General features: G+C 43.2%; 1 protein-coding gene across 1 annotated transcript; it reads right to left on the bottom strand.

The window, feature by feature from the left end:
• Nucleotides 1–5,327: 5,327 nt before the first annotated feature.
• LOC106589993 (uncharacterized) lies at nt 5,328–48,875 on the bottom strand. The gene is made up of 13 exons (XM_014180472.3): nt 48,673–48,875; nt 44,801–44,951; nt 43,976–44,025; nt 36,232–36,337; nt 19,340–19,498; nt 18,917–19,037; nt 18,758–18,810; nt 12,314–12,439; nt 10,704–10,753; nt 9,928–10,125; nt 9,222–9,418; nt 6,782–6,911; nt 5,328–6,247 (listed from the first exon to the last, which is right to left on the bottom strand). Exons 1-13 carry the CDS (start codon nt 48,694–48,696, stop codon nt 6,206–6,208), a joined length of 1,407 nt encoding a protein of 468 aa, XP_014035947.2. The 5' UTR covers nt 48,697–48,875; the 3' UTR covers nt 5,328–6,205.
• Nucleotides 48,876–72,089: the final 23,214 nt, after the last annotated feature.

The following is a 72,089-nucleotide window of genomic DNA, read 5'->3' on the forward strand; positions in this document are numbered from 1 at the left end:
TCTCCTAATGATCTCAACTCTACTCTCCTAATGATCTCAACTCTACCCTCCTAATGATCTCAACTCTACCCTCCTAATGATCTCAACTCTACCCTCCTAATGATCTCAACTCTACCCTCCTAACGATCTCAACTCTACCCTCCTAATGATCTCAACTCTACCCTCCTAACGATCTCAACTCTACCCTCCTAATGATCTCAACTCTACCCTCCTAATGATCTCAACTCTACCCTCCTAATGATCTCAACTCTACCCTCCTAATGATCTCAACTCTACCCTCCTAACGTTCTCAACTCTACCCTCCTAACGATCTCAACTCCACCCTACTAATGATCTCAACTCTACCCTCCTAAAGATCTCAACTCCACCCTACTAATGATCTCAACTCTACCCCCTAATGATCTCAACTCTACCCCCCTAATGATCTCAACTCTACCCTCCGAATGATCTCAAATCTACCCTCCTAATGATCTCAACTCTACCCTCCTAATGATCTCAACTCTACCCTGCTAATGATCTCAACTCTACCCTCCTAATGATCTCAACTCTACTCTCCTAATGATCTCAACTCTACTCTCCTAATGATCTCAACTCTACTCTCCTAATGATCTCAACTCTACCCTCCTAATGATCTCAACTCTACCCTCTAAATAACCCTCCTAATGATCTCAACTCCACCCTCCTAATGATCTCAACTCTACCCTCCTAATGATCTCAACTCCACCCTCCTAATGATCTCAACTCTACCCTCCTAACGATCTCATTTCCACCCTCCTAATGATCTCAACTCTACCCTCCTAATGATATCAACTCCACCCTCCTAATGATCTCAACTCTACCCTCCTAATGATCTCAACTCTACTCTCCTAATGATCTCAACTCTACCCTCCTAATGATCTCAACTATACTCTCCTAATGATCTCAACTCTACCCTCCTAATGATCTCAACTCTACCCTCTAAATAACCCTCCTAATGATCTCAACTCTACCCTCCTAACGATCTCAACTCTACCCTCCTAACGATCTCAACTCTACCCTCCTAATGATCTCAACTCTACCCTCCTAACGATCTCAACTCTACCCTCCTAATGATCTCAACTCTACCCTCCTAATGATCTCAACTCTACCCTCCTAATGATCTCAACTCTACCCTCCTAACGATCTAAACTCTACCCTCCTAATGATCTCAACTCTACCCTCCTAATGATCTCAACTCTACCCTCCTAATGATCTCAACTCCACCCTCCTAATGATCTCAACTCTACCCTCCTAATGATCTCAACTCCACCCTCCTAATGATCTCAACTCTACCCTCCTAATGATCTCAACTCTACCCTCCTAATGATCTCAACTCTACCCTCCTAATGATCTCAACTCTACCCTCCTAATGATCTCAACTCTACCCTCCTAACGTTCTCAACTCTACCCTCCTAACGATCTCAACTCTACATCACCCTCCTAATGATCTCAACTCTACCCTCCTAATGATCTCAACTCTACCCTCCTAACGATCTCAACTCTACCCTCCTAACGATCTCAACTCTACCCTCCTAACGATCTCAACTCTACCCTCCTAATGATCTCATCTCAACCCTCCTAATTATTTTAATGCTACCCCCTAATGATCTCAACTGTACTCCCCTAATGATCTCAACTGTACTCCCCTAATGATCTCAACTCTGCCCTCCTAATGTTCTCAACTCTACTCTCCTAATGATCTCAACTCTACTCTCCAAATGATCTCAACTCTACCCTCTAAACAACCCTCGTAATAATCACAACTCTACCCTCTAAAACCCCCCCTAATCATCTCAACTATACCCCCTAATGATCTCAACTCTACCCTCCTAATCATCTCAACTCTACCCTCCTAACGTTCTCAACTCTACCCTCCTAACGATCTCAACTCCACCCTACTAATGATCTCAACTCTACCCTCCTAAAGATCTCAACTCTATGCTCCTAATGATCTCAACTCTACCCCCCCTAATGATCTCAACTCTACCCTCCGAATGATCTCAACTCTACCCTCCTAATGATCTCAACTCTACCCTCCTAATGATCTCAACTCTACCCTCCTAAAGTTCTCAACTCTACCCTCCTAACGATCTCAACTCCACCCTACTAATGATCTCAACTCTACCCTCCTAAAGATCTCAACTCCACCCTACTAATGATCTCAACTCTACCCCCTAATGATCTCAACTCTACCCCCCTAATGATCTCAACTCTACCCTCCGAATGATCTCAACTCTACCCTCCTAATGATCTCAACTCTACCCTCCTAATGATCTCAACTCTACCCTCCTAATGATCTCAACTCTACCCTCCTAATGATCTCAACTCTACTCTCCTAATGATCTCAACTCTACTCTCCTAATGATCTCAACTCTACTCTCCTAATGATCTCAACTATACTCTCCTAATGATCTCAACTCTATGCTCCTAATGATCTCAACTCTACCCTCCTAATGATCTCAACTCTACTCTCCTAATGATCTCAACTCTACTCTCCTAATGATCTCAACTCTACTCTCCTAATGATCTCAACTATACCCTCCTAATGATCTCAACTCTACCCTCCTAATGATCTCAACTCTACCCTCCTAACGATCTCAACTCTACCCTCCTAACGATCTCAACTCTACCCTCCTAATGATCTCAACTCTACCCTCCTAACGATCTCAACTCTACCCTCCTAATGATCTCAACTCTACCCTCCTAATGATCTCAACTCTACCCTCCTAATGATCTCAACTCTACCCTCCTAATGATCTCAACTCTACCCTCCTAACGTTCTCAACTCTACCCTCCTAACGATCTCAACTCCACCCTACTAATGATCTCAACTCTACCCTCCTAAAGATCTCAACTCCACCCTACTAATGATCTCAACTCTACCCCCTAATGATCTCAACTCTACCCCCCTAATGATCTCAACTCTACCCTCCTAACGATCTCAACTCTACCCTCCTAACGATCTCAACTCTACCCTCCTAATGATCTCAACTCTACCCTCCTAACGATCTCAACTCTACCCTCCTAATGATCTCAACTCTACCCTCCTAAAGATCTCAACTCCACCCTACTAATGATCTCAACTCTACCCCCTAATGATCTCAACTCTACCCCCCTAATGATCTCAACTCTATGCTCCTAATGATCTCAACTGTACCCTCCTAATGATCTCAACTCTACTCTCCTAATGATCTCAACTCTACTCTCCTAATGATCTCAACTCTACTCTCCTAATGATCTCAACTATACCCTCCTAATGATCTCAACTCTACCCTCCTAATGATCTCAACTCTACCCTCCTAACGATCTCAACTCTACCCTCCTAACGATCTCAACTCTACCCTCCTAATGATCTCAACTCTACCCTCCTAACGATCTCAACTCTACCCTCCTAATGATCTCAACTCTACCCTCCTAATGATCTCAACTCTACCCTCCTAATGATCTCAACTCTACCCTCCTAATGATCTCAACTCTACTCTCCTAATGATCTCAACTCTACCCTCCCAATGATCTCAACTCCACCCTCCTAATAATCTCAACTCTACCCTCTGAATAACTCTCCTAAAGACCTCAACTTACTATGTCACAACTGGACACAGAAGGGCTCTTGTCTAAAGTAGTGCACTATGTAGGGAATGGGGCTCTGATCTAAAGTAGTGCACTATATAGGGAATAGGGCTCTGGTCTAAAGTAGTGTACTATATAGGGAATAGGGCTCTGGTCTAAAGTAGTGCACTATATAGGGAATAGGGCTCTGGTCTAAAGTAGTGCACTATATAGGGAATAGGGCGCTGGTCTAAAGTAGTGTACTATATAGGTAATAGGGTGCCATTTGGGATCCAGCCATCATGTGAAACCAGGACAAAAGGCTTATAGTTTAAACGTTGATTTATTAATGTTTAACTCCCCGACATGGTTGAATGGACATAAACTATCTTTCCTATGATTTTTATACGTTTGTTTCTGAGTGATCCGCCCATCCTATGGACGATATGGATAAGACATTAGGATTGTGTGTGTACGTGTGTGTGTGCGTGTGTGTGTGTGTGTGTGTGTGTGTGTGTGTGCGTGTAATGTGTGTACGTGTGTGTGTGTGTGTGTGTGTGTGTACGTGTACGTGTGCGTGTGTGTGTACGTGTAATGTGTGTACGTGTGTGTGTGTGTGTGTGTGTGTGTGTGTGTGAACCAACCGTTGAGTCCTATCCATGTGGGTTTCAATGGGGGGGGGGGGGGGGGGGGGAAATCATAAAGACAAACCCATAATGAAGTTGACAGTTGACAGAAAGTTCTCCCTTGGGTCTCCTGAAGAGATCTTCTGACCTCCTGGTTAACAAATGAACGATCAATAAAACAAAAGACAAGGATATACTTCTGATCAGAATCAGAGATGGAAAAACACTGACGTGAAACAGAAACATACATCCAATCTAAACATCTGCCGTCCACTACATTACAAAATATCTGAGGTACGTTCAGCAAGGCAGTTCACAAACATTAACACTGTGATCTCTAGTGGATTCAGAGTCCTTCTTGTTACTAGCAGATCTGCACGTGTATTTTACTATGGACCAGGGGCCTCAGTCTCTAGAGTAGAGAGGAGCTCAGTGGAGACCTCAGGTTCCTGATGCTCATTGTGCTGGTAGAGTAGAGAGGGGCTCAGTGGAGACCTCAGGTTCCTGATGCTCATTGTGCTGGTAGAGTAGAGAGGGGCTCAGTGGAGACCTCAGGTTCCTGATGCTCATTGTGCTGGTAGAGTAGAGAGGAGCTCAGTGGAGACCTCAGGTTCCTGATGCTCATTGTGCTGGTAGAGTAGAGAGGAGCTCAGTGGAGACCTCAGGTTCCTGATGCTCATTGTGCTGGTAGAGTAGAGAGGGGCTCAGTGGAGACCTCAGGTTCCTGATGCTCATTGTGCTGGTAGAGTAGAGAGGAGCTCAGTGGAGACCTCAGGTTCCTGATGCTCATTGTGCTGGTAGAGTAGAGAGGGGCTCAGTGGAGACCTCAGGTTCCTGATGCTCATTGTGCTGGTAGAGTAGAGAGGAGCTCAGTGGAGACCTCAGGTTCCTGATGCTCATTGTGCTGGTAGAGTAGAGAGGGGCTCAGTGGAGACCTCAGGTTCCTGATGCTCATTGTGCTGGTAGAGTAGAGAGGAGCTCAGTGGAGACCTCAGGTTCCTGATGCTCATTGTGCTGGTAGAGTAGAGAGGGGCTCAGTGGAGACCTCAGGTTCCTGATGCTCATTGTGCTGGTAGAGTAGAGAGGAGCTCAGTGGAGACCTCAGGTTCCTGATGCTCATTGTGCTGGTAGAGTAGAGAGGAGCTCAGTGGAGACCTCAGGTTCCTGATGCTCATTGTGCTGGTAGAGTAGAGAGGGGCTCAGTGGAGACCTCAGGTTCCTGATGCTCATTGTGCTGGTAGAGTAGAGAGGAGCTCAGTGGAGACCTCAGGTTCCTGATGCTCATTGTGCTGGTAGAGTAGAGAGGGGCTCAGTGGAGACCTCAGGTTCCTGATGCTCATTGTGCTGGTAGAGTAGAGAGGAGCTCAGTGGAGACCTCAGGTTCCTGATGCTCATTGTGCTGGTAGAGTAGAGAGGGGCTCAGTGGAGACCTCAGGTTCCTGATGCTCATTGTGCTGGTAGAGTAGAGAGGAGCTCAGTGGAGACCTCAGGTTCCTGATGCTCATTGTGCTGGTAGAGTAGAGAGGGGCTCAGTGGAGACCTCAGGTTCCTGATGCTCATTGTGCTGGTAGAGTAGAGAGGGGCTCAGTGGAGACCTCAGGTTCCTGATGCTCATTGTGCTGGTAGAGTAGAGAGGGGCTCAGTGGAGACCTCAGGTTCCTGATGCTCATTGTGCTGGTAGAGTAGAGAGGGGCTCAGTGGAGACCTCAGGTTCCTGATGCTCATTGTGCTGGTGTCTATGGGGTGTCAAAACTCATGGTAGATGGGATCAGCCTGGTGGTCAATAGGGTGTCAGTCTCTTGGTAGATGGGATCAGCCTGGTGTCTATTGGGTGTCAATGTCATGCTTGATGGGATTGCCTGGTGGTACTAGGTGTATACTAATGGAGGATGTTGCTTCAAAGAGGAAGGGGTCTTCTGTCTCTTGGGCTGGGAGGAGGAGGAGGAGGAGGTCTACTCAGGATGACTATCCGAGCACTTGGTCCCTGGCGGAGTAGGGGGCTCAGCTCCTCTTCACTGTACCCCATCACCAGTACCCCATTCACCTCCACAAGCCTACAGGAGAAAAACAAGACAGGCTTAGGGCGAGTAGTTGATGTAGGGTTTCAGGGTTAACACAGAAGCTTTAACATTACTAAATAAAACACATTATTAAAACTTCTTCGGGATCGGTGTCCCGTCCACGGGACGGTTGAGCTAACGTAGGCTAATACGATTAGCATGAGGTTGTAAGTAAAAAGAACATTTCCCAGGATATAGACATATCTGATATTGGCAGAAAGCTTAAATTGTTGTTAATCTAACTGCACTGTCCAATTTACAGTAGCTATTACAGTGAAATAATACCCATGCTATTGTTTGAGGAGAGTGCACAGTTTTGAACATAAGAAGTTATTAATAAACAAATTAGGCACATTTGGGTAGTCTTGATACAACATTTTGAACAGAAATGAAATGGTTCATTGGATCAGTCTAAAACGTTAGGGAACCCTTTCCTGGCTGTCCTGCAGTGCAGTCTGTAGATGAGCCACCTGTCTGTCGAGCTGCACCAGGGTCAGGGGTTAAGTTAGGGTCAGGGGTTACGTTTACCTTTACTAGGCTGTCTTGTAGAGCTGTCTGTAGATGTGACACCTGTCTGTTGAGGTAAACCAGGGAGATCTCTTCTTTAAACACCTGACAGTTCAACTTCATCGTATCCAGAAGACAAACCTCTGACGGCCTGTAAGGTCACATGACACAGATGAAGATATATTATAAGCCTTACAATGAGGACATACAGGGAGCTGCCATAATAACGGAAACACAAGTAAATGAAAGATACATATATATTGAAAGGAGGAGCTTCCACACAGGTGTGGTTCCTGACCAGTATCCAATAACAACAACCACCTGACCTTTCAGCCTATCAGTATCCACCAACAACAACCACCTGACCTTTCAGCCTATCAGTATCCAATAACAACAACCACCTGACCTTTCAGCCTATCAGTATCCAATAACAACAACCACCTGACCTTTCAGCCTATCAGTATCCAATAACAACAACCACCTGACCTTTCAGCCTATCAGTACCCATCTATCTTTAGCATATGCGTCAGATGCATTTCAACCCACAAGGTGCAGCAAAGATGAGCACCAACGCTTGATAAATACTCCATAAACTATTTTAAAAGATAAATTGCTTGAAGAAATATAAGTGGAAATATATATATATTTTTAAATAACAATGTATAATTCCACAAAAGTCCTAGAAAAAAAACCGTTGACATTTCCTTTTTGTTTCCCTTCCAATAAAAACATTACAGTGTAATCAATTTGATGTACTTTATTTGTAGATTAGATTAGTAATAGAGTTATATTAATTAATAACGTCCAGTTAAAGCTTCCTTTGACAGAGTAGAAACTAAACTATGATAATAATAATAATAATATAACCAGCCGGAATGGTGAAATGATTTGCTGTATTCCTAAACAAAAGCACGAGTCCAACTGTAAAGGATGAATTGCATAAATAAATAGCATATTTTAATTGACATTTTATTATGTTACTGGTGAGTGAGGGAGTGAGTGAGTGAGTGAGTGAGTGAGTGAGTGAGTGAGGGAGGGAGGGAGGGAGGGAGTGAGTGAGTGAGTGAGTGAGTGAGTGAGTGAGTGAGTGAGTGAGTGAGGGAGGGAGGGAGTGAGTGAGTGAGTGAGTGAGTGAGTGAGTGAGTGAGTGAGTGAGTGAGGGAGGGAGGGAGGGAGGGAGGGAGGGAGGGAGGGAGGGAGGAGGGAGGGAGGGAGGGAGGGAGGAGGGAGGGAGTGAGTGAGTGAGTGAGTGAGTGAGTGAGTGAGTGAGTGAGGGAGGGAGGGAGGGAGGGAGTGAGGGAGTGAGTGAGGGAGTGAGGGAGTGAGGGAGGGAGGGAGGGAGTGAGTGAGGGAGTGAGTGAGGGAGTGAGGGAGGGAGTGAGGGAGGGAGGGAGTGAGGGAGGGAGGGAGGGAGTGAGTGAGTGAGTGAGGGAGGGAGGGAGGGAGGGAGTGAGTGAGTGAGTGAGTGAGTGAGTGAGTGAGTGAGTGAGTGAGTGAGTGTGAGTGAGTGAGTGAGTGAGTGAGTGAGTGAGTGAGTGAGTGAGTGAGTGAGTGAGTGAGTGAGTGAGTGAGTGAGTGAGGGAGGGAGGGAGGGAGGGAGGGAGGGAGTGAGGGAGTTTTGAATTATGAGAAAGTTCTGAGGAACTTCTTCTTTTAACTGCTTTCCTTGGTTGACCACCAGAATGACTTTTCCCACCATGTGAACGTGACCATATATAGGATAGATACCCTTATCTTAAAGATACCCTTATCTTAAAGACTGATTTTACACCACCTACTGTATATCTGTATATCTGTATATCTTAAAGACTGATTTTACACCACCTACTGTATATCTGTATATCTGTATATCTTAAAGACTGATTTTACACCACCTACTGTATATCTGTATATCTTAAAGACTGATATTACACCACCTACTGTATATCTGTATATCTGTAAATCTTAATGACTGATATTGCACCACCTACTGTATATCTGTATATCTTAAAGACTGATATTACACCACATACTGTATATCTGTAAATCTTAATGACTGATATTACACCACCTACTGTATATCTGTATATCTTAATGACTGATATTACACCACCTACTGTATATCTGTATATCTGTATATCTTAAAGACTATTACACCACCTACTGTATATCTGTATATCTTAAAGACTGATTTTACACCACCTACTGTATTGTATATCTGTATATCTTAAAGACTGATATTACACCACCAACTTGTTTAGATGCACTATTGTAAAGTGGTTGTTCCACTGGATATTATAGGTGAATGCACCAATTTGTAAGTCGCTCTGGATAAGAGCGTCTGCTAAATGACTAAAATGTAAAATGTAAATGTTTCTGTGAGCTGCTGCATGTCTCATTCTAACAACAACAATGCAGGGTCTGTAGTGCATTGCATTATGGGAACAGTAGGCTTTGTTGTCAACACATAGCAGCCACCTACTTGTTCCTGTGAGCGCCTGTATCTCTCATGGTCTCTCTGAGGCTCTGTAGACTGTGTCTCTTGTCCCTGAGCAGTCCCATAGCCAGCCCCAGGCGCTGCTCCAGCTCAGGGAAGCTCAGCCCTGACGTGTCCACCTCTACATCCATGCTCTTCAGCTCCGAACAGAATGCTACCAGGCCGTGGTGGATCTCCTGCACCTGAGGTGTCAGAAAGAGGAGTCAACAATGAATTAAAATACTCCTAGATGCTATGCTATCCTTAGTTATGCTATCCTTAGTTATGCTATGCTGAGTTATGCTATGCTGAGTTGTTATGCTATGCTATCCTTAGTTATGCTATGCTATGCTTAGTTATGTTATGCTATGCTATCCTTAGTTATGCTATGCTATGCTTAGTTATGTTATGCTATGCTATCCTTAGTTATGCTATGCTATGCTATGCTATGCTTAGTTATGCTATGCTTAGTTATGCTATCCTTAGTTATGCTATGCTATGCTTAGTTATGTTATGCTATGCTATCCTTAGTTATGCTATGCTATGCTATGCTATGCTATGCTATGCTATGCTTAGTTATGCTATGCTTAGTTATGCTATGCTTAGTTATGCTATGCTTAGTTATGTTATGCCAAGCTATGCTAGCAGAAGGCTACCAGGCAACATGAGGAGAAGAAGAAGAAGAGTTAGCGGTGGGTCGTCACCATCTCACCTGTAGGATGACGTTTTGTAGAGAGTCCACCTGTTGTTTGAGCTCCCGGATCTTTTCCTCTTTACCTGGCTGGCTGACCACCTGTATCGGCCGTGAGCTGACAGGCTGCATCTGGTGGTTCTGACTGACATGTCCGTTGTCACGGTAACCGTTAACACCAGTGGGTGGGGCCTCGCTTACGCTTTTAGATGTCTCCTCCTATTGGAGGGACAGAGTTTATTAAGAGCACAGAGACGACTAGTTCAACAACCCACAGAAAACCCCGTAGGACAAGGCTTGTTGGTTCATCATTAGTTTCTTTATATAAGAGAAACAACTTATTAAACTTGTAAGTTGTATAGTCGCATCTTCTCTTTGATGTATTGAAGCTGGCTGGGTGTATTGAAGCTGGGTGTATTGAAGCTGGGTGTATTGAGACTGGGTGTATTGAAGCTGGGTGTATTGAAGCTGGGTATATTGAAGCTGTGAGTATTGGAGCTGTGAGTATTGAGGCTGGGTGTATTGAAGCTGGGTGTATTGAAGCTGGGTGTATTGAAGCTGGGAGTATTGAGGCTGGGAGTATTGAGGCTGGGTGTATTGAGGCTGGGTGTATTGAAGCTGTGTGTATTGAAGCTGGGTGTATTGAAGCTGGGTGTAGACTACCAGAACCAATACTTTAACTTGTAAGTGGAAATTATTGTGAGCATTGCAGTGATGTCTGGCACAAGAACGAGCTGTTGTCTGTGAAAGCCAGATTGTACATTTTATGCGACAATGTTATTGGGTTCAGTGTTTACCTTTTTGTTATATGTTATATGTTGGTCTGGTATCAGCTCCTCTGAAGAACCTTCATAGCACAGACAAACATGATTTATTGTCACCTATCAATTATACATTCAATGATAAAGTATGGCATAGCCCTAGGCTGGTCCAAGATCTGTTTGTGCTGTCTTGTCAACTCCTACAGTCATTGTCTATGTTTGGCGTGTAACAATGAAAAGAAGTGTTGAGAATACAGTACAAACAGATCTGGGACCAGGTCAACTGAAGTTGAGTAAATTAGAGTAGAGTAAAATAGAATACAGTAAAATAGAGTACAGTAAAATAGAATACAGTAAAATAGAGTACAGTAGAGTAGAGAAATAGAATACAGTAAAATAGAGTACAGTAGAGTAGAGAAATAGAATACAGTAAAATAGAGTACAGTAAAATAGAGTACAGTAGAGTAGAGTAAAATAGAATACAGTAAAATAGAATACAGTAAAATAGAATACAGTAAAATAGAGTACAGTAGAGTAGAGTAAAATAGAATACAGTAAAATAGAATAAAGTAAAATAGAATACAGTAAAATAGAGTACAGTAGAGTAGAGTAAAATAGAATACAGTAAAATAGAATAAAGTAAAATAGAGTACTGTAGAGTAGAACAAAGTAGAGTGCAGTAAATGGGAGTACGGTAAAGTAGAGTAGAATAAAGTAGAGTACAGTAAAGTAGAGTACAGTAAAGTAGAATAAAGTAGAGTACAGTAAAGTGGAATGCAGTAAAGTACAGTAAAGTATAATAAAGTAGAGTACAGTAAAGTATAATAAAGTCGAGTACAGTAAAGCATAATAAAGTAGAGTACAGTAAAGTAGAATAAAGTAGAGTACAGTAAAGTAGAATAAAGTAGAGTACAGTAAAGTATAATAAAGTAGAGTACAGTAAAGTAGAGTACAGTAAAGTATAATAAAGTAGAGTACAGTAAAGTACAGTAAAATAGAATACAGTAAAATAGAGTACAGTAGAGTAGAGAAATAGAATACAGTAAAATAGAGTACAGTAGAGTAGAGTAAAATAGAGTACAGTAAAATAGAATACAGTAAAATAGAGTACAGTAAAATAGAATACAGTAGAGTAGAGAAATAGAATACAGTAAAATAGAGTACAGTAGAGTAGAGTAAAATAGAATACAGTAAAATAGAATAAAGTAAAATAGAGTACTGTAGAGTAGAACAAAGTAGAGTGCAGTAAATGGGAGTACGGTAAAGTAGAGTAGAATAAAGTAGAGTGCAGTAAATGGGAGTACGGTAAAGTAGAGTAGAATAAAGTAGAGTACAGTAAAGTAGAGTACAGTAAAGTAGAATAAAGTAGAGTACAGTAAAGTGGAATGCAGTAAAGTACAGTAAAGTATAATAAAGTAGAGTACAGTAAAGCATAATAAAGTAGAGTACAGTAAAGCATAATAAAGTAGAGTACAGTAAAGTATAATAAAGTAGAGTACAGTAAAGTATAATAAAGTAGAGTACAGTAAAGTACAGTAAAGTAGATTAGAGTAGAGTACAGTAAAGTACAGTAAAGTAGATTAGAGTAGAGTAGAATAAAGAGGTCGGCCAGTCTGCCAGTCATACTATGAGTGGTTAATTCAGACCTCGTTTGTCGGTGAGGCTGAAGAGGTCCTTATTATCAGTCATTCCCAGCATCGTAAAACACGACTCCATCACCTTCCCCACTGTGGTCTCTCTGGGGGTACGCAGGTGCACAATCTGCTCCGACGCTGAAACGTAGAAAAACAGAGAGGACATCAACTTACAGTAGATTGATACGGTAGAGAGGACAGCAACATACAATAGATTGATAAATCAAATGTTATTTGTCACATGCGCAGACCTTACAGTGAAATGCTTACTTACAAGCCCTTAACCAACAACACAGTTAATAAAATACCCCCCAAAAAGTAAGAGATAAGAATAACAAATAATTAAAGAGCAGCAGTAAATAACAATAGCGGGGCTATATACAGGGGGTACCGGTACAGAGTCAATGTGGAGGCTATATACAGGGTATTACGGTACAGAGTCAATGTGGAGGCTATATACAGGGGGTACCGGTACAGAGTCAATGTGGAGGCTATATACAGGGGGTACCGGTACAGAGTCAATGTGGAGGCTATATACAGGGGTACCGGTACAGAGTCAATGTGGAGGCTATATACAGGGGGTACCGGTACAGAGTCAATGTGGAGGCTATATTACAGGGGGTACTGGTACAGAGTCAATGTGGAGGCTATATACAGGGGGTACCGGTACAGAGTCAATGTGGAGGCTATATACAGGGGGGTACCGGTACAGAGTCAATGTGGAGGCTATATACAGGGGGTACCGGTACAGAGTCAATGTGGAGGCTATATACAGGGGGTACCGGTACAGAGTCAATGTGGAGGCTATATACAGGGGGTACCGGTACAGAGTCAATGTGGAGGCTATATACAGGGGGTACCGGTACAGAGTCAATGTGGAGGCTATATACAGGGGGTACCGGTACAGAGTCAATGTGGAGGCTATATACAGGGGGTACCGGTACAGAGTCAATGTGGAGGCTATATACAGGCGCAACCGGTACAGAGTCAATGTGGAGGCTACAGACAGGGGCACCGGTACAGAGTCAATGTGGAGACTATATACAGGGGGGTACCGGTACAGAGTCAATGTGGAGACTATATACAGGGGGTACCGGTACAGAGTCAATGTGGAGGCTATATACAGGGGGTACCAGTACAGAGTCAATGTGGAGGCTATATACAGGGGGTACCGGTACAGAGTCAATGTGGAGGCTATATACAGGGGGTACCGGTACAGAGTCAATGTGGAGGCTATATACAGGGGGTACCGGTACAGAGTCAATGTGGAGGCTATATACAGGGGGTACCGGTACAGAGTCAATGTGGAGGCTGTATACAGGGGGTACCGGTACAGAGTCAATGTGGAGGCTATATACAGGGGGTACCGGTACAGAGTCAATGTGGAGGCTGTATACAGGGGGTACCGGTACAGAGTCAATGTGGAGGCTATATACAGGGGGTACCGGTACAGAGTCAAAGTGGAGGCTATATACAGGGGGTACCGGTACAGAGTCAATGTGGAGGCTATATACAGGGGCTACCGGTACAGAGTCAATGTGGAGGCTATATACAGGGGGTACCGGTACAGAGTCAATGTGGAGGCTATATACAGGGGGTACAGGTACAGAGTCAATGTGGAGGCTATATACAGGGGGTACCGGTACAGAGTCAAAGTGGAGGCTATATACAGGGGGTACCGGTACAGAGTCAATGTGGAGGCTATATACAGGGGCTACCGGTACAGAGTCAATGTGGAGGCTATATACAGGGGGTACCGGTACAGAGTCAATGTGGAGGCTATATACAGGGGGTACCGGTACAGAGTCAATGTGGAGGCTATATACAGGGGGTACCGGTACAGAGTCAAAGTGGAGGCTATATACAGGGGGTACCGGTACAGAGTCAATGTGGAGGCTATATACAGGGGCTACCGGTACAGAGTCAATGTGGAGGCTATATACAGGGGGTACCGGTACAGAGTCAATGTGGAGGCTATATACAGGGGGTACAGGTACAGAGTCAATGTGGAGGCTATATACAGGGGGTACCGGTACAGAGTCAATGTGGAGGCTATATACAGGGGGTACCGGTACAGAGTCAATGTGGAGGCTATATACAGGGGGTACCGGTACAGAGTCAATGTGGAGGCTATATACAGGGGGTACCGGTACAGAGTCAATGTGGAGGCTATATACAGGGGGTACCGGTACAGAGTCAATGTGGAGGCTATATACAGGGGGTACCGGTACAGAGTCAATGTGGAGGCTATATACAGGGGGTACCGGTACAGAGTCAATGTGGAGGCTATATACAGGGGGTACCGGTACAGAGTCAATGTGGAGGCTATATACAGGGGGTACCGGTACAGAGTCAATGTGGAGGCTATATACAGGGGGTACCGGTACAGAGTCAATGTGGAGGCTATATACAGGGGGTACCGGTACAGAGTCAATGTGGAGGCTATATACAGGGGGTACCGGTACAGAGTCAATGTGGAGGCTATATACAGGGGGTACCGGTACAGAGTCAATGTGGAGGCTATATACAGGGGGTACCGGTACAGAGTCAATGTGGAGGCTATATACAGGGGGTACCGGTACAGAGTCAATGTGGAGGCTATATACAGGGGGTACCGGTACAGAGTCAATGTGGAGGCTATATACAGGGGGTACCGGTACAGAGTCAATGTGGAGGCTATATACAGGGGGTACCGGTACAGAGTCAAAGTGGAGGCTATATACAGGGGGTACCGGTACAGAGTCAATGTGGAGGCTATATACAGGGGCTACCGGTACAGAGTCAATGTGGAGGCTATATACAGGGGGTACCGGTACAGAGTCAATGTGGAGGCTATATACAGGGGGTACCGGTACAGAGTCAATGTGGAGGCTATATACAGGGGGTACCGGTACAGAGTCAAAGTGGAGGCTATATACAGGGGGTACCGGTACAGAGTCAATGTGGAGGCTATATACAGGGGCTACCGGTACAGAGTCAATGTGGAGGCTATATACAGGGGGTACCGGTACAGAGTCAATGTGGAGGCTATATACAGGGGGTACAGGTACAGAGTCAATGTGGAGGCTATATACAGGGGGTACCGGTACAGAGTCAATGTGGAGGCTATATACAGGGGGTACCGGTACAGAGTCAATGTGGAGGCTATATACAGGGGGTACCGGTACAGAGTCAATGTGGAGGCTATATACAGGGGGTACCGGTACAGAGTCAATGTGGAGGCTATATACAGGGGGTACCGGTACAGAGTCAATGTGGAGGCTATATACAGGGGGTACCGGTACAGAGTCAATGTGGAGGCTATATACAGGGGGTACCGGTACAGAGTCAATGTGGAGGCTATATACAGGGGGTACCGGTACAGAGTCAATGTGGAGGCTATATACAGGGGGTACCGGTACAGAGTCAATGTGGAGGCTATATACAGGGGGTACCGGTACAGAGTCAATGTGGAGGCTATATACAGGGGGTACCGGTACAGAGTCAATGTGGAGGCTATATACAGGGGGTACCGGTACAGAGTCAATGTGGAGGCTATATACAGGGGGTACCGGTACAGAGTCAATGTGGAGGCTATATACAGGGGGTACCGGTACAGAGTCAATGTGGAGGCTATATACAGGGGGTACCGGTACAGAGTCAATGTGGAGGCTATATACAGGGGGTACCGGTACAGAGTCAATGTGGAGGCTATATACAGGGGGTACCGGTACAGAGTCAATGTGGAGGCTATATACAGGGGGTACCGGTACAGAGTCAATGTGGAGGCTATATACAGGGGGTACCGGTACAGAGTCAGTGTGGAGGCTATATACAGGGGGTACCGGTACAGAGTCAATGTGGAGGCTATATACAGGGGGTACCGGTACAGAGTCAATGTGGAGGCTATATACAGGGGGTACCGGTACAGAGTCAATGTGGAGGCTATATACAGGGGGTACCGGTACAGAGTCAATGTGGAGGCTATATACAGGGGCTACCGGTACAGAGTCAATGTGGAGGCTATATACAGGGGCTACCGGTACAGAGTCAATGTGGAGGCTATATACAGGGGGTACCGGTACAGAGTCAATGTGGAGGCTACATACAGGGGGTACCGGTACAGAGTCAATGTGGAGGCTATATACAGGGGTACCGGTACAGAGTCAATGTGGAGGCAATATACAGGGGGTACCGGTACAGAGTCAATGTGGAGGCTATATACAGGGGGTACCGGTACAGAGTCAATGTGGAGGCTATATACAGGGGTACCGGTACAGAGTCAATGTGGAGGCAATATACAGGGGGTACCGGTACAGAGTCAATGTGGAGGCTATATACAGGGGGTACCGGTACAGAGTCAATGTGTCAATGTGCGGGGGCACCGGTGTCGAGGTAATTATGTACATGCAGGTAGGATTATTAAAGTGGCTATGCATAGATAATAACAGAAAGTAGCAGCAGCGTAGGGGGGGGGTGCAAATAGTATGGGTAGCCATTTGATTAGATGTTCAGGAGTCTTATGGCTTGGTGGTAGAAGCTGTTTAGAAGCCTCTTGGACCTAGACTTGGCGCTCCGGTACCGTTTGCCAACAGTCTATGACTAGGGTGCCTGGAGTCTGACAATTTTTAGGGCCTTCCTCTGACACCGCCTGGTATAGAGGTCCTGGATGGCAGGAAGTTTGACACCAGTGATGTACTGGGCCACAGGCACTACAGTGGGGGAAAAAAGTATTTGATCCCCTGCTGATTTTGTACGTTTGCCCACTTATTAAAAAAAGGATCAGTCTATAATTTTAATGGTAGGTTTATTTGAACAGTGAGAGACAGAATAACAAAAAAAATCCAGAAAAACGCATGTCAGAAATGTTATAAATTGATTTGCATTTTAATGAGGGAAATAAGTATTTGACCCCCTCTCAACCAGAAAGATTTCTGGCTCCCAGGTATCTTTTATACAGGTAACGAGCTGAGATTAGGAGCACACTCTTAAAGGGAGTGCTCCTAATCTCACCTTGTTACCTGTATAAAAGACACCTGTCCACAGAAGCAATCAATCAGATTCCAAACTCTCCACCATGGCCAAGACCAAAGAGCTCTCCAAGGATGTCAGGGACAAGATTGTAGACCTACACAAGGCTGGAATGGGCTACAAGACCATCGCCAAGCAGCTTGGTGAGAAGGTGACAACAGTTGGTGCGATTATTCGCAAATGGAAGAAACACAAAAGAACTGTCAATCTCCCTCAGCCTGGGGCTCCATGCAAGATCTCACCTCGTGGAGTTGCAATGATCATGAGAACGGTGAGGAATCAGCCCAGAACTACACGGGAGGATCTTGTCAATGATCTCGTCAATGATCTCAAGGCAGCTGGGACCATAGTCACCAAGAAAACAATTGGTAACACACTATGCCGTGAAGGACTGAAATCCTGCAGCGCCCGCAAGGTCCCCCTGCTCAAGAATACATATACATGCCCGTCTGAAGTTTGCCAATGAACATCTGAATGATTCAGAGGACAACTGGGTGAAAGTGTTGTGGTCAGATGAGACCAAAATGGAGCTCTTTGGCATCAACTCAGCTCGCCGTGTTTGGAGGAGGAGGAATGCTGCCTATGACCCCAAGAACACCATCCCCACCGTCAAACATGGAGGTGGAAACATTATGCTTTGGGGGTGTTTTTCTGCTAAGGGGACAGGACAACTTCACCGCATCAAAGGGATGATGGACGGGGCCATGTACCGTCAAATCTTGGGTGAGATCCTCCTTCCCTCAGCCAGGGCATTGAAAATGTGTCGTGGATGGGTATTCCAGCATGACAATGACCCAAAACACACGGCCAAGGCAACAAAGGAGTGGCTCAAGAAGAAGCACATTAAGGTCCTGGAGTGGCCTAGCCAGTCTCCAGACCTTAATCCCATAGAAAATCTGTGGACGGAGCTGAAGGTTCGAGTTGCCAAACGTTAGCCTCGAAACCTTAATGACTTGGAGAAGATCTGCTAAGAGGAGTGGGACAAAATCCCTCCTGAGATGTGTGCAAACCTGGTGGCCAACTACAAGAAACGTCTGACCTCTGTGATTTCCAACAAGGGTTTTGCCACCAAGTACTAAGTCATGTTTTGCAGAGGGGTCAAATACTTATTTCCCTCATTAAAATGCAAATCAATTTATAACATTTTTGACATGGGTTTTTCTGGATTTTGTTGTTGTTATTCTGTCTCTCACTGTTCAAATAAACCTACTATTAAAATTATAGACTGATCATTTCTTTGTAAGTGGGCAAACGTACAAAATCAGCAGGGGATCAAATACTTTTTTTCCCTCACTGTAGTAGATTGATACAGTAGAGAGGACATCAACATACAGTAGATTGATACGGTAGAGAGAACATCACAAATCATTCTCTCTCTGTGATCTGCTCTAGTGTACAGTATGATGTTAAATGAACATTGACAAATCAACAAAATGCAGTTATTACCGTTTATGGTGGTCTCCATCAGCTGAGAGTTCCTCTGGACCAAAGGGTTAGGGCTTTGGCATCCATTACAGGCAGCAACCAAAAGAAACAAAGGAAATATATATTTACAATATAGAATAGAATTATGGGTTAGTCCTGATAATTGGTAGACATACATACTTGAACTTGAAGGAATTCATTGGATTAATGTTGAGGCAGCTTATTTGCGGAGAGGACTTCGATTTGCTCATATTCACTAATGCTGCTGTGAATTTCTCTACGTTATTAGGACCCAAGGTTTCTACAGGGAAGAAAAATACACTGCTTATAAAGGAAATGCTTGTTATCCAGTATGAAGTACTTGACGGAGGATTGACAGAGTAACATTGAAAAACGCTTTGATAATCTGGAAAAAACGCAATAGAAATCCAAATCAATCATTATTTGTATTACTGATGAATGACATACTATTTGAGACAACACATTCAACAATAAAGATCAATCATTGTTTGATTGATTTATTGATTGATTGATGAATGGATCTTATAATCGATTAACCAATTGATCGATTGACCAACTAATCAGCTGATTAATTTATCATACCCAGTAGTAAGTCCAGTCTCTGTGAGGTTGTGGATGGTGGGTGCAGTTCTCTGTAGACGGCTGACAAAAGCTGCTCTCTCTCCTGCAGGCTGGAGATGTGAAGGACATCGAGGGTGTTGAGGTCTATGGAGGCTATATCAGCCCCACATAGCTCTGCCTCTGTCAAGGGTCAAAGGTCAGTAAAAACTTCAGCAGACTTAAGCCTGGAATACATTGCAAGTTTTCCCTTGGAGTTCCATCATCGGATCGTATTTTTCAAATTAATTTTAAAAGCCTATAGCCTACATTAGCCACACAAGTTCATTTATTTCAACGTTTTCAAGAAGTAAAAACAAATAGTCTAATAATTTCATTAAATATTAAAGCAACACAATGCAGGCTTTCAATCCACAACAAGAACTTCATATGTCGGCATTAAAACTGAAAGTACAGTAGTTCTGTCAGAGTTACTATTAGGTTCTTGGTCACCTCCGTGACCAAGGCCCTTCTCCCCCGATTGCTTAGTTTTGCCGGGCGGCCAGCTCTAGGAAGAGTCTTGGTGGTTCCAAATTGCTTCAACGCTGCAGACATTTTTTGGTACCCTTCACCAGATCTGTGCCTCGACATAATCCTGTCTCGGAGCTCTACGGACAATTCCTTCGACCTCATGGCTTGGTTTTTGTTCTGACATGTACTGTTAACTGTGGGACCTTATATAGACAGGTGTGTGCCTTTCCAAATCATGTCCAATCAATTGAATTTACCACAGGTGGACTCCAATCAAGTTGTAGAAACATCTCAAGGATGATCAATGGAAACAGGATGCACCTGAGCTCAATTTTGAGTCTCATAGCAAAGGGTCTGAATACTTATGTAAATGAGGTATTTAAGTAGCACGCGCTCCAGCAGGTATATCTCTCTGGTCACCCCCAAGGCCAATTCCTCCTTTGGCCGCCTCTCCTTCCAGTTCTCTGCTGCCAATGACTGGAACGAACTACAAAAATCCCTGAAACTGGAAACACTTATCTCCCTCAATAGCTTTAAGCACCAGCTATCAGAGCAGCTCACAGATCACTGCACCTGTACATAGCCCATCTATAATTTAGCCCAAACAACTACCGCTTCACCTACTGTATTTATTTATTTTGCTCCTTTGCACCCCATTATTTCTACTTTGCACTTTCTTCCACTACAAATCTACCATTCCAGTGTTTAATTGCTATATTGTATTTACTTTGCCATGGTATTTTTTGCCTTTACCTCCCTTATCTCACCTCATTTGCTCACATTGTATATAGACTTATTTTTCTACTGTATTATTGACTGTATGTTTGTTTATTCCATGTGTAACTGTGTTGTTATATGTGTCGAACTGCTTTGCTTTATCTTGGCCAGGTTGCAGTTGTAAATGAGAACTTGTTCTCAACTTGCCTACCTGGTTAAATAAAGGTGAAAAAAAAATGTTTTTTTATTTTTAATACATTTGCAAAAATAATGTTTTGCTTAATCATTATGGGGTATTGTGACGTCATTATGGGGTATTGGGATGTCATTATGGGGTATTGTGATGTCATTATGGGGTATTGGGACGTCATTATGGGGTATTGGGATGTCATTATGGGGTATTGGGACGTCATTATGGGGTATTGTGATGTCATTATGGGGTATTGTGATGTCATTATGGGGTATTGTGACGTCATTATGGGGTATTGTGACGTCATTATGGGGTACTGGGATGTCATTATGGGGTACTGTGATGTCATTATGGGGTATTGGGACGTCATTATGGGGTATTGGGACGTCATTATGGGGTATTGTGATGTCATTATGGGGTATTGTGACATCATTATGGGGTATTGTGACGTCATTATGGGGTACTGGGATGTCATTATGGGGTATTGTGTGTAGATTGATAAGGGTTTGTATTTATTTAACGTTATGGAAGGATAATGAATCACTGAAAAGAAGCAGCCACACCTCTCTGCCCAATGAGGTTCTATTGAACTACGATTCTATATCAGACTGAAATGACATGTTATTACAGCAGGCCAGTTATCAGACTATCAGACTGAAATGTCATGTTATTACAGCAGGCCAGTTATCAGACTATCAGACTGAAATGACATGTTATTACAGCAGGCCAGTTATCAGACTGAAATGACATGTTATTACAGCAGGCCAGTTATCAGACTGAAATGACATGTTATTACAGCAGGCCAGTTATCAGACTGAAATGACATGTTATTACAGCAGGCCAGTTATCAGACTGAAATGAAATGTTATTACAGCAGGCCAGTTATCAGACTATCAGACTGAAATGTCATGTTATTACAGCAGGCCAGTTATCAGACTATCAGACTGAAATGACATGTTATTACAGCAGGCCAGTTATCAGACTGAAATGACATGTTATTACAGCAGGCCAGTTATCAGACTGAAATTATATGTTATTACAGCAGGCCAGTTATCAGACTATCTGACTGAAATGACATGTTATTACAGCAGGCCAGTTATCAGACTGAAATTATATGTTATTACAGCAGGCCAGTTATCAGACTATCAGACTGAAATGTCATGTTATTACAGCAGGCCAGTTATCAGACTGAAATTACATGCTATTACAGCAGGCCAGTTATCAGACTGAAATTACATGTTATTACAGCAGGCCAGTTATCAGACTGAAATGACATGTTATTACAGCAGGCCAGTTATCAGACTGAAATGTCATGTTATTACAGCAGGCCAGTTATCAGACTATCAGACTGAAATGTCATGTTATTACAGCAGGCCAGTTATCAGACTATCAGACTGAAATGACATGTTATTACAGCAGGCCAGTTATCAGACTGAAATGACATGTTATTACAGCAGGCCAGTTATCAGACTGAAATGACATGTTATTACAGCAGGCCAGTTATCAGACTGAAATTACATGTTATTACAGCAGGCCAGTTATCAGACTGAAATGACATGTTATTACAGCAGGCCAGTTATCAGACTGAAATTATATGTTATTACAGCAGGCCAGTTATCAGACTATCAGACTGAAATGACATGTTATTACAGCAGGCCAGTTATCAGACTGAAATGTCATGTTATTACAGCAGGCCAGTTATCAGACTGAAATGACATGTTATTACAGCAGGCCAGTTATCAGACTATCAGACTGAAATGTCATGTTTTTACAGCAGGCCAGTTATCAGACTGAAATGACATGTTATTACAGCAGGCCAGTTATCAGACTGAAATGACATGTTATTACAGCAGGCCAGTTATCAGACTATCAGACTGAAATGTCATGTTTTTACAGCAGGCCAGTTATCAGACTGAAATGACATGTTATTACAGAAGGCCAGTTATCAGACTGAAATGACATGTTATTGCAGCAGGCCAGATATCAGACTATCAGACTGAAATGTCATGTTATTACAGCAGGCCAGTTATCAGACTGAAATGACATGTTATTACAGCAGGCCAGTTATCAGACTGAAATGACATGTTATTGCAGCAGGCCAGTTATCAGACTATCAGACTGAAATGTCATGTTATTACAGCAGGCCAGTTATCAGACTGAAATGACATGTTATTACAGCAGGCCAGTTATCAGACTGAAATGACATGTTATTACAGCAGGCCAGTTATCAGACTATCAGACTGAAATGTCATGTTATTACAGCAGGCCAGTTATCAGACTGAAATGACATGTTATTACAGCAGGCCAGTTATCAGACTGAAATGACATGTTATTACAGCAGGCCAGTTATCAGACTGAAATGACATGTTATTACAGCAGGCCAGTTATCAGACTATCAGACTGAAATGACATGTTATTACAGCAGGCCAGTTATCAGACTGAAATGACATGTTATTACAGCAGGCCAGTTATCAGACTGAAATTACATGTTATTACAGCAGGCCAGTTATCAGACTGAAATTAGATGTTATTACAGCAGGCCAGTTATCAGACTGAAATTAGATGTTATTACAGCAGGCCAGTTATCAGACTGAAATGACATGTTATTACAGCAGGCCAGTTATCAGACTGAAATTAGATGTTATTACAGCAGGCCAGTTATCAGACTAAAATGACATGTTATTACAGCAGGCCAGTTATCAGACTGAAATGTCATGTTATTACAGCAGGCCAGTTATCAGACTATCAGACTGAAATGTCATATTATTACAGCAGGCCAGTTATCAGACTATCAGACTGAAATGACATGTTATTACAGCAGGCCAGTTATCAGACTGAAATTATATGTTATTACAGCAGGCCAGTTATCAGACTATCAGACTGAAATGTCATGTTATTACAGCAGGACAGTTATCAGACTATCAGACTGAAATGACATGTTATTACAGCAGGCCAGTTATCAGACTATCAGACTGAAATGTCATGTTATTACAGCAGGCCAGTTATCTGACTATCAGACTGAAATGACATGTTATTACAGCAGGCCAGTTATCAGACTATCAGACTGAAATGTCATGTTATTACAGCAGGACAGTTATCAGACTATCAGACTGAAATGTCATGTTATTACAGCAGGCCAGTTATCTGACTATCAGACTGAAATGACATGTTATTACAGCAGGCCAGTTATCAGACTGAAATGACATGTTATTACAGCAGGCTAGTTATCAGACTGAAATGACATGTTATTACAGCAGGCCAGTTATCAGACTGAAATTACATGCTATTACAGCAGGCCAGTTATCAGACTGAAATTACATGTTATTACAGCAGGCCAGTTATCAGACTGAAATGACATGTTATTACAGCAGGCCAGTTATCAGACTATCAGACTGAAATGTCATGTTATTACAGCAGGCCAGTTATCAGACTATCAGACTGAAATGACATGTTATTACAGCAGGTCAGTTATCAGACTGAAATGACATGTTATTACAGCAGGCCAGTTATCAGACTATCAGACTGAAATGTCATGTTATTACAGCAGGCCAGTTATCAGACTATCAGACTGAAATGTCATGTTATTACAGCAGGCCAGTTATCAGACTGAAATGACATGTTATTACAGCAGGCCAGTTATCAGACTGAAATGACATGTTATTACAGCAGGCCAGTTATCAGACTGAAATGACATGTTATTACAGCAGGCCAGTTATCAGACTGAAATGACATGTTATTACAGCAGGCCAGTTATCAGACTGAAATGACATGTTATTACAGCAGGCCAGTTATCAGACTGAAATGACATGTTATTACAGCAGGCCAGTTATCAGACTGAAATGACATGTTATTACAGCAGGCCAGTTATCAGACTATCAGACTGAAATGACATGTTATTACAGCAGGCCAGTTATCAGACTGAAATGACATGTTATTACAGCAGGCCAGTTATCAGACTATCAGACTGAAATGTCATGTTATTACAGCAGGCCAGTTATCAGACTATCAGACTGAAATGACATGTTATTACAGCAGGCCAGTTATCAGACTGAAATGTCATGTTATTACAGCAGGCCAGTTATCAGACTGAAATGACATGTTATTACAGCAGGCCAGTTATCAGACTATCAGACTGAAATCACATGTTATTACAGCAGGCCAGTTATCAGACTATCAGACTGAAATGACATGTTATTACAGCAGGCCAGTTATCAGACTGAAATGTCATGTTATTACAGCAGGCCAGTTATCAGACTGAAATGACATGTTATTACAGCAGGCCAGTTATCAGACTATCAGACTGAAATGACATCTTATTACAGCAGGCCAGTTATCAGACTGAAATGACATGTTATTACAGCAGGCCAGTTATCAGACTGAAATGACATGTTATTACAGCAGGCCAGTTATCAGACTATCAGACTGAAATGACTGACGTTTTAACCAATATGTTATTGCTGTAGGCCATTTATCTTACAGGAGAAATAGCAGGAATAAGGACAACTCTGAAAAGAGTGCTGTTCAATCACAGACCGCCCACCCCTGTTCAATCAGACTGCTCACCCCTGTTCAATCACAGACTGCTCACCCCTGTTCAATCACAGACTGCTCACCCCTGTTCAATCACAGACTGCTCACCCCTGTTCAATCACAGACTGCTCACCCCTGTTCAATCACAGACTGCCTACCCCTGTTCAATCACAGACTGCTCATCCCTGTTCAATCACAGACTGCTCACCCCTGTTCAATCACAGACTGCTCACCCCTGTTCAATCACAGACTGCTCACCCCTGTTCAATCACAGACCGCCTACCCCTGTTCAATCACAGACTGCTCACCCCTGTTCAATCAGACTGCTCACCCCTGTTCAATCACAGACTGCTCACCCCTGTTCAATCACAGACTGCTCACCCCTGTTCAATCAGACTGCTCACCCCTGTTCAATCACAGACCGCTCACCCCTGTTCAATCACAGACCGCTCAGCCCTGTTCAATCACAGACCGCTCACCCCTGTTCAATCACAGACCGCCAACCCCTGTTCAATCACAGACCGCTCACCCCTGTTCAATCACAGACCGCTCACCCCTGTTCAATCACAGACCGCACACCCCTGTTCAATCACAGACTGCTCACCCCTGTTCAATCACAGACTGCTCACCCCTGTTCAATCACAGACTGCTCACCCCTGTTCAATCACAGACTGCTCACCCCTGTTCAATCACAGACTGCTCACCCCTGTTCAATCACAGACTGCTCACCCCTGTTCAATCACAGACTGCTCACCCCTGTTCAATCACAGACTGCTCAACCCTGTTCAATCACAGACTGCTCACCCCTGTTCAATCACAGACTGCTCACCCCTGTTCAATCACAGACTGCTCACCCCTGTTCAATCACAGACTGCTCACCCCTGTTCAATCACAGACCGCTCACCCCTGTTCAATCACAGACCGCTCACCCCTGTTCAATCACAGACCGCCAACCCCTGTTCAATCACAGACCGCCAACCCCTGTTCAATCACAGACCGCTCACCCCTGTTCAATCACAGACCGCTCACCCCTGTTCAATCACAGACCGCACACCCCTGTTCAATCACAGACTGCTCACCCCTGTTCAATCACAGACTGCTCACACCTGTTCAATCACAGACTGCTCACCCCTGTTCAATCACAGACCGCTCACCCCTGTTCAATCACAGACCGCACACCCCTGTTCAATCACAGACCGCACACCCCTGTTCAATCACAGACCGCTCACCCCTGTTCAATCACAGACCGCTCACCCCTGTTCAATCACAGACCGCTCACCCCTGTTCAATCACAGACCGCTCAACCCTGTTCAATCACAGACCGCTACCCCTGTTCAATCACAGACCGCTACCCCTGTTCAATCACAGACCGCTCACCCATGTTCAATCACAGACCGCTCAACCATGTTCAATCACAGACCGCTCACCCCTGTTCAATCACAGACCGCTCACCCCTGTTCAATCACAGACCGCTCACCCCTGTTCAATCACAGACCGCTCACCCCTGTTCAATCACAGACCGCTCACCCCTGTTCAATCACAGACCGCCCTCCCCTGTTCAATCACAGACCGCTCACCCCTGTTCAATCACAGACCGCTCACCCCTGTTCAATCACAGACCGCCCTCCCCTGTTCAATCACAGACCGCTCACCCCTGTTCAATCACAGACCGCCCACCCCTGTTCAATCACAGACCGCTCACCCCTGTTCAATCACAGACCGCCCACCCCTGTTCAGTCACAGACCGCTCACCCCTGTTCAATCACAGACCGCTCACCCCTGTTCAATCACAGACCGCTCACCCCTGTTCAATCACAGACCGCTCACCCCTGTTCAATCTCAGACCGCTCACCCCTGTTCAATCACAGACCGCTCACCCATTGTTCAATCACAGACCGCCCACCCCTGTTCAATCACAGACCGCACACCCCTGTTCAATCACAGACCGCTCACCCATTGTTCAATCACAGACCGCCCACCCCTGTTCAATCACAGACCGCTCACCCCTGTTCAATCACAGACCGCTCACCCCTGTTCAATCACAGACCGCTCACCCCTGTTCAATCACAGACCGCTGACCCCTGTTCAATCACAGACCGCTACCCCTGTTCAATCACAGACCGCTCACCCCTGTTCAATCACAGACCGCTCACCCCTGTTAAATCACAGACCGCTCACCCCTGTTCAATCACAGACCGCTCACCCCTGTTCAATCACAGACCGCTCACCCCTGTTCAATCACAGACCGCTCACCCCTGTTCAATCACAGACCGCCTACCCCTGTTCAATCACAGACCGCTCACCCCTGTTCAATCACAGACCGCTCACCCCTGTTCAATCACAGACCGCCCACCCCTGTTCAATCACAGACCGCTCACCCCTGTTCAATCACAGACCGCTCACCCCTGTTCAATCACAGACCGCTCACCCCTGTTCAGTCACAGACCGCTCACCCCTGTTCAATCACAGACTGCTCACCCCTGTTCAATCACAGACTGCTCACCCCTGTTCAATCACAGACCGCTCACCCCTGTTCAATCTCAGACCGCTCACCCCTGTTCAATCACAGACCGCTCACCCCTGTTCAATCACAGACTGCTCACCCCTGTTCAATAACAGACTGCTCACCCCTGTTCAATCACAGACCGCTCACCCCTGTTCAATCACAGACCGCTCACCCCTGTTCAATCACAGACCGCTCACCCCTGTTCAATCACAGACCGCTCATCCATTGTTCAATCACAGACCGCCCACCCCTGTTCAATCACAGACCGCACACCCCTGTTCAATCACAGACCGCTCACCCATTGTTCAATCACAGACCGCCCACCCCTGTTCAATCACAGACCGCTCACCCCTGTTCAATCACAGACCGCTCACCCCTGTTCAATCACAGACCGCTCATCCATTGTTCAATCACAGACCGCCCACCCCTGTTCAATCACAGACCGCACACCCCTGTTCAATCACAGACCGCTCACCCATTGTTCAATCACAGACCGCCCACCCCTGTTCAATCACAGACCGCTCACCCCTGTTCAATCACAGACCGCTCACCCATTGTTCAATCACAGACCGCTCACCCATTGTTCAATCACAGACCGCCCACCCCTGTTCAATCACAGACCGCTCACCCCTGTTCAATCACAGACCGCTCACCCCTGTTCAATCACAGACCGCTCACCCCTGTTCAATCACAGACCGCTCACCCCTGTTCAATCACAGACCGCTCACCCCTGTTCAATCACAGACCGCTCACCCCTGTTCAATCACAGACCGCTCACCCCTGTTCAATCACAGACTTGCCTGCTTCTGTAAATGGTGTCCCAGTGTTCTGTCTTCGTCAAGTCACTAGGAAGTCACTAGGAAGTCACTAGGAAGTCACTAGGGAACTTTTGGATGCTGTGATTTGTTACAGATGTTTAAAAGTCCAGACATGCTTGACCCTTGTCTTCTATGGTTTGCTGCACCTCTGATTGTGGAGCCCTTGGCTCATATTTTAAATTGATCAATTTTCTTGGGTATTATTCAGTATTATTATTATTATTTATATTATTATTATTATTAGGTGTTCTCCCGCTCCACAAAAGGTGGTGATCTCTGCGATCTTAATACGTTAATGTTTAGCTAAATATTTTCTGAACACTTGGTAATTTCTCAGCTGTTGTCCTTTTAGCTCACCAGTCAGGCTTTAGGCCAGGACATCAGTGGAGGCTCCTCAGAGGAGGAAGGGGAGGACCATCCTACTCAGTGAATTTCATTATTTTATTTTTTTTAAATAGTGAAACATAAAAAGGTTATCCCGACTAAATATATTCACCTCACCAAATAATTTATTAAAACCACACAGTTTTGCAATGAAGGTCTACAGTAGCCTCAACATCACTCTGTAGGGTGATGCCATGATGTAGCCGGAGGACAGCTAGCTTCCGTCCTCCTCTTGGTACATTGACTTCAATACCAGGCTATGTTAGAGCTGCAATTGGCTATACATTTATTTAACGGTTGGTTCTCCCATCGATCAGGTTCCCGCCTACAAATATCAGAGCATCTGGATTGAAAAAGACTTAATGTTTAAAAAAAAAAAATAACATTACGGATGAGCTAGTTAAAAAGATAAGATTTAAAGCGGACTTATTTTTTTTGTTTTTTGAAATAGATCTTTCCTCTCCCTAAATAGCAGGAAGTAGATTGTACAGTCATCTTTTCCTGCCAGTTCTTGATTATGTTGTCACTACTCTTAAACCTTTGTATGCCGTCTACCAATGCACCATAACGTTTTAAATCACAGGTGACAGTTTTAATACGCATCGCTGCATCCTGTATCAAAAGGTCAGCTGAACTTTACTAAAGTCCCGTAGATCACTTCATCATTCCCTTTTTGTTTACAAAGCCCTACCACACAAAGCTTCCAACTTACACAACTTCATTGTTATTAAAGAATTTTTTTTTTTTTTTTTTTAAAACATGAGATCCCTCGGGTCCCCAGCGAATTAGGTAAATCCGCTTGTAGTTTTATTAATGCACCTCATTGCTGGGACCAATTGCAAAATGCACTACAATTGGACGGTCTGATTGGGCAATTTAAAACACTCATTGGGGAACTATTAGCGTCCCTGTGGAAGGCGTTCCTAATGTTGTGAATACTCAGTGTGTATTGGAGTCAACATGGGTCAGCGTCCCTGTGGAAGGCGTTCCTAATGTTGTGAATACTCAGTGTGTATTGGAGTCAACATGGGTCAGCGTCCCTGTGGAAGGCGTTCCTAATGTTGTGAATACTCAGTGTGTATTGGAGTCAACATGGGTCAGCGTCCCTGTGGAAGGCGTTCCTAATGTTGTGAATACTCAGTGTATATTGGAGTCAACATGGGTCAGCATCCCTGTGGAAGGCGTTCCTAATGTTGTGAATACTCAGTGTATATTGGAGTCAACATGGGTCAGCGTCCCTGTGGAAGGCGTTCCTAATGTTGTGAATACTCAGTGTATATTGGAGTCAACATGGGTCAGCGTCCCTGTGGAAGGCGTTCCTAATGTTGTGAATACTCAGTGTGTATTGGAGTCAACATGGGTCAGCGTCCCTGTGGAAGGCGTTCCTAATGTTGTGAATACTCAGTGTGTATTGGAGTCAACATGGGTCAGCGTCCCTGTGGAAGGCGTTCCTAATGTTGTGAATACTCAGTGTGTATTGGAGTCAACATGGGTCAGCGTCCCTGTGGAAGGCGTTCCTAATGTTGTGAATACTCAGTGTATATTGGAGTCAACATGGGTCAGCGTCCCTGTGGAAGGCGTTCCTAATGTTGTGAATACTCAGTGTATATTGGAGTCAACATGGGTCAGCGTCCCTGTGGAAGGCGTTCCTAATGTTGTGAATACTCAGTGTATATTGGAGTCAACATGGGTCAGCGTCCCTGTGGAAGGCGTTCCTAATGTTGTGAATACTCAGTGTGTATTGGAGTCAACATGGGTCAGCGTCCCTGTGGAAGGCGTTCCTAATGTTGTGAATACTCAGTGTATATTGGAGTCAACATGGGTCAGCGTCCCTGTGGAAGGCGTTCCTAATGTTGTGAATACTCAGTGTATATTGGAGTCAACATGGGTCAGCGTCCCTGTGGAAGGCGTTCCTAATGTTGTGAATACTCAGTGTATATTGGAGTCAACATGGGTCAGCGTCCCTGTGGAAGGCGTTCCTAATGTTGTGAATACTCAGTGTATATTGGAGTCAACATGGGTCAGCGTCCCTGTGGAAGGCGTTCCTAATGTTGTGAATACTCAGTGTATATCTGCTGGTGGAATTCAGTCTAATCAGTAGTTACTAATTTCCATTGTAATGTTGGTTTATCCCTGAATAGTAATAGCGACACAGTTATTTATTCCCGTGCCCCTAAGTGTATAGGTTAGTGGAGGTAATTTGTACATGTAGGAAGTAGGGGCATAGATAATAAACAGCGAGTAGTAGCAGTGTAAATACGAAAGGGGGGCAGCCTTTTGATTAGCTGTTCAGCAGTCTTACGGCTCGGGGGTAGAAGCAGTTAAAAGAAGCCTTTTGTATCTAGACTTACGTTTTACATTTTACATTTTAGTCATTTTAGCAGACGCTCTTATCCAGAGCGACTTACAGTAGTGAATGCATACATTTCATACATTTTTTTCCCGTACTGGTCCCCCGTGGGAATCGAACCCACAACCCTGGCGCTGCAAACACCATGCTCTACCAACTGAGCCACACGGGGCGTCAGAGTCGCTCTCTTTCATGTGCCATTGTGCTTAATTCCGTTCACTATTCTCAACATCGTCTTGTCTCTCCATCTGATAATATAGGCCCTATGTGTGATTAGACTGTAGTTTAGGTGTATTAGTTCTGATAGTTTACAGTAGACTGTAGTTTAGGTGTATTAGTTATGATAGGTTACAGTAGACTGTAGTTTAGGTGTATTAGTTATGATAGGTTACAGTAGACTGTAGTTTAGGTGTATTAGTTCTGATAGGTTACAGTAGACTGTAGTTTAGGTGTATTAGTTCTGATAGGTTACAGTAGGTTACAGTAGACTGTAGTTTAGGTGTATTAGTTATGATAGGTTACAGTAGACTGTAGTTTAGGTGTATTAGTTATGATAGGTTACAGTAGACTGTAGTTTAGGTGTATTAGTTCTGATAGGTTACAGTAGACTGTAGTTTAGGTGTATTAGTTCTGATAGGTTACAGTAGGTTACAGTAGACTGTAGTTTAGGTGTATTAGTTCTGATAGGTTACAGTAGACTGTAGTTTAGGTGTATTAGTTCTGATAGGCTACAGTAGACTATAGTTTAGGTGTATTAGTTATGATAGGTTACAGTAGGTTACAGTAGACTGTAGTTTAGGTGTATTCGTTATGATAGGCTACAGTAGACTGTAGTTTAGGTGTATTAGTTCTGATAGGTTACAGTAGGTTACAGTAGACTGTAGTTTAGGTGTATTAGTTCTGATAGGTTACAGTAGACTGTAGTTTAGGTGTATTAGTTCTGATAGGCTACAGTAGACTATAGTTTAGGTGTATTAGTTATGATAGGTTACAGTAGGTTACAGTAGACTGTAGTTTAGGTGTATTAGTTCTGATAGATTACAGTAGACATTAGTTTAGGTTTATTAGTTCTGATAGGTTACATTAGACTGTAGTTTAGGTGTATTAGTTCTGATAGATTACAGTAGGTTACAGTAGACTATAGTTTAGGTGTATTAGTTCTGATAGATTACAGTAGACTGTAGTTTAGGTGTATTAGTTCTGATAGGTTACAGTAGACTGTAGTTTAGGTGTATTAGTTATGATAGGTTACTGTAGGTTACAGTAGACTGTAGATTAGGTGTATTAGTTCTGATAGGCTACAGTAGACTGTAGTTTAGCTGTATTAGTTATGATAGGTTACAGTAGGTTACAGTAGACTGTAGTTTAGGTGTATTAGTTCTGATAGGTTACAGTAGACTGTAGTTTAGGTGTATTAGTTCTGATAGGCTACAGTAGACTGTAGTTTAGGTGTATTAGTTATGATAGATTACAGTAGGTTACAGTAGACTGTAGTTTAGGTGTATTAGTTCTGATAGGTTACAGTAGACTGTAGTTTAGATGTATTAGTTCTGATAGGCTAGAGTAGACTGTAGTTTAGGTGTATTAGTTCTGATAGGTTACAGTAGGCTACAGTAGACTGTAGTTTAGGTGTATTAGTTATGATAGGTTACAGTAGGTTACAGTAGACTGTAGTTTAGGTGTATTAGTTCTGATAGGTTACAGTAGGTTACAGTAGACTGTAGTTTAGGTGTATTAGTTATGATAGTTTACAGTAGACTGTAGTTTAGGTGTATTAGTTCTGATAGGTTACAGTAGACTGTAGTTTAGGTGTATTAGTTCTGATAGGCTACAGTAGACTATAGTTTAGGTGTATTAGTTATGATAGGTTACAGTAGGTTACAGTAGACTGTAGTTTAGGTGTATTAGTTATGATAGGCTACAGTAGGTTACAGTAGACTGTTGTTTAGGTGTATTAGTTCTGATAGGTTACAGTAGGTTACAGTAGACTGTAGTTTAGGTGTATTAGTTATGATAGGTTACAGTAGGTTATAGTAGACTGTAGTTTAGGTGTATTAGTTCTGATAGGCTACAGTAGACTATAGTTTAGGTGTATTAGTTCTGATAGGTTACAGTAGACTGTAGTTTAGGTGTATTAGTTCTGATAGGCTACAGTAGACTGTAGTTTAGGTGTATTAGTTATGATAGATTACAGTAGGTTACAGTAGACTGTAGTTTAGGTGTATTAGTTCTGATAGGTTACAGTAGACTGTAGTTTAGATGTATTAGTTCTGATAGGCTAGAGTAGACTGTAGTTTAGGTGTATTAGTTCTGATAGGTTACAGTAGGCTACAGTAGACTGTAGTTTAGGTGTATTAGTTATGATAGGTTACAGTAGGTTACAGTAGACTGTAGTTTAGGTGTATTAGTTCTGATAGGTTACAGTAGGTTACAGTAGACTGTAGTTTAGGTGTATTAGTTATGATAGGTTACAGTAGACTGTAGTTTAGGTGTATTAGTTCTGATAGGTTACAGTAGACTGTAGTTTAGGTGTATTAGTTCTGATAGGCTACAGTAGACTATAGTTTAGGTGTATTAGTTATGATAGGTTACAGTAGGTTACAGTAGACTGTAGTTTAGGTGTATTAGTTATGATAGGCTACAGTAGGTTACAGTAGACTGTAGTTTAGGTGTATTAGTTCTGATAGGTTACAGTAGGTTACAGTAGACTGTAGTTTAGGTGTATTAGTTATGATAGGTTACAGTAGGTTATAGTAGACTGTAGTTTAGGTGTATTAGTTCTGATAGGCTACAGTAGACTATAGTTTAGGTGTATTAGTTCTGATAGGTTACAGTAGACTGTAGTTTAGGTGTATTAGTTATGATAGGCTACAGTAGACTATAGTTTAGGTGTATTAGTTATGATAGGTTACAGTAGGTTACAGTAGACTATAGTTTAGGTGTATTAGTTATGATGGGCTACAGTAGACTGTAGTTTAGGTGTATTAGTTCTGATAGGTTACAGTAAACTGTAGTTTAGGTGTATTAGTTCTGATAGGTTACAGTAGGTTACAGTAGACTGTAGTTTAGGTGTATTAGTTATGATAGGCTACAGTAGAATGTAGTTTAGGTGTATTAGTTCTGATAGGTTACAGTAGGCTGTAGTTTAGGTGTATTAGTTCTGATAGGCTACAGTAGACTATAGTTTAGGTGTGGCCTACTGGACGGATGCATTTCGGACACATTTGACACCTGTATGTCGTAGTGGAGACCAATATCTGTCTTGTGTTAAAACTGCTTTGGGATAGGGGGCAATATTTTCACATCCGGATGAAAAGCGTGCCCAAAGTAAACTGCCTGTTACTCAGGCCCAGAAGCTAGGATTATGCATATAGATTTGGATAGAAAACACTCTGAAGTTTTTAAAACTGTTAATATTATGTCTGTGAGTATAACAGAACTGATATGGCAGGCGAAACCCCGAGGACAAACCACCCCCCCCTCCCCAAAAAAACAAATTCAGCCTACCACTGTTTTCAATGGCTGTCACTTTTATTATAAGGCGAAGTCCTCCCAGATTGCAGTTCCTAGGGCTTCCACTAGATGTCAACAGTCTTTAGAAAGAGTTTCAGGCTGGTTTTTGGAAAAATGAGCCAGAAATTGTAGTTTCTCTAAGTGGCTCCCATTTTGGCTGTAGTGTTTCCAAGCACGTGGAAGAGAGCGCGTTCTTTCTTATTTATCTCCTTTAATGAACATACTATTCTCCGTTTATTTGAGTATTAGGATACCTAAGGTTTGATTATAAACATTGTTTGACTTGTTTGGAAAAGTTTATTAGTAACGTTTGGGATTCATTTTGTATGCATTTTGATGGAGGGAAACTAGATGGATTATTGACTGAAGCGCGCCAGCTAAACTGAGTTTTTATGGATATAAAGAAGGACATTATCGAACAAAAGGACCATTTGTGACGTATCTGGGACCTTTTGGAGTGCCAACAGAAGAAGATCATCAAAGGTAAGGCATTTATTATATCGCTATTTCTGACTTCCGTGTCGCACCTGCCTGGTTGAAACATGTTTTTCATATGTTTGTATGCGGGGCGCTGTCCTCAGATAATCGCATGGTTTGCTTTTGCCGTAAAGCCTTTTTGAAATCTGACACAGCGGCTGGATTAACAACAAGTTAAGCTTTATTTTGATTTTTACACTTGTGATTTTATGAAAGTTAAATATTTATAGTAATTTCATTTGAATTTGGCGCTCTGCAATTTCACCGCTAACGGCACGCCTTTCCCAAAGAGGATGTTATAAAGCTTTATAAAACAACAGTTGTTGATGTGTATTGCTGCATTTCAGATACATTGTTGTACATTTGACTGTTGCAGTAACAAGACCTATAGGGCTAGTGGCCAAAATCTAAATTGCAGCTGGTCTGGAATAATACTTTATGGCCTTTCTCTTGCATTTATTTCAAAGATGGTACAAAAAAAATACAAAAGAATGGTTGGTTTTTTCTTTGTATTATCTTTTACTATTGTGTTATATTATCCTACATTCAAAATCAAATTAAATGTATTTATATAGCTCTTCTTACATCAGCTGATATCTCAAAGTGCTGTACAGAAACCCAGCCTAAAACCCCCAAACAGCAAGCAATGCAGGTGTCGAATTTCCACATTTCCACAAACTTCAAAGTGTTTCCTTTCAAATGGTACCAATAATATGCATATCCTTGCTTCAGGGCCTGAGCTACAGGCAGTTAAATTTGGGTATGTAATTAAAAAAAAAAAAAAAAATCCATATCCTTAAGATCAGACACATGTACTCATTAATTCAGCATCTATTTCCTACTGAGATGTAAATACTTTCAGAGATGACATGGTTTGTTCAGCGGATCAAATCGAGGAGGGACATGATGAAAGGGTGTTACCTCTGATGAACTGGAGTCTCTTCTGAAGGCCGATAGTGCTGAACCACCGGCAGACTTCTTCTGTGTTCAACTCTCCTAGAGGTTTACCCCTCTGTCTGTCCGAATTCTATACCACACACACACACACACACACACACACACACACACACACACACACACACACACACACACACACACACACACACACACACACACACACACACACACACACACAGTTAAAATGTCAATTCCATTTCAACAAAAATAAATGGCGCGAGAGAGGGGTAGCGTTCCTGAGGTTTTCTGATGACAAACTTTGCAGACTTCTTACATTGTTACTTTGCAATTTACAACGTCACACCGAACATTCTAAACAGTGACAAGAATATTTAGGCAGGAAGACAGAAAGAAGGAAGACTGAACTATTGGAAAAATGGGGCAAAGAGAGAGAAAAAAAATCACAGTTTTAGAGATAATCTCATGCTATTCTACATATTTTGCCATGAGGCTGAGATAATTTTGCGTTTTTTATGATAATTCCCTACAAATCTAAACATAGTTCCATGGGGCAGAGAGAAAAGTGTGCAGTTTTATTGCTAATATCATGTTATTCTACACATTTTACAATGAGGCTGAGAGAATTATGCATTTTTAAAGCTAATTGTCTGCTATTCTACACATTTTGCAATGAGGCTGAGAGAATATTTCCCCCCTCAGAACCTGGAGGGAAACTGAACGTCATTACCCAAGAATGGTAAAGCACCCTTTACTTGTTCTAACAGCTGACCAATCAGACTACTGCCGGCTCTTAGCAAACTTTTGGGAAAGATTTGTGTTTGACCAGAGACTTTCAGCGTACCTATCGAGAAGGCAAGTCAACATGTACTTGAGACTGAGACAAATGACTGATGATTGGCTGAAATAAATTCATAATAGGAAGATTGTGGAAGCTGTACTTGTTAGACTACAGTGGAGCCTTTGATGTTATTGACCATAATCTGCTAGTGGAAAAACGTATGTGTTATGGATTTTCATCCTCGATATTGATTTAATAGAACACTGAGGGTTTCATTTAATGGGAGCCAATGTCGAGTGTGGTATTCTGCAAGGCAGCTGTCTTTGCCCATTACTGATTGCGATTTTTACTAATGACCTACCGCTAGCCTTTAACAATGCCTGTGTGTGTGTGTGTGTACAGTGAATTTGGAAAGTATTCAGACAGCTTTACTTTTTCCACATTTAGTTACGTTACAGCCTTATTCTTGAAATTGATTAAATAAAACATTTTCCCTCATCACCCTACACACAATACAATAAAAAACAAACAAACTGAAATATCACAATATCACTGAAGCACCTTTGGCAGCGATTACAGCCTCGACATCTTCTTGGGATTGACACTACAAACTTGGCACACCTGTATTTTGAGAGTAACCCATTATTCTCTGCAGATCTCTCAATTTATGTCAAGTTGGATGGGGAGCGTCGCTGCACAGCTATTTTCAGGTCTCTCCAGAGATGTTCAATCGGATTCAAGTCCGGGCTCCGAAGCCACTCCTGCGTTGTCTTGGCTGAGTGCTTAGGGTTGTTGTCCTGTTGGAAGGTGAACCTTCACCCCAGTCTGAGGTCCTGAACGCTCTGGAGCAGGTTTTCATCAAGGATCTCTCTGTACTTTGCTCCGTTCATCTTTTGCCTTGATCCTGACTAGTCTCCCAGTCCCTGCCGCTGAAAAACATCCCCACAGCGTGATGCTGCCACCACCATGCTTCATCGTAGGGATGGTGCCAGGATTCCTCCAGACGTGACGCTTGGCATTCAGGCCAAATAGTTCAATCTTGGTTTCATCAGACCAGAGAGTGTTGTTTCTCGTGGTCTGAGTCCTTTAGATGCTTTTTGGCAAACTCCAAGCGGGCTGTCATGTGCCTTTTACTGAGGAGTGGCTTCCATCTGGCCATTCCACCATGAAGGCCTGATTGGTGGAGTGCTGCAGAGATGGTTGTCCTTCTGGAAGGTTCTCCCATCTCCACAGAGGAACTCTGGAGCCCTTCTCCCATCTCCACAGAGGAACTCTGGAGCCCTGTCAGAGTGACCATCGGGTTCTTGGTCACCTCCCTGACCAAGGTCCTTCTCCCCCGATTGCTCAGTTTGGCCGGGCGGCCAGCTCTAGGAAGAGTCTTGGTGGTTCCAAACTTCTTCCATTTTAGAATGATAGAGGCCACTGTGTTCTTGGGGACCCTTCCCCAGATCTGTGCCTTGACACAATCCTGTCTCTGAGCTCTACGGACAATTCCTTCGACCTCCATGGCTTGGTTTTTCCTCTGACATGCACTGTCAACTGTGGGACCTTACATAGACAGGTGTGTGCCTTTCCAAATCATGTCCAATCAATTGAATTTACCACAGGTGGACTCCAATCAAGTTGTAGAAACATCTCAAGGATGATCAATGGGAACAGGATGTACCTGAGCCAAGGGTCTGAATACTTATGTAAGTGTGATATTTCAGTGTTTTGTCATTATGGGGTGTTGTGAGTAGATTGAATACATTTTTCCCCTCATCAATCAATTTTAGAAATAAAGCTGTAACATGACAAAATGTGGAAAAAGTCAAGGGGTCTGAATACTGAATACTTTCCGAATGCACTGCATGTCGACGATTCAATCCTATACACATCAGTGGCCACATCAAGTGAAATCACTGCAGAGAGTTCCTGTTAGTTCCAGAATAGGTTTTCAGTAATAAACTGGTCCTATATATATATATATAAGACTAAGATATATATATATATATATATATATATATATAAGACTAAGAGGATAATAGTTCGTACAAATCATTCACTAAGGTCTAAAACTCGGCTGGATGTGATGACGAATAATGTGGCTATTGAGCAAGTTGAGGAGACGAAATGACTTAGTGTTACCTTGGATTGTGAACTGCCAGGCTAAAAACATATTGATTCAACGGTTGTATTGATGGGAAGGGGTCTGTCTGTTTATTTATTTGGTAACCAATTAGCTCCCGGGGGGGGGGGGGGGGGTCGACCAAAAAACATGACAAGTAACGAAACACAGATACACTGACAGACAAGGACAGTCACACAACTGTAAAATACAAACCATATATAAACAACACAACAACGAACATGGTGTGTGTGTGTGTGTGTGTGTGTGTGTGTGTGTGTGTGTGTGTGTGTGTGTGTGTGTGTGTGTGTGTGTGTGTGTGTGTGTCCGCCGTTCCATGAGTTGTTTTGCTGTTTGCTGAGTCATAGGAGATGGGAGGGTGTTCCATGTGATCATGGCTCTGTCTAATACTGTGAAGGTAGTTCCATGTGATCTTGGCTCTGTCTAATACTGTGAAGGTAGTTCCATGTGATCATGGCTCTGTCTAATACTGTGAAGGTAGTTCCATGTGATCATGGCTCTGTCTAATACTGTGAAGGTAGTTCCATGTGATCTTGGCTCTGTCTAATACTGTGAAGGTAGTTCCATGTGATCATGGCTCTGTCTAATACTGTGAAGGTAGTTCCATGTGATCATGGCTCTGTCTAATACTGTGAAGTTAGTTCCATGTGATCATGGCTCTGTCTAATACTGTGAAGTTAATTCCATGTGATCATGGCTCTGTCTAATACTGTGAAGGTAGTTCCATGTGATCATGGCTCTGTATAATACTGTGAAGGTAGTTCCATGTGATCATGGCTCTGTCTAATACTGTGAAGGTAGTTCCATGTGATCATGGCTCTGTCTAATACTGTGAAGGTAGTTCCATGTGATCATGGCTCTGTCTAATACTGTGAAGGTAGTTCCATGTGATCATGGCTCTGTCTAATACTGTGAAGGTAGTTCCATGTGATCATGGCTCTGTCTAATACTGTGAAGGTAGTTCCATGTGATCATGGCTCTGTCTAATACTGTGAAGGTAGTTCCATGTGATCATGGCTCTGTATAATACTGTGAAGGTAGTTCCATGTGATCATGGCTCTGTCTAATACTGTGAAGTTAATTCCATGTGATCATGGCTCTGTCTAATACTGTGAAGGTAGTTCCATGTGATCATGGCTCTGTATAATACTGTGAAGGTAGTTCCATGTGATCATGGCTCTGTCTAATACTGTGAAGGTAGTTCCATGTGATCATGGCTCTGTCTAATACTGTGAAGGTAGTTCCATGTGATCATGGCTCTGTCTAATACTGTGAAGTTAATTCCATGTGATCATGGCTCTGTCTAATACTGTGAAGGTAGTTCCATGTGATCATGGCTCTGTATAATACTGTGAAGGTAGTTCCATGTGATCATGGCTCTGTCTAATACTGTGAAGGTAGTTCCATGTGATCATGGCTCTGTCTAATACTGTGAAGGTAGTTCCATGTGATCATGGCTCTGTCTAATACTGTGAAGGTAGTTCCATGTGATCATGGCTCTGTCTAATACTGTGAAGGTAGTTCCATGTGATCATGGCTCTGTCTAATACTGTGAAGGTAGTTCCATGTGATCATGGCTCTGTCTAATACTGTGAAGGTAGTTCCATGTGATCATGGCTCTGTATAATACTGTGAAGGTAGTTCCATGTGATCATGGCTCTGTATAATACTGTGAAGGTAGTTCCATGTGATCATGGCTCTGTCTAATACTGTGAAGGTAGTTCCATGTGATCATGGCTCTGTCTAATACTGTGAAGGTAGTTCCATGTGATCATGGCTCTGTCTAATACTGTGAAGGTAGTTCCATGTGATCATGGCTCTGTCTAATACTGTGAAGGTAGTTCCATGTGATCATGGCTCTGTCTAATACTGTGAAGGTAGTTCCATGTGATCATGGCTCTGTATAATACTGTGAAGGTAGTTCCATGTGATCTTGGCTCTGTCTAATACTGTGAAGGTAGTTCCATGTGATCATGGCTCTGTCTAATACTGTGCGTTGCCGTGGTTTTGGACATGGGTAATGTGAAGAAGACCTGTGATAAAGAAATGCTTAGCTTAACATATGGAATTGTTTTAAGATGGTCAAAGATATACTCAGCTTAACACATGGAATTGTTTTAAGATGGTCATACCATGGATCATTTAGCTATTCCATTTGGAATTTTAGTGTGCGTCAATCGACTCTTAAAACTACACTGGACCAAACAAGTATCTTATCTTGACTACTGCCTGGTAAGATGGTCAGAAAGACATAATAAAACTATGGCTGGCCCAGAACAGAGCAGCACGTCATCCCCCTGCAATGTTCCCAGAAAGCTAATGTCAACAAAATTAATGTTGTTCTTCCCTGGATCAAAGTAGAGAACAAACTGTCTACATCACTTCTTGTTTTTTTTTTGTAAGAAATATTATGTGTTAAAAACTCCTAAATGTATATTAAATCAACTAACATACTGCTCTGACAGACATTCATACACCACCCTCTTACATGTGCTGTCTGCCCAACGCATCACCCGGGGGGCAAACTACCTGCCCTCCATGACACCTACACCACCCGATGTCACAGAAAGGCCAAAAAGATCATCAAGGACATCAACCACCCGAGCCACTTCCTGTTCACCCCGCTATCATCCAGAAGGCGAGGTCAGTACAGGTGCATCAAAGCTGGGGCCGAGAGACTGAAAAACAGCTTCTAATCTCAAGGCCATCAGACTGCTAAACAGCCATCACAGGCCGGCCTCCACCCAGTACCCTGCCCTGAACTTAGTCACTGTCACTAGCCGGCCTCCACCCAGTACCCTGCCCTGAACTTAGTCACTGTCACTAGCCGGCTACCACCCAGTACCCTGCCCTGAACTTAGTCACTGTCACTAGCCGGCCTCCACCCAGTACCCTGCCCTGAACTTAGTCACTGTCACTAGCCGGCCTCCACCCAGTACCCTGCCCTGAACTTAGTCACTGTCACTAGCCGGCCTCCACCCAGTACCCTGCCCTGAACTTAGTCACTGTCACTAGCCGGCTACCACCCAGTACCCTGCCCTGAACTTAGTCACTGTCACTAGCCGGCCTCCACCCAGTACCCTGCCCTGAACTTAGTCACTGTCACTAGCCGGCCTCCACCCAGTACCCTGCCCTGAACTTAGTCACTGTCACTAGCCGGCCTCCACCCAGTACCCTGCCCTGAACTTAGTCACTGTCACTAGCCGGCCTCCACCCAGTACCCTGCCCTGAACTTAGTCACTGTCACTATCCGTCCTCCACCCAGTACCCTGCCCTGCACCTTAGAGACTGCTGCCCTGTATACAGAGACATGGAATCACTGGTCACTTTAATAATGTTTACATACTGTTTTACTCATCTCATATGTATATACTGTATTCTATTCTACTCTATTTTAGTCTATTTAATTCGAGATTGCTCGTCCTAATATTTATACATTCTTAATTCCATTCCTTTACTTTAGATTTGTAGTGTATTGTTGTGAAATTGTTAGATATTACTTGTTAGATATTACTGCTCTGTTGGAGCTAGAAACACAAGCATTTCGCACAAGCATTTTGATAGTCTTACTCACGGTCGGCCACTGAAATCGAAATAGCCTAATGAAACCCATAGCGGGTGATAGTGTAATTCTTTACATTATATCTCAGCTAACCCAATATGGGTGATAGACTGTAACAAGGCTTGAGATTCAAGGCCTGGCTATTTCATGTTCATGAACGTGGCATTTTACCTGATGAAACCCATAGCGGACGGTAAGTGTAACAAAAGGCCTGCACATTTAAGAGACGGCGCGGTGAGTCTGTCCTATATAGCAGTGTGAATGGGGGAGTTGTCATTGTGAGGATGTATTACAGACACTACGGTAGTCGGGGATGTATAGATCATTGTGAATGGGGGAGTTGTTATTGTGAGGATGTATTACAGACACTACGGTAGTCGGGGATGTATAGATCATTGTGAATGGGGGAGTTGTCATTGTGAGGATGTATTACAGACACTACGGTAGTCGGGGATGTATAGATCATTGTGAATGGAGGAGTTGTTATTGTGAGGATGTATTACAGACACTACGGTAGTCGGGATGTATAGATCATTGTGAATGGGGGAGTTGTTATTGTGAGGATGTATTACAGACACTACGGTAGGCAGGGATGTATAGATCATTGTGAATGGGGGAGTTGTTATTGTGAGGATGTATTACAGACACTACGGTAGTCAGGGATGTATAGGACATTGTGAATGGGGGAGTTGTTATTGTGAGGATGTATTACAGACACTACGGTAGTCAGGGATGTATAGGACATTGTGAATGGGGGAGTTGTTATTGTGAGGATGTATTACAGACACTACGGTAGTCAGGGATGTATAGATCATTGTGAATGGAGGAGTTGTTATTGTGAGGATGTATTATAGACACTATGGTAGTCGGGGATGTATAGATCATTGTGAATGCAAAGGCTCCAGTATAACTGTAATTTATCCATTTCTATTTCTTAGTTGCTTACACAGGAAATAGACTTTTCACTTCTACATACTAACTGGCCAGATGTTTCTCTATGGTCACCAGGGATACATACCAAATTGCACTCTATTCCCTATAGAGTGTACTGCCTCTGGTCAAAAGTACTGTTCTATGCAATCCCAGTTTGGCTAAACCTGGGCACTGTGACCACGATCCTGAGAATATTCACTGAGTCATTGCTTTGAGTAGTTTGGGTTGTATTTCTGAAATGTAGACGCATTGTGTTTTATAATTATATTTGGGGCAGCTTTCTGTTTCCGTGCCGTTGCCACCCTGAAAGTCTTGCTTTTTATGGGGATTGGCTGTGTTACTGTACCTTCTCTGGGAAGTTTCCATTCTGGTCATTAGACTGTGGCATGAATGATGCTGTGAGAGGGAAGAGAGAGAGGGAAGAGAGAGAGGGAAGAGAGAGAGGGAAGAGAGAGGGGGGAAGAGAGAGGGGGAAGAGAGAGGGGGAAGAGAGAGGGGGAAGAGAGAGAGGGAAGAGAGAGAGGGAAGAGAGAGAGGGGGAAAGAGAGAGGGGGAAAGAGAGAGGGGGAAAGAGAGAGGAGGAAAGAGAGAGGGGGAAAGAGAGAGGGGGAAAGAAAGAGGGGAAAGAGAGAGGGGGAAAGAGAGAGAGGGAAAGATAGAGGGGGAAAGAGAGAGGGGGAAAGAGAGAGAGGGAAAGATAGAGGGGGAAAGAGAGAGGAGGAAAGAGAGAGGAGGAAAGAGAGAGGAGGAAAGAGAGAGAGGAGGAGAGAGAGAGGAGGAAAGAGCGAGAGGAGGAAAGAGAGTGTGGGAAAGAGAGAGAAGGAAAAGGAGAAGTGAGCTCTGTTAATTTTTCAACTCATGTAACAGGACAGGAATGCTCATGTTCTGTTCTTCCAGGGGCGATGAATAAAAGGAAGGTCTTTTATTCATTGTGTAGTGCTAAACCCTCTGATTGATAGGCAGGGAAATGTATCGACGATATCTGGCACTGTAACACATCATGTAGACTACTGTGTGCATAAAGAACATCAAATGTGTCATGAGAGGATCTGAAGAGTACAACATTATCTGGAATTGTAGTAGTATCGGTATTAGTCAGAGTAACAGTATTAATTGTATTGACTGTATCGATAACACAACAATAAACCAGTTTAACGACTGGAGACCTCACCAACTGTGATGCGCCGTTGCCGTGGCGACCCTTCCTCCTCCTCCTGGGCGTGGTCAGGGCTCTGATTGGATAAGGAGTGAAAGGTGTGGCTTCTAGGAACGGTCACGGTGGTGGACACGCCCAGACTGCAGGAACAAGCTACTCCAGGTTTCTACAGTAAATGGACATATAACATACATACGCCATTCTGTAATCCAAACAGGAAAAACAAAGAGTACACTTGAACATTCCCTGTCTTGGATTTAAAAGCATTGGATTGGTGTAAACATTAGCTGGAGGCAGATCCCACCGTTGTTAAATCCATGACAGGGAGTCTGCAAGTGCACACTTGGAAAGAAAGGGTGGGCAATCAGGACACTATGTTATCCCTGCAGACATCGAACCCATGACCTTAGACAACCTCGTACCCTCGTAACAACTGAGACACACGGGAGCATAAAAACAAGCACGTTATTTTGGTGAATTAACTAACTCAACAAAGAGAAACCTCTATATCCATCATCGTCGGTACTCAAAAACGAAAGGAATAAAATCAATTTACATTTACGGCCATCCCTTACTTCCTTCATTCATTATTCATCTAAATAACCTAGCTAAATAACCTAGCTAAATAACCAAGCTACAAAACCTAGCTAAATAACCTAGCTAAATAACCAAGCTACAAAACCTAGCTAAATAACCAAGCTAAATAACCAAGCTACAAAACCTAGCTAAATAACCAAGCTAAATAACCTAGCCAAATAACCTAGCTAAAAAACGTAGCTAAATAACCAAGCTAAATAACCAAGCTACAAAACCTAGCTAAATAACCAAGCTAAATAACCAAGCTAAATAACCAAGCTAAATAACCAAGCTAAATAACCTAGCTAAATAACCAAGCTACAAAACCTAGCTAAATAACCTAGCTAAATAACCAAGCTACAAAACCTAGCTAAATAACCAAGCTAAATAACCAAGCTACAAAACCTAGCTAAATAACCAAGCTAAATAACCTAGCCAAATAACCTAGCTAAAAAACGTAGCTAAATAACCAAGCTAAATAACCAAGCTACAAAACCTAGCTAAATAACCAAGCTAAATAACCAAGCTAAATAACCAAGCTAAATAACCAAGCTAAATAACTTAGCTAAATAACCTAGCTAAAAAACCTAACTAAATAACCTAGCTAAAAAACCTAACTAAATAACCTAGCTAAATAACCTAGCTAAATAACCAAGCTACAAAACCTAGCTAAATAACTTAGCTAAATAACCAAGATAAAAAACCTAGCTAAATAACCTAGCTAAATAACCAAGCTACAAAACCTAGCTAAATAACCAAGCTAAATAACCTAGCTAAATAACCAAGCTAAATAACCAAGCTAAATAACCAAGCTAAATAACCAAGCTAAATAACCAAGCTAAATAACCAAGCTAAAAAACCAAGCTAAATAACCAAGCTAAATAACCAAGCTAAAAAACCAAGCTAAATAACCAAGCTAAATAACCAAGCTAAAAAACCTAGCTAAATAACCAAGCTAAATAACCTAGATTTAACCTAGCTAAATAACCTAGGTAAATTAGATCAAGGAGAAATGTTGCTGTGCAGACATACTGTACTACTGAGAAAGGACCAGGCCAGCTTGGTTTGGTTCAGTAGTGGATCAGTAACCAGGCCAGACCAGGCCAGCTTGGTTTGGTTCAGTAGTGGATCAGTAACCAGGCCAGACCAGGCCAGCTTGGTTTGGTTCAGTAGTGGATCAGTAACCAGGCCAGACCAGGCCAGCTTGGTTTGGTTCAGTAGTGGATCAGTAACCAGGCCAGACCAGGCCAGCTTGGTTTGGTTCAGTAGTGGATCAGTAACCAGGCCAGACCAGTACAGCTTGGTTTGGTTCAGTAGTGGATCAGTAACCAGGCCAGACCAGTACAGCTTGGTTTGGTTCAGTAGTGGATCAGTAACCAGGCCAGACCAGTACAGCTTGGTTTGGTTCAGTAGTGGATCAGTAACCAGACCAGTACAGCTTGGTTTGGTTCAGTAGTGGATCAGTAACCAGGCCAGACCAGGCCAGCTTGGTTTGGTTCAGTAGTGGATCAGTAACCAGGCCAGACCAGGCCAGCTTGGTTTGGTTCAGTAGTGGATCAGTAACCAGGCCAGACCAGGCCAGCTTGGTTTGGTTCAGTAGTGGATCAGTAACCAGGCCAGACCAGTACAGCTTGGTTTGGTTCAGTAGTGGATCAGTAACCAGACCAGTACAGCTTGGTTTGGTTCAGTAGTGGATCAGTAACCAGGCCAGACCAGGCCAGCTTGGCTTGGTTCAGTAGTGGATCAGTAACCAGGCCAGGCCAGCTTGGCTTGGTTCAGTAGTGGATCAGTAACCAGACCAGTACAGCTTGGCTTGGTTCAGTAGTGGATCAGTAACCAGACCAGTACAGCTTGGTTTGGTTCAGTAGTGGATCAGTAACCAGACCAGGCCAGCTTGGTTTGGTTCAGTAGTGGATCAGTAACCAGGCCAGACCAGGCCAGCTTGGTTTGGTTCAGTAGTGGATCAGTAACCAGGCCAGACCAGTACAGCTTGGCTTGGTTCAGTAGTGGATCAGTAACCAGACCAGTACAGCTTGGCTTGGTTCAGTAGTGGATCAGTAACCAGACCAGTACAGCTTGGTTTGGTTCAGTAGTGGATCAGTAACCAGGCCAGACCAGGCCAGCTTGGTTTGGTTCAGTAGTGGATCAGTAACCAGGCCAGACCAGGCCAGCTTGGTTTGGTTCAGTAGTGGATCAGTAACCAGGCCAGACCAGTACAGCTTGGTTTGGTTCAGTAGTGGATCAGTAACCAGGCCAGACCAGGCCAGCTTGGTTTGGTTCAGTAGTGGATCAGTAACCAGGCCAGACCAGTACAGCTTGGTTTGGTTCAGTAGTGGATCAGTAACCAGACCAGTACAGCTTGGTTTGGTTCAGTATTGGATCAGTAACCAGGCCACACCAGGCCAGCTTGGTTTGGTTCAGTAGTGGATCAGTAACCAGGCCAGACCAGGCCAGCTTGGTTTGGTTCAGTAGTGGATCAGTAACCAGGCCAGACCAGTACAGCTTGGTTTGGTTCAGTATTGGATCAGTAACCAGGCCAGACCAGTACAGCTTGGTTTGGTTCAGTATTGGATCAGTAACCAGGCCAGACCAGGCCAGCTTGGTTTGGTTCAGTATTGGATCAGTAACCAGGCCAGACCAGTACAGCTTGGTTTGGTTCAGTAGTGGATCAGTAACCAGGCCAGGCCAGCTTGGTTTGGTTCAGTACGGGATCAGTAACCAGGCCAGACCAGTACAGCTTGGTTTGGTTCAGTAGTGGATCAGTAACCAGGCCAGACCAGGCCAGCTTGGTTTGGTTCAGTAGTGGATCAGTAACCAGGCCAGACCAGTACAGCTTGGCTTGGTTCAGTAGTGTTAACAATCCAGGCCATATGACTGTGGTCTCCGAAAATGTAGCCAGCTGAAGTGTAAACAGATATAGGACTCATCTTTGTCTCTGTGCCAGTATGGTGTCAGTGACAACACAGGTAATACCATTGAGGCTAGCTTCATTTTAAAGTTGATAAATGTTCTTCTTCTTTTGTGTTTGAAAAAAGCGTAAATCTAAATATTGGTGATTTACAGCCACCTGCAGTGCTGGAGTACTGAACCAAATCTTGTCTCATTTATATATTGTGGCCACTAGATGGCGGTGATACAGCATAAGTCATTTGTAAATCAGCCACAGGCAACCCAATGTGAAGAAGAAGAAGACAATGCTCTGGATCCCCATCCAGTTGAAAACTTTAAAATGGTGGAAGACCTAAATGGTAATGTCCATGCTAAAATGGGTTATATCCATCTCGTCTTTTATTTATCTCTATGGGCCTTACCTTTTGGTAGATAAAGGCCTCCATCTTGGCGCTGAGAGGAAGCAGTCGCAGTTCTGCTCTCAGTAACTCATGGCAACTGGCGTCCGCGTTCCTCCAGTCATCTGTAGAGAGAAACAGAGAGCCATGTTATTAAACAACATGCCACATCAGTCATCTGTAGAGAGAAACAGAGAGACATGTTATTAAACAACATGCCACATCAGTCATCTGTAGAGAGAAACAGAGAGCCATGTTATTAAACAACATGCCACATCAGTCATCTGTAGAGAGAAACAGAGAGACATGTTATTAAACAACATGCCACATCAGTCATCTGTAGAGAGAAACAGAGAGACATGTTATTAAACAACATGCCACATCAGTCATCTGTAGAGAGAAACAGAGAGACATGTTATTAAACAACATGCCACATCAGTCATCTGTAGAGAGAAACAGAGAGACATGTTATTAAACAACATGCCACATCAGTCATCTGTAGAGAGAAACAGAGAGACATGTTATTAAACAACATGCCACATCAGTCATCTGTAGAGAGAAACAGAGAGACATGTTATTAAACAACATGCCACATCAGTCATCTGTAGAGAGAAACAGAGAGACATGTTATTAAACAACATGCCACATCAGTCATCTGTAGAGAGAAACAGAGAGACATGTTATTAAACAACATGCCACATCAGTCATCTGTAGAGAGAAACAGAGAGACATGTTATTAAACAACATGCCACATCAGTCATCTGTAGAGAGAAACAGAGAGACATGTTATTAAACAACATGCCACATCAGTCATCTGTAGAGAGAAACAGAGAGACATGTTATTAAACAACATGCCACATCAGTCATCTGTAGAGAGAAACAGAGAGACATGTTATTAAACAACATGCCACATCAGTCATCTGTAGAGAGAAACAGAGAGACATGTTATTAAACAACATGCCACATCAGTCATCTATAGAGAGACAACAGAGAGACATGTTATTAAACAACATGCCACATCAGTCATCTATGGGCAGAGAGCAGCCAGCCACAGTCCGGGACGAGAGACATGTTATTAAACAACATGCCACATCAGTCATCTGTAGAGAGAAACAGAGAGACATGTTATTAAACAACATGCCACATCAGTCATCTGTAGAGAGAAACAGAGAGACATGTTATTAAACAACATGCCACATCAGTCATCTGTAGAGAGAAACAGAGAGACATGTTATTAAACAACATGCCACATCAGTCATCTATAGAGAGAAACAGAGAGACATGTTATTAAACAACATGCCACATCAGTCATCTATAGAGAGAAACAGAGAGACATGTTATTAAACAACATGCCACATCAGTCATCTGTAGAGAGAAACAGAGAGACATGTTATTAAACAACATGCCACATCAGTCATCTGTAGAGAGAAACAGAGAGACATGTTATTAAACAACATGCCACATCAGTCATCTATAGAGAGAAACAGAGAGACATGTTATTAAACAACATGCCACATCAGTCATCTGTAGAGAGAAACAGAGAGACATGTTATTAAAACTTCTTAGGTATAGCCCCCTTTTTTCAATATTCACCTAAATGACATACCCAAATCTAACTGCCTGTAGCTCAGGCCCTGAAGCAAAGATATGCATATTATTGGTACCATTTGAAAGGAAACATTTTGAAGTTTGTGGAAATGTGAATGTAGGAGAATATAACACAATAGATCTGGTAGAAGAAAATACAAAGAAAAAACCAACTGGTCTTTTTCTACCACCATTTTTGAAATGCAAGAGAAAGGTCATAATACTAACCATCACTCTGGTTGTAATTCTGATAGTGTCCACAAGATGGCAGCAGTGGATGTGCAAAGTTTCAGATGGATAACCTGAAGTATGACTGATCAACATGAGACTTTTAGTGTCTTGTCCCCAGGTACATTTGGGCAAATCGTGAAGGAGACATTCGCATTCATATTACATTTTTCTGTAAGAATATTGTCAAATCTGGATACTTGGACTTTGATTTAGCTTTTCCAGTATTAGTAGCCATATTATAAAAGTTCAACATTTGCAAAACAACCAGTTTTCATAACTGAATATCCTTAGAATTTCTGTGCAAAATGAAAAGACGTGCTGTCATACAAGGTTAGTAGCTACATTTTACGACAGATGCATGGTTTCCGCATACTCCCGTAGAGCCCAGCTCATTGGCTATCTAGCTAGCTTTGTTTGACCCTGAATGGTGCTTATTTGACAAAGATACAGTCCTTCAAGTGATGGCCGCCCGCGTCATTGGTGTGCCATGAAGGAGTCGCTCTCTTACCAAATATGGTGTCCTATAGGATATACTACACCCCTAATGATATAGTGAAGTCTTGTTACCTTCTAGGATCTCTGAGGAATAGATACGAATGTGATTTGACTGGTTCAAACAACGTTTAGGGTGAGATTTTCACAGATTCCTTTCTTTGCAAATTGAACGAATGGAAATACAAAATCGATCGTGCGTGCTATATGGGTCTTAGGATATGAAAGGATTTTATCTAACAAAACAACACTTCATGTTATCTCTGGGACCCTTTGGATTATAAATCAGAGGAAGATTTCAGAATGTAAGAACACATTTCACCGTCAGAGGTGAATTTATCAAACCTATCGAGTTGAAAAAAGTGTTTTGTTGTTAGGAGCTCTCCTTAAACAATAGCATGGCATTTTTTCACAGTAATAGCTACTGTAAATTGGACAGTGCAGTTAGATTAACAATAATTTAAGCTTTGAGCCGATATAAAACACTTGTACCGATATTTGTTGTTTCTCTAAAATCTGCGATCTTGACGATACGCGCTACATGATTTAGAAAGATAGCTTGGATGGAAACTGATTAATTATTTAATGTAGTGTCTTTGTGAAACATTTATTTTGGATCCAAGCCTACAGGCAGCCAGGGGGAATGATTTTGTCCCTATGAAATCTTCTTTGTATCATCAGAAAACTGACACCATGATCCCACATATGGGAAACCAAACTTACATTGCCCTGTATCACATATCACTAATAATGGGGTTGCTGGCTTAGACAGATCTGAAATAGAAAGAGTCCCCTCCTTTTCTCTAAAAACCAAACAACTCTGACCCTTGATATGCTTAAATGGGAAAACATGAGTGACGAACCCTAACATCCTACCACATCAACAACAAGACAACATGAGCCATGAACCCTAACATCCTACCACATCAACAACAAGACAACATGAGCCATGAACCCTAACATCCTACCACATCAACAACAAGACAACATGAGCCATGAACCCTAACATCCTACCACATCAACAACAAGACAACATGAGCCATGAACCCTAACATCCTACCACATCAACAACAAGACAACATGAGCCATGAACCCTAACATCCTACCACATCAACAACAAGACAACATGAGCCATGAACCCTAACATCCTACCACATCAACAACATGAGCCATGAACCCTAACATCCTACCACATCAACAACAAGACAACATGAGTCACGAACCCTAATATCCTACCACATCAACAACATCAGCCATGAGCCCTAACATCCTACCACATCAACAGGACAACATCAGCCATGAACCCTAACATCCTACCACATCAACAACATCAGCCATGAACCCTAACATCCTACCAAATCAACAGGACAACATCAGCCATGAACCCTAACATCCTACCACATCAACAACATCAGCCATGAACCCTAACATACTACCACATAAACAACATCAGTCATGAACCCTAACATCCTACCACATCAACAACATCAGCCATGAACCCTAACATCCTACCACATCAACAACATCAATCATGAACCCTAATATCCTACCACATCAACAACATCAGTCATGAGCCCTAACATCCTACCACATCAACAACATCAGCCATGAACCCTAACATCCTACCACATCACCAGCAGGACAACCTCAACCATGAACCCTAACATCCTACCACATCAACAACATCAGTCATGAACCCTAACATCCTACCACATCAACAACATCAGTCATGAACCCTAACATCCTACCACATCAACAACATCAGCCATGAACCCTAACATCCTACCACATCAACAACATCAATCATGAACCCTAATATCCTACCACATCAACAACATCAGCCATGAACCCTAACATCCTACCACATCAACAACATCAATCATAAACCCTAACATCCTACCACATCAACAGGACAACATCAGCCCTGAACCCTAACATCCTACCACATAAACAACATCAGCCATGAACCCTAACATCCTACCACATCAACAGGACAACATCAGCCCTGAACTCTAATATCCTACCACATCAACAACATCAGTCATGAACCCTAAAATCCTACCACATCAACAACATCAGCCATGAACCCTAACATCCTACCACATCAACAGCAGGACATCATCAGCCATGAACCCTAACATCCTACCACATCTAATGAACCCAAACCCTGTGTCATTCTTGGATCTAATGGACCCAAACCCTGTGTCATTCTTGGATCTAATGAACCCAAACCCTGTGTCATTCTTGGATCTAATGAACCCAAACCCTGTGTCATTCTTGGATCTAATCGGGAATGCTCGTCTGCTGCAGAGAGACATGTTCATCTTCAATAATAATCTCTCTGTGCATTTTGAGTAAAGTGTTTCCCTTCTCTCTCTAGAGTCCTTAAGGTTAAATCTCTCCAGTTATGTTCTCACTAGGACAGAGCCAAAAATGTAGAAAGTTGGTGCATTGACGTTTCTGCATTATAATGTATTTACATTAAACTAAATGATACGGCAGCCGTTTTAATGCTTCCATTATTAAGATATTTAAACAACAACTCTCTAAATGTCTCTGCTCCAAGGTGATTGTCCCCATTAACCTCTCTTGGGCTAGGGGGGCAGTATTTAGAAGTTTGGATGACAAACGTGCCCAAAGTAAACTGCCTGTTACTCAGGCCCAGAAGCTAGGATATGCATATGCATGGTAGTAATGGATAGAAAACACTCTGAAGTTTCTTAAACTCTAGGGTGATTATCCCCATTAATAAATGGGTTGTTTGGATCCTGGATGCTCATTGGTTGGTAGAAGGGAGTTATTCACCACAAACCTCACATTCTCTGGGTAACAATTCCATTTGATTTTATCACATTCACTGTCCCACAGCCCAGCCAGTGAGTATGATCTGTCTGCGGACCACAGACTGGAGGAGGGCGCGGCGTGTGAGGTGTCCCAAGTAGGGCCAAGAAAGAGTTGGGTTGAATAGGGTCTGGCTCCAGCCAATACAGTGGAAAGAAAAAGTATGTGAAACCTTTGGATTTACCTGGATTTCTGCATAAATTGGTCATCAAATTTGATCTGATCTTCATCTAAGTCACAACAACAGACAAACACAGTCTGCTTAAACTAATAACACACAAATTATTGTATTTTTCCTGTCTATATTGAATACATAATTAAACATTCACTGTGTTTGTTGGAAAAAGTATGTGAACCCTTAGGCTAATGACTTCTCCAAAAGCTAATTGGAGTCAGGAGTCAGCTAACCTGGAGTCCAATCAATGAGACGAGATTGGAGATGTTGGTTAGAGCTGCCCTGCCCTATAAAAAAACTCACAAAACTTGAGTTTGCTATTCACAAAAATAATTGCCTGATGTGAACCATGCCTCAAACAAGAGATCTCAGAAGACCTAAGATTAAGAATTGTTGACTTGCACAAAGTTGGAAAGGGTTACAAAAGTATCTCTAAAAGCCTTCATGTTCATCAGTTCACGTTAAGACAAATTGTCTATAAATGCAGAAAGTTCAACACTGTTGCTACTCTCCCTAGGAGTGGCCGTCCTGCAAAGATGACTGCAATAGCACAGTGCAGAATGCTCAATGAGGTTAAGAAGAATCCTAGAGTGTCAGATAAACACTTACAGAAATCTCTGGAACATGCTAAGATCTCTGTTGACGAGTCTACGATACGTAAAACACTAAACAAGAATGGTTTTCATGGGAGGAATCCATGGAAGAAGCCATATTGCTGCACGTTTGAAGTTTGCAAAAGTGCACCTGGATGTTCCACAGCACTACTGGCTAAATATTCTGTGGACAGATGAAACTACAGTGGAGTTGTTTGGAAGGAACACACAACACTATGTGTGGAGAAAAAAGGCATAGCACACCAACATCAAAACCTCATTCCCACTGTAAAGTATGGTGGAGGGAGCATCATGGTTTGGGGCAGCTTTGCTGCCTCAGGGCCTGGACAGCTTGCTATCATCGACGGGAAAATGTATTCCCAAGTTTATCAAGACATTTTGCATGAGAATGTAAGGCTATCTCTCCACCAATTGACACTCAGCAGAATTTGGATGACGCAACAGGACAACAACCCAAAACAAGTAAATCAACAACAGAATGGCTTCAACAGAAGAAAATACGCCTTCTGGAGTGGCCCAGTCAGAGTCCTGACCTCAACCCGATTGAGATGCTGTGGCATGACCTCAAGAGATCAGTTCACACCAGACATCCAAAGAATATTGCTGAACTGAAACAGTTTTGTAAAGAGGAATGGTCCAAAATTCCCCCTGACCGTTGTGCAGGTCTGATCCGCAACTACAGAAAACGTTTCAGGTTATTACTGCCAAAGGAGGGTCAACCAGTTATTAAATCCAAGGGTTCACATACTTTTCCACCCTGCACTGTGAATGTTTTCATGGTGTGTTCAATAAAAACATGAAAACATATAATTGTTTGTGTGTTATTAGTTTAAGCAGACTGTGTTTGTCTATTGTTGTGACCTAGATGAAGTTCAGATCACATTTTATGATCAATTTATGCAGAAATCCAGGTCATTCCAAAGGGTTCACATACTTTTTCTTGCCACTGTATGTGTACTCGCCAGCGAGCTAGTATGTACTAGCTAGCGTGTACTACAGGTAACTGCCAAAACAAAGGAAACACCAACATTACCCAAGTGTCTTAGTAAGACGTAGGGCCACCACGAGCCAGAATGCATCTTGGCTTAGATTCTACAAGGTTCTGTAACTCTATTGGAGGGATGTGACACCGTTCTTCCACAAAATAAATTCCATAATTTGGTGTTCTGTCTCGGGCACCGTTTCAGAATCTCCCATATATATTCAATTGTGTTGAGATCTGGTGAGTGAGATGGCTGACATCGTTTTCATGCTCATCAAACCATTCAGTGACCACTCGTGTCCTGTGGATGGGGGCATTGTGATCCTATGGGGGCATAGCCTGGTCAACCAAAATAATGGACAAAATAATGGCCTGCCCAACATTTTTTTATACATGACCCTAAGCATGATGTTAAATGATTAATTAACTCAGGAACCACACCTGTGTGGAAGCACCTGCTTACAATATACTTAAAAAAAAATTATAATAATCTAGGGCTGTATCTAGCTAGTGTTGTAGTATTGCAATAATATATATTTATACATTTCTTCATTCCGTTATTTTACTTTTAGACTTGTGTGAATTGTTTGATATTACTACACTGTTGGAGCTAGGAACACAAGCCTTGAGCTACACCCAGAATATGTGACCAATACAATTTGATTTGATTTGATATACGGTAATGCTTGTAGTGACGTAATGCTAATGGCCTTCGTACTGTTAAAACTAACCTCAATGGCAGTGGGCTTGGCGTGTAGTGGAAGCAGGGTGAAGTGGGACTGGCACGTAGTTATTACAGTTTTCAGGTAGATATTATTGTAGCTAGTCAATTTATAAATTGAATCTCCCCTGGAAATAAGTGTCTAGACAATATGTGACTCGTTTCAGGAAACGAGGCGTATGTCACGCATCACTACTTCACAGGAGAACCGTTGGTACGTAAACATTTATTTTTTTATCCAAAATGTATTTTTGGGGCAGAAATGTCTTCTGAAACATGTGAACTTTCATGTGCCTTAATAATAACCTTGTACGCCATCTGTAAATACTAATACAATGGTTAAATTATGAGCCTAGTTGGTTTAACCATGGAAAAAGTCAGGAACCTTCCCACTAGCCATGATTGGTTGAGATAATGGATGTGCTGGAAATGCTGAGAGAGGATTGGTCTGCCATGTAGCTCGCTTCTGTCTATAACATGAGCACCTTATTATGTGTAGCTCATTAGCGGCTTTTAGGTAACCCGTCGCTTTTTTTCCAAAGATATCATGAAGAACTGCAAAAGTGTTGCTAAGGCTCTCCACTTTCTGGAGAACAGAGTTTTGAAATAGAAGCAGAGTATGATAGCTAAGGAGATGGAGAAAATTCAGGCATTTGATTGCAAATGCGGAGGGAGTCGAAAAGAGAAAATAGAAGGCTGTTGTACAACACTGTTGTCTCCGGATTACATCTTCAAACTAAGGGCAACCATGGCATCCATGACAGAGAGTGGGAAGCTTTCATCCATGTATACGGGTAAGAGAGTCTAGCTAGCTACATTTTCAGATATTATACATTTCTAATTGTGTCAGAAAGTCATTTTCATTGCAAGTTAAAGCGTACTGTTAGCTAGCTAGCTAACATTAGCTGGCTGGCTCTCTAGCTAATATGTATGATCTGTGTTGTAGTATTATTGATATCTCAGAGCCATTTGCTTTGCTAGTTATAGCCTAATGTTAGCTAGCTAGCTAACATTGAACCTAGTTGGTGGTTAGCTTTAGCTACTTGTAGGTGCAGTATAGTAACGTTATGATTCGGGATTATGGTTCGTTGTTTAGCTAGCTAGCTACATGTCTGAACAAAAGACTCCACTATGCAAGTAACCATTTCACTTTACCGTTTACACCTTCTGTATCCTGTACATGTGCCAAATAAATGTTGATTTATTTGATGTAGTTTATGTTTACAAGAGACGGTAATGTGAAGAACAGCATGACCTGCACCAAAGTCAAATTAGGATATAACGTTAGAAAATTCTCCGGTAGAATGCCCTGCTTTTATTTCATCACAATCACAACTGTAAACTATTTTCTGTAATTAGCTCACCATTAACTTGTAAATAATGATCTTGTTGTGAGTTCATGTTCCTGTAATAATGACTACAACTTAGCTAAAGTGAAGACGTTGTCAGCTATATGACATGGTCATACCCCAGCTCAAAGGCCGGCAGATGGGGATTTTGAGTCATTTCATCTTATCGTCCAAAGGGAATCTATGTAGCCGGCTAGCTATACACTTTATGAACTGGTTCGTACATAAAATATTCTCCATTCAGCCTGCAAAGACGTCAATTTCCACCTTAACTCGATTTAATGGCAAGAAGGCGGGAAACATTTTTGAAAATATGCTTCCGTTCTTTATGAATCACAATTTTCCACCAACATGCTAGAGCAGCTAATGCTAATCCCAGATGTTGCACATTGCGTTCATCCAATCATGTTGCTGCAGTCTGTTTTTTTTTTCGTCTCTGTTCTGATAGTTTCACAGTAAATTATTGCTGCAAACTGATTGGCTGACTGTGATATGTAACATCCGGTACTAGCAATATCTGCTCTAGCATAGTGGTGGAAAATGGTGTTTCATAATGAAACTATGCATATTTTCCACAATTCTTTCTACCTTCACGTCAATAAATCAAGTTAAGGAGGAAAATCGAGGTCTTTGTAAAATGCTTTACACCCTGCTGGCTTATCAAAGCTCTAAATATTCCCCCAGTTGTCACTTCTCCCTAGAGTTATCATAATTCTTATCATAGCATAATGCTCCGTTTCCAATTTGCTAGTTTATTCTGGACTCAGAGTGTGATTGGCTGGCAGCCTATATTATACCGTAACCGTAGGACACACTGGCTGGCTGAGCTCTGGCTGATGACAGAGTGTGTTCCAAATGGATCACTGTTCCCTCCGGAGTGCTATTGGCTCTGGTCAAAAGTAACACACTATGTAGGGAACAGGGGTGCCATTTAGGAAACAGATTGTTTTGTGACACAAACCGGGTTCTTTCCCACAGAAAGCTGACATTCTAACATTCCCATAACAGAACAGAGATCTGTGGAGCTGCAAAATGCCTTTCCTTTTTTTTAACCTTTTTAAAACAAGCAAGAAGAATGATTAATGCTGGGAAACAAGGCTGGGAAACAAGCCTGGGAAACAAAGCTGTAAAATAAGCCTGGGAAACAAGACTGGGAAACAAGACTGGGAAACAAGACTGGGAAACAAGACTGGGAAACAAGACTGGGAAACCAGGCTGGGAAACAAGGCTGGGAAACAAGAGCTGGGAAACAAGACTGGGAAACCAGGCTGGAAAACAAGGCTGGGAAACAAGACTGGGAAACAAGACTGGGAAACCAGGCTGGGAAACAAGGCTGGGAAACAAGACTGGGAAACAAGACTGGGAAACAAGACTGGGAAACAAGACTGGGAAACAAGACTGGGAAACAAGACTGGGAAACCAGGCTGGGAAACAAGGCTGGGAAACAAGACTGGGAAACAAGACTGGGAAACCAGGCTGGGAAACAAGGCTGGGACACAAGGCTGGGAAATAAGACTGGGAAACAAGACTGGGAAACTAGGCTGGGACACAAGGCTGGGAAATAAGGTAACAAGGATGGTACACAAGGAAACAAGGCTGGGAAAATAAAAAAACAAGTAAATGAGGCTGGGAAATAAGACTGGGAAACAAGCCTGGGAAACAATGACTGGGAAACAAGGCTGGGAAACAATGCTGGGAAACAAGACTGGGAAACAAGACTGGGAAACAAGACTGGGAAACCAGGCTGGGAAACAAGGCTGGGAAACAAGGCTGGGACACAAGGCTGGGAAACAAGACTGGGAAACAAGACTGGGAAACTAGGCTGGGACACAAGGCTGGGAAATAAGGTAACAAGGATGGTACACAAGGAAACAAGGCTGGGAAAATAAAAAACAAGTAAATGAGGCTGGGAAATAAGACTGGGAAACAAGCCTGGGAAACAATGCTGGGAAATAAGACTGGGAAACAAGCCTGGGAAACAATGCTGGGAAATAAGACTGGGAAACAAGCCTGGGAAACAATGCTGGGAAATAAGACTGGGAAATAAGACTGGGAAATAAGGAAACAAATCCACTGCGGCCTTGAAAATGTGGATGGAGGCGTTGAGGGAGAGAACATTTTCCTGGCACCACTCCGTCAGTGCTCACATCTCTTCCCTGTAGGCTGTCTTGTTGTTATTGGTAAAATCTGATGGGCCGATCCCCACTGTTGCGTCGTCAGCAAACTTGACGATAGAGTTGGAGGGAGCTGAGCACGCACCCTTGTGGGACCCCCGTGTTAAGTATCAGCGAAGCACAGGTGTTGTCACCTACCTTCACCCCCTCGGATCTGCCAGGAAGTCAAGGACCCAGATGCACAGGGATGGGTTCAGACCAGGGGGTCATATGACTCTATATTGATGATTTTGAAAAAGTCACAAAAAAAGGCATGTGCTCTGATCCTTGCACAAGAGACACAACTGCATTGTTGCTCCGCTTGTTAGGAAAGTTAGGAGAGATCCAGTCAATGGAAGATGGATTTAAAATGACAGAATTAATAGTGAAATGAGACAGAAAGGTTTGACAAAAAGCCAACAGGTAGGATGCTCTTTAGGATATCTACTAAATGGAGTTGTTGTCATGTGTAGCTAACTGTTAAGACGGTGAGAAGTGCAGTAACACTATGTCTTGCCTTAATTACCCTAGTTAGATAGCTTCTCTCAGTTTGATGCAGCCAAGACAGGTACTATGTAATCCAATGGGATGATAAATAACTAGGAAGAAGTTAGTCTAGCGCGAGTTAACAGCCCTAGGTGGGATAGGGTAGTGTGCAGTGTAATAGCGATTGCCGATCTGTTGGGGCGGTATGCAAATTATAGTGGGTCTAGGGTGTCAGGTAACCGGGAGATAGTAATTTAGTTTAGTTACCTTCGCTTTCCTGGGCACAGGAATAATGGTGGACATCTTGAAGCAAGTGGGGACAGACTGGGGTAGGGAGACATTGAATATGTCTGTAAACACTTGAGCCAGCTGGTATGTACATGCTCAGAGGATGCGGCTTGGGAGGCCGTCTGGGCTGGCAGATTTACAAGGGTTAACTCGCTTGCATATCTGACTCACAAGAGCCACGTAGATCGAGAGCACACAGTCCTCATGAGCGGCGGGTGCCCACGTCGACGGCTTGGTGTTGTTTTCCTCAAAGCGGGCAAAGAAGGTTTTTAAATCGTCCAAGAGTGATGCGTCAGATTCCGTGAATTAGCTGGCTTTCCCTTTAAAATCTGTGATTGTCTGGAGGCCGTGGTTAAATGTGGTGGTTTGCGCTTCCAGTTTTGAGCGTTTTTTTTTTTTGATCCAGAGTTCTAATTGTCAAAGTAAGAACAACGTCCCAGTTCATCAATGTATACATCTATACTATTTCCCAGAGGTGACCCGGAACATTTTCCAGTCTTGAAGCATAGATTCTGATTGGTCAGATCAACACTGAACAGTCATTCCCACAGGTGTTTCCAGTTCAAGTTTCTGCCTACAGGCAGGGAGTGCGTGATCTAATTTCCCGAAGGGGAGGGCAGGGGAGGGCCTTGTAGTTGTCCCGGTAGAGAGTGTAACAATGGTCAAGCGTGTTCTATTCACGTGTAGCACAGGAGATGTGTTGATAGAATTACAGGAGCGTTTTCCTCAGATTCCCTTAATTAAAGTCGCCAGCTACAAGAAATGTGATCTCAGGATATGCGATTTCCAGTTTGCACAAAGTCCAGTTTAGTTCATTGAGAGCCGTCGGTGTGTCGGCTTGGGGGGAAAACACACGGCCATGACAAAAGCCATACCTTAGACACTGTCACTGTGTAACCCATGACTGTCACTCATGGTCCCCTGCTTCATTTGCAATAGTATGCGAATATCAGACCATTGTTAAGACAACGACAGAACTACATGAGTGAAAACATGTGAATTGCATTCCCACCCTCAGACATAGTCTGGTCCCAGATCTGTTTGTGCTGTCTTGCCGACAAAGCCCATAAAAGTAGGCAAGATGGCACAAACAGATCTAGGACCAGGCTACCTCATTCAGACAGGCACTAATAATAAAACCAATGTCCTAGGCTTCATCACTCTATTCCCTATGTAGTGTACTGCTTCTGACCAGGGCCCATAGGGGTCTGCTGAAGGAGGAGAGTAGGAGGAGGAGGAGGAGGAGGAAGAGGAGGAGGAAGAGGAGGAGAAGGAGGAGAGTAATAGGAAAAGTGTGCCATTTGGGATGCAGCTTTAATGAGAGCAGACCTCTCTGATAGTTAGACTACATTCCAGACAGGAGGAGGAAGGAGGAGAAGGAGCAGGAGGAGGAGGAGGAGGAGGAAGAGAAGGAGGAGGTGGAGGAGCAGGCAGAGGAGGAGGAGCGGGAGGAGGAAGAGGGGGAGGAAGAGGAGCAGGAGGAGGAGGAGGAGGAGGAGGAGGAGGAGGAGGAAGAGAAGGAGGAGGTGGAGGAGCAGGCAGAGGAGGAGGAGCGGGAGGAGGAAGAGGGGGAGGAAGAGGAGGAGGAGGAGGAGGAGGAGGGAAACAATGTCTGATATTCTCTCACTAAGCTCTATAAACACGTATTTGGCTACTGGAGCCCATGAGTAATCCAACTAGAATGAAAAAGAGCAGGTAATCTTGTCCGTTTGAGGAGAGAGACAAAATAAAAGCAACACATGTCCTGCATTTGGGGGTCATGTCTGTTTTTGTGAACGTGTGGTTTGACATGAGTTGAGTTGAGTGGGAGTTAGGATCAGATAGTTAAATTGAGTTTAGTGGGAGTTAAAATCAGTTAAGGCACTGTAATTGGTTTAAGTGTGACAACAGTGGAATCCTGTCTGTCTGGGCCACACAGAGACAGTAGAACACTAAGACCTCTGAAGAAGGATAGTAGGGGACGATGAGACTACTGAAGGAGGATAGTAGGGGACGATGAGACTACTGAAGGAGGATAGTAGGGGACGATGAGACTACTGAAGGAGGATAGTAGGGGACGATGAGACTACTGAAGGAGGATAGTAGGGGACGATGAGACTACTGAAGGAGGATAGTAGGGGACGATGAGACTACTGAAGGAGGATAGTAGGGGACGATGAGACTACTGAAGGAGGATAGTAGGAGAATAGTAGGAGGATAGTGAGACTACTGAAGGAGGATAGTAGGAGGATGGTAGGGGATGATGAGACTACTGAAGGAGGATAGTAGGAGGATGGTAGGGGATGATGAGACTACTGAAGGAGGATAGTAGGAGGATGGTAGGGGATGATGAGACTACTGAAGGAGGATAGTAGGAGGATAGTAGGGGATGATGAGACTACTGAAGGAGGATAGTAGGGGACGATGAGACTACTGAAGGAGGATAGTAGGAGGATAGTAAGACTACTGAAGGAGGATAGTAGGAGGATGGTAGGGGATGATGAGACTACTGAAGGAGGATAGTAGGAGGATGGTAGGGGATGATGAGACTACTGAAGGAGGATAGTAGGGGACGATGAGACTACTGAAGGAGGATAGTAGGAGGATAGTAGGGGACAGTGAGACTACTGAAGGAGGATAGTAGGAGGATAGTAGGAGGATGGTAGGGGATGATGAGACTACTGACGGAGGATAGTAGGAGGATAGTATGGGACAGTGAGACTACTGAAGGAGGATAGTAGGAGGATAGTAGGGGACAGTGAGACTACTGAAGGAGGATAGTAGGAGGATAGTAGGAGGACACCCTTACACCCCTACTGCATTTGTGTCCTATTGCCTTGAAGTATGCTGCTATTGCAACAGAAGAACTATAGCATGACGGGGTAGTGATAAACACTTCATCCTCTGGGTTAACTGAAGAAGAAGAGGTAGCTGCAGCTCCTGGGAAGGTTACAGTGGAGCAGCACTGACTCAGCCCTGTCCCAGCCCTTAGACGGGCCGTCTGAGTCTTCCAGGAAAGCCACACACAGATGAAGACAGCCAGAAAGGAATGTCTGGGCTGAGGCATGCTGAGGGTGGGGTGAGGGAGAGTGCCCAATGGTGGCATCGAGCCTCAAGCTGGGCGGATCCGTTTTCCACCAGCCAGTGGGGTTAACCACGAGGGCCATGTTTTCCACCAGCCCAGTGGGGTTAACCACGAGGGCCATGTTTTCCACCAGCCCAGTGGGGTTAACCACGAGGGCCATGTTTTCCACCAGCCCAGTGGGGTTAACCACGAGGGCCATGTTTTCCACCAGCCCAGTGGGGTTAACCACGAGGGCCATGTTTTCCACCAGCCAGTGGGGTTAACCACGAGGGCCATGTTTTCCACCAGCCAGTGGGGTTAACCACGAGGGCCATGTTTTCCACCAGCCAGTGGGGTTAACCACGAGGGCCATGTTTTCCACCAGCCCAGTGGGGATAACCACGAGGGCCATGTTTTCCACCAGCCCAGTGGGGTTAACCACGAGGGCCATGTTTTCCACCAGCCCAGTGGGGTTAACCACGAGGGCCATGTTTTCCACCAGCCCAGTGGGGTTAACCACCAGGGCCATGTTTTCCACCAGCCCAGTGGGGTTAACCACGAGGGCCATGTTTTCCACCAGCCAGTGGGGTTAACCACGAGGGCCATGTTTTCCACCAGCCCAGTGGGGATAACCACGAGGGCCATGTTTTCCACCAGCCAGTGGGGTTAACCACGAGGGCCATGTTTTCCACCAGCCAGTGGGGTTAACCACGAGGGCCATGTTTTCCACCAGCCAGTGGGGATAACCACGAGGGCCATGTTTTCCACCAGCCCAGTGGGGTTAACCACGAGGGCCATGTTTTCCACCAGCCAGTGGGGATAACCACGAGGGCCATGTTTTCCACCAGCCAGTGGGGTTAACCACGAGGGCCATGTTTTCCACCAGCCCAGTGGGGATAACCACGAGGGCCATGTTTTCCACCAGCCCAGTGGGGTTAACCACGAGGGCCATGTTTTCCACCAGCCAGTGGGGTTAACCACGAGGGCCATGTTTTCCACCAGCCAGTGGGGTTAACCACGAGGGCCATGTTTTCCACCAGCCAGTGGGGATAACCACGAGGGCCATGTTTTCCACCAGCCCAGTGGGGATAACCACGAGGGCCATGTTTTCCACCAGCCCAGTGGGGTTAACCACGAGGGCCATGTTTTCCACCAGCCAGTGGGGTTAACCACGAGGGCCATGTTTTCCACAATTTGGCCCAGCGTTGACCCGGGTTAGGGTTTGGCCGGGGTAGGCCGTCATTGTTAATAAGTATTTGTTTCTTAACTGACTTTCCTAGTTAAATATATATATATATTTTTTTAAAGACTCCGCCATGAAGAAACAGAATCAATAGATCATCTCTTTTCCTACGTTTTTTTTTAGGTGGCTTGCTTTTGGAGTCCAAAGGTGGTTGTTGAGTCATAATGTCCGCGTTCAGATGAACCTACAAAACAGTCCTGTTCGAAGGTCTGAAAAAACCGCGATCAATCCATGGGAAATGTGATTATACTCTTAGATTTTATTTCTATAAAATGGTCCAAATAGAGAGGTTCATGACCCCTCGTAAGACAGATGTACTGCAGAAGGAAACAGCACAATTTGTATATACTTGGAAAGACATCTGATGGGTGGAATTAAAGAGCGACTGCATCTATTAAAAAACAAAAACCGAACTACTCCCTTTGAGGCATCGATATGAGTCAGAAACATTTATTCTAGTGGCAAAATTGACTACAAACTGGAAATAGGATAATTTTGGTCATAAAGTCAGTCTTGTCTAAAACTGAGTTTAGCACCTCAGTGGGTCACAACAAGTAACTGAAAGAGTTGAGTTTGGATTACAAATCATACCCCAATTTTGCCAAACTCCAAGTGAAAATCTCCCCGACGTTTACTTCATTGAATGGGGACTCTGTTGTGTCATCGCCACCATAGTGAATGACAGTGGCCAAAAAGCCATTTGAGCACTTCCACCATTTTCAATATAGTCAACTGGGTGGGACATCCAACTTCATTGGCTGATCCCTCATGATACATTTACATTTTAGTCATTTAGCAGATGCTCTTATCCAGAACAACTTACAGTAGTGAATGCATACATTTCATACATAATTTTTTGTATTTTTTTTTCATACTGGTCCCCCATGGGAATCGAACCCACAACCCCTGGTGTTTCAAACACCATGCTCTACCAACTGAGCCACACGGGACATGATGACCCTGTTCGAGTCATGGAGTCAAAATGTAATACTTCAAAATTGAGATTTTCTCAATAGTGCTAACCGTGCTGTCACAGCACCCGTTCAAAGGATCACATCCATTTTATAATGAAAATCCCAATACGGATTGGCCATGCTAGCATGCTTTCAGCAGGATGCACAGCCAACTGGTTTGGAAGGACCGTATCATGTGGAATAGGTGGCTGGAGTTTCTTGGTGTTGAGTTTAGCTAGACTATAGCCTGTTGGTTATATTTTAATCATCATTATCACTGTCATCACTTGCACAGCTGACGACACATTAGATAGCTAGCTACAAACTAGCTAGCCGGCTAACGTTAGCTTTACCTCAGTAAAACTCAGATTTGGCTTGTATTCATTTTTATGTTATTTTATTTTTATTAACTTTTATGTAAATAGGCAAGTCAGTTAAGAACAAATTCTTCTTTATAATGACAACCTTGTAAACAAGATACCATTTTAAAAAAGAAGGCAAATAATTGATTGTGGTGTCGCCGGACTCCAGATGCAATATAACTTTAACCACCGACCACCGTATTTTACCTAAGTAACATTCGCATTGCTAGGTATGTTTTTACTAACTTTGCTAGTAACAGTAATGGCAGCATTGCCATCTCTCTAAAATAAATTTACCGACGTCATAATATGGCAAAGCTGTTTCCTACTAATGATTTGCTAACATCGTACTAGCCACTCTAAATTAGTGTAATCTAGACGAAACAGTCACATTTGCCTCCGAGGTTCAAACCCCATGTCCAGGGCACAAATAAATATTTGATGCAGCTGTGGCACTAGCTAACTCACGTCTGACTACAACAGTGTGCTAACTAGCAGCAACAAACTCAACGGCATCACCGGCCTGACTCTAATACAATCTGGAGCCAGCCAGTCTACATCTGTAAAAAAAAAAAAAATAGAATTTAGCTTCCAAAACGAGATTACGCTATTTCTCGTGCTACGTTTTATAACTGAGAGATGATGACAATCGTTGACCCTGTTTTTCTGTTAGACAATGTGTACAGTTGTGTGCCAGACTGATCCCCCCCCCCCCCCCCCCCCATGGTCATGAACGGACGCTGGGACCTGGCAGAAGAAGAAGAAGCAGAGTAAGGTATCATAACATGTTCAGTAATGTGATTGCAATGGTCCTCCAGAAATATCATTTCACTTGCTATTTTCATAAGCTTGTCGGGTAATACCTCAGAATACAAGTGTTTTAAATCTCCCTTGACTCCTATGAAAAGGACACGCCCTAAATCGCACCCTATTCCCTATATAGTGCACTACTTTTGACCAAGACCAAAGTAGTCAAAAGAAGTGCACTATAAAGTGAACAGGATGCCATTTGGGACTCACAAACCAGTGTGAATGCTAACACTTTAAACGCACACTCATTATGTGAGTTACTATACTGATAACACAGACGGCTTCGTCAACAACGACAGGGAATGTATGTTATGTGAAAAGTTGTATTAAATAATACTTGATAAACGAGGAGGCTAATTCCCCAGCCAAGCAGATGCAACTAGTAGAGACATTTTGGATGTGAAGTGAATTAGAAAAAAACTTTGTCCTTTCTTTTTAGAACAAAATTCAATTTACCACTTGTTCAGGAGCAGAACGACAGTCAGCTCAGGGATTCGATCTTGCAACCTTTCAGTTACTAGTCCAACGCTCTAACCACTAGGCTACCTGCCACCCCTTGAATGAGTAGATGTGTCCAAACTATTTATACATACATATATATAGATATACACATATATACATATATACACATATATACATATATATACATATATATACATATATATATATATATATACACATATACATATACACATATACATATATACATATACATACATACATACATATACATATACATACATATATATATATATATATATATATATATATATATATATACATACATATATACATATATATATATATACATACATATATACATACATATATACATATATATATATATACATACATATATACATATATATATACACATATACATATATATATATACATATACACACACACAACCAAGGGCCAAGTAAAGAAAAGGGGATCAAGAATGTTATTTCATATCTGATCCATCCCATAATAATAATGTTCAACACGTAATTCAATTATTCTCATCACGTCCTGTGTCATGGATTATCTCCTTAGAGCTGCTTGTTTTTTTTTGTCCGAATACTTTGTACCAACATCAACATGGTAACTTGGTTATAGTTACCGTTTAATATTATTCTCAGAGTCATTACATTGCGGTGTTTTCAGTAAGTAGCCAGACAAATAGAAGAAGCAGCCAGACAAGGAGTTTTTCGGGCTGGAGGTGTCCGGGGAGGCTCCCCCACCACTTGAGTAGAAAGACATGACTTTACAATTAAAATGACTGAAAATGTATGAATTAATAGTGTTGTCGATATCCAAAAATGACTACACATAGAATATGATCAGGACTTTTCCCTAAATAAGATAACCTTTTTTTTAACATTAAACCTGCCTTATCTTGAGATTAAAATCACATCTACAGTTTTACTGCAAGATAAGATTGGCCACATTGATGTTTGTTCTTCATATTATGTATTTTATTGGCTCTGCTGCTGTGGACACTTAGTGTTTATTTCTTTTATTTTACCTTTATTTAACCAGGTAGGCCAGTTGAGAACAAGTCCTTTATTTAACCAGGTAGGCAAGTTGAGAACAAGTTCTCATTTACAATTGCGACCTGGCCAAGATAAAGCAAAGCAGTTTGACACGTACCACAACACAGAGTTACACATGGAGTAAAACAAACATACAGTCAATAATACAGTAGAAAAATAAGTCTGTATACAATGTGAGCAAATGAGGTGAGATAAGGGAGGTAAAGGCAATAAATAGGCCATGGTGGCAAAGTAAATACAATATAGCAAGTAAAACACTGGAATGGTAGATTTGTAGTGGAAGAATGTGCAAAGTAGAAATAATGGGGTGCAAAGGAGAAAAATAAATAAATACAGTAGGGGAAGAGGTAGTTGTTTGGGCTAAATTATAGATGGGCTATGTACAGGTGCAGTGATCTGTGAGCTGCTCTGACAGCTGGTGCTTAAAGCTAGTGAGGGAGATAAGCGTTTCCAGTTTCAGAGATTTTTGTAGTTCGTTCCAGTCATTGGCAGCAGAGAACTGGAAGGAGAGACGGCCAAAGGAGGAATTGGCTTTGGGGGTGACCAGAGAGATATACCTGCTGGAGTGTGTGCTACAGGTGGATGCTGCTATGGTGACCAGTGAGCGGAGATAAGGGGGGACTTTACCTAGCAGGGTCTTGTAGATGACCTGGAGCCAGTGGGTTTGGCGACGAGTATGAAGCGAGGGCCAGCCAACGAGAGCATACAGGTCACAAAACGGATGGCACTGTTATAGACTGCATCCAGTTTATTGAATAGGGTATTGGAGGCTATTTTGTAGTCGAGATTGAAGTCGAGATTGTAGGATGGCTGGGGTGTTAAGCATGTCCCAGTTAAGGTCACCTAGCAGCACGAGCTCTGAAGATAGATGGGGGGGCAATCGGTTCACATATGGTGTCCAGAACACAGCTGGGGGCAGAGGGTGGTCTACAGCAAGCGGCAACGGTGAGAGACTTGTTTTTGGAGAGGTGGATTTTTAAAAGTAGAAGTTCAAATTGTTTGGGTACAGACCTGGATAGTAGGACAGAACTCTGCAGGCTATCTCTGCAGTAGATTGCAACACCGCCCCCTTTGGCCGTTCTATCTTGTCTGAAAATGTTGTAGTTAGGGATGAATATTTCAGAGTTTTTGGTGGTCTTCCTAAGCCAGGATTCAGACACGGCTAGGACATCCGGGTTGGCAGAGTGTGCTAAAGCAGTGAATAAAACAAACTTAGGGAGGAGGCTTCTAATGTTAACATGCATGAAACCAAGGCTTTTACGGTTACAGAAGTCATCAAAAGAGAGCGCCTGGGGAATAGGAGTGGAGCCAGGCACTACAGGGCCTGGATTCACCTCTACATCACCAGAGGAACAGAGGAGGAGTAGGATAAAGGTGCGGCTAAAAGCTATGAGTATTGGTCGTCTAGGACGTCCGGAATAGAGAGAAAAAGGAGCAGGTTTCTGGGGGCGATAAAATAGCTTCAAGGTATAATGTACAGACAAAGGTATGGTGGGATGTGAGTACAGAGGAGGTAAACCTAGGCATTTAGTGATGATGAGAGAGATATTGTCTCTAGAAACATCATTGAAAACAGGTGATGTCATAGCATGTGTGGGTGGAGGAACTGAGAGGTTGGATAAGGTATAATGAGCAGGGCTAGAGGCTCTACAGTGAAATAAGCCAATAAACACTAACCAGAACAGCAATGGACAAGGCATATTGACATTAAGGAGAGGCATGCTTAGCCGAGTGATCATAAGGGTCCAGTGAGATTCAGACAGCTAGCCGGGCCATAGGTAGCAAGTTGGCAGAAGATGGGAGGAGGTCTGTTTTTAGCCACCTCGTGCGTTTCCGTCTGTAGATTAGTGGGGTTCCGTGTGGTAGGGGGGACTAGTCCAATTGGCAAAATAGTTATAGTTATAGTGGCCGAAGAAAATTGTCCGGTATATTCAGATAGCAGCCGATAAGACAGCTAACGATTAGTGGGCCGCAGATGGGCCATCAGGTTACGTCGCGACGGAGGGGCCAGTTGGATAACTCCCTCGGGCAGATAACGTCGGTAGTCCAGTCGTGAAGGCCCGATGGGGCTCCGCATCGGCAGTAAAACGGGTCCGGATAGGTGATTGTAGCCCAGGAGTCGCTGATGGAACTCTTCAGCTGGCTAGCTCCGGAATAATTGATGTTTGCTCTGGGACCGACGTTAGCCAATAGTCACTCGGATAGCAGCTAGCTAGCTGCAAGATGTGTAAGGAAACCAGGGTATCATTTTGTAATTTGGCCTGTCATTTAGTAATTTGACCTGTAACAGTTTGGCCTGTCAATCAATCACTGTGGGTGGGATTGTCAGGGGAGGGGGCAGGATGTTTGTAACAGAGTTGTTATGGTTTCAGATCTGTCAATCAATCACTGTGGGTGAGACTTTGAGGGAATAGATTAGTAATCCAGTCAGAAAAGTCTACTCTTTCAATATAATTTATTGTGGCAAAGACCTAAGAAAAAAAGTTGTGTTTTGTCAAGTAAATATAGATTACATGCTAAGAAACAATGTAGAGTTGCAGAAAAAAATAAAAACTTTAAAAGTCCCCATCAGATTGTGCACCCCCCCCAATCTTAAACATAGTCAAGTGTCCATGAATAGACCTGCAGGTGTGATTGATGAATGAAGCAGGTGTTAAACATGGAATCTGCTACATAGAAGGAAGCAGTTGACTGCTTCGTGTTCGACATTTTAATCAAATCAGTAGGCCTACATCAATATCATGACGTTAGATTTTATAACCTTAAATTTGTTTTCATCTATCGTATTTTGGACCAGAACGAGGCTCTTTCTCCACTACCTATTGTTCCTGCAGTGAGGCTTTAACATCTTCACCTAATGTTTTCAGAATTTATCTTCAAATAGTCGCCAAAATAAATAACAGTAGTGGTCTACCAGTGTGCAAATTAGGGAGCCAAATGAACGACTCTCTCTCTCACCGATATAATTTAGTTCCGTTCACCTAAATGATCCGTTCAAAAAGAGCCATTCGTTCACAAACAACCCATCACTAGTCAACACTGACGAGTCACTTTAGCGCTCACTGGCAAGTCAAGACATGGTCTTCAAATCCTAGGAAAATACAAAGGAAATTGTTGGTTTACTGTACAGATGCGATATAAAAAAAGAAATGGATCTGCCACAAAACAATAACGTAGTGGATTTCAACTCATCATGACCACTTACGTCACATGGATTTGTGGAAATACACTCACGTGAAAGGATGAAGAAGCATCATGCTCTCCCTGCTACGTGAAAATAAATTAGACTGCAGCCAACAAGAACAAACACAAACCCAGGTACTGAGAGGCGGGACAGACAGCAGACTGACCAACCAGCAGTGTCCCTGTCATCGCTTGCTATGTGACTGACAGGCGTCTGTCCTATCAATAGACCACTAGAAGATACATTTAGTTCTTCTAGCGGGATAAGGCTATACACACATTTCTGACTAGCAAATGTAATTTTTTTTAAATGAAAATAAGCCTAGTTAATGAATGAAGTGGAAAAAGTAACTGGCTAACAATGAGGCTGTTCTCGGCTGTTTATTTAAC

This window comes from Salmo salar, chromosome 28 (genome assembly GCF_965601325.2).
Source record: "Salmo salar chromosome 28, fSalSal1, whole genome shotgun sequence".
Classification (NCBI taxonomy): domain Eukaryota; kingdom Metazoa; phylum Chordata; class Actinopteri; order Salmoniformes; family Salmonidae; genus Salmo; species Salmo salar.

Bases quoted from the DNA above. Each gene is read 5' to 3' on its own strand.
- LOC106589993 (XM_014180472.3), bottom strand. From the start codon at position 48,696: ATGGAGGCCTTTATCTACCAAAAG. The intron at 19,499-36,231 runs GTAACACCCTTT...GACCCTTGACAG, and splicing joins GAGACTCCAGTTCATCAGAG to AGGCAGAGCTATGTGGGGCT. The intron at 19,038-19,339 runs GTATGATAAATT...TCTTCCCTGTAG, and splicing joins GAGACTGGACTTACTACTGG to AAACCTTGGGTCCTAATAAC.